The sequence below is a fragment of the Cervus canadensis genome, chromosome 30 (assembly GCF_019320065.1).
Source record: "Cervus canadensis isolate Bull #8, Minnesota chromosome 30, ASM1932006v1, whole genome shotgun sequence".
In the NCBI taxonomy this organism is placed as follows: Eukaryota; Metazoa; Chordata; class Mammalia; order Artiodactyla; family Cervidae; genus Cervus; species Cervus canadensis.
The window spans coordinates 35,751,472-35,821,122 of NC_057415.1; the positions used below are offsets into that span (position 1 = coordinate 35,751,472).

Sequence of the window (69,651 nt, forward strand, 5' to 3'; positions counted from 1 at the left end):
GGAGAAGCCTCTTGAGAGTCCCTTGGACTGACAGGAAATCCAACCAGTCAATCGTAAAGGGGATCAGTCCTGAATATTCTTTGGAAGGACTGATGCTGAAGCTGAAACTCCAGTACTTTGGCCACCTGATGCGAAGAGGTGACTCATTAGAAAAGATCCTGATGCTGGGAAAGACTGAAGGCAGGAGAAGAAGGGGATGACAGAGGATGAGATGGTTTGATGGCATCATCAAGTCAATGGACATGAGTTTGAGTAAACTCTGGGAGTTGTTGATGGACAGGGAAACCTGGAGTGCTGCAGTCCCTGCGGTCTCAAAGAGTCGGACACGATTGAGTGACTGAACTGAAACTTACCACATGAAACTGTTATGAGGTAGGAATTCAGCTCCTTCTGAAGTAGAGAGATACTTTTACTTACAAGTTCAGACATGTCTTCTGTTCTTGGTACATCACCTGGTCTTTCCTACAGCCCATAAGATTCTCATAGACGAGCACAATGGGTCAGATGTTCCACTCAGTAGACCTGGCTAGATTCAAACACCCTTGCCCCAGTCATGTCTGACTCTTTGAGACCCCATAGACTGTAGCCCGCCAGGCTGCTTTTCCCATTGGATATTATAGGCAAGAATACTGGAGTGGGTTACCATTCCCTTCTCCAAGGTTTCTTCTCCACCTAAGAATCAAACCCTCATCTCTTACATCTTCTGCATTGGCAGGCAGATTGTTTACCATTAGTGGCAACTGGGATAACCCTCAAACACCCCACCTGATAGTTAACAGGGGTTTGCCTTTGGGCGAGTTACTTAACCTCTCTGAGCTGCAAGTTGATCAATAACAAAATGGGGTTAATAACACTACTTCTAACTTACCATAAGGAGTTGTCAAGCATTTAGGACACTGTCATATCATAAACTCAACCCCTGGCTTCCTATCTCCGTATTTGTGGTGGGAGATGTCTTTGTTGCTCCCTGCAAATCCACATATGTGGGTCTTTTTCTTTAGTCACCCTCCACCGTCCCCACTATTCTTTCCTGGCTAGCTTCTCATTCTTCTGATCTCATTTTAAATGTCACTTCTTTGAAAGCATCTTCAGACACCTCGTCAACTCGCTCTCCTTACTCCTTCCAAGAACAACCTGTGTTTTCCCTTCATTACTTTACCACAGTTTGTAACTTTCTACTTAGTTGACCTACTCTGTTTTTGTCCATCATCTGGCCGCTCCACCAGGGACCTTGTGTCTCGCTCTCTTCAGCAGCCTCAGTACAAACGCGGTCTCGGTTCGCAGCACGCCTTCATCAAGTATTTACAGATAACACTCTAATCCTTTCCTGAACTCAGGTTCAGAGAGGGAACTCATCCCCCCTCAAACCACACAGATTAGTGGCACACGTGACTCCCAAGTCTCCCTATCCCGATTCAGATTCCAACCCAAGGGCCCTGATAAGAAGTTTAACCTGCCTCCTAATATATTCTGAGTACCAAGGAAAGTTTCATAACGTGGAAGGAGTAAAGCAGCGTGAAGAATAGGAGAAAGTGATTTGACCTGGCCCTTCTCTGGATCTCAATGTAAGTTTATTGTAAACGGGAGGGATTACTACAATAACGACGTGACAGAACAACCACAAAGATGGAACCAGAGAGACACCAGGCCGAAGCTTGCTCTTGAGACAGGAAGACAGCGGAGACAGACGCTGCGCAGGCGCAGTCAACCCACTCCACTCTCCCGCCTCCTCCCGGCTTCTTGCCCCGCCCCGAGTCGCAGGGCGCCCAGCGCAGTCAGCTGACGCGGCGTCATGGAGGTCACGTGACGGTGGGCGGGGCGACGGGCGCAAGCGCAGACCGTGCGCGTCTGGATCAGCTGACCTGAGGGGGCGATTCGGCCGAGCAAGCCGTCGTCTGCCGCCTCGGAGTCGCCCCTGCAGGCGCCATCGCCATAGCCATGGCCAGTCAGTCGCAGGGCATCCAGCAGCTGCTCCAGGCGGAGAAACGGGCCGCCGAGAAGGTGTCCGAGGCCCGCAAGCGTGAGTTTGGGGTTGAGGCAACCCGGCGTGGCGCGAGTCCAGGGATTGCGGCCAGGCCGCGAGGGGTGGTAGGTGGATGAGGACCGAAAAACTGCGGAGTGGGCGGGGGAGGGGGATGGATACAGTCGGGGACGCTTGTGTGACTCGCTCTGGAAGTCTTGTAGGTCGCCCGAGAGCTGCGATGAAGGCTGGTAGATAGGGTGTGGAATCAGTGGACGACCTTCTTAGGGTTTGGAAGGCGAGTAAAATGGACTATCCAAACGGAAGTCGTTGTCTCCACCGTTTACCGTGTTACCCAGTCTGGAAGCAGTCCTCTTCGCCACGTCTCAGACCTCCCTCATTCGCCATGTTTAGTCACTCGGCAAGGCTTTGTTTGTTCCCTTTTCTCCATCCCTGCATCCAGCATCTTAGTCCAGGACGCCAAGTTTTCTGAGACGGCGGTAACAGCCTAATTCGTTAATTCCTTAATACGTGCCAAATGGAGTACACGGTTCATTTGTGATCTCTTATTGCAGTTTTCGAAGCCCCAGTGAAGGAAGCAGCTATTGGGTAGATTAATTGCAGGTGAGAGGAGGGCTAGAGTTGAGAAATGAGAGGTTACTAAAGAACTTAATAGAAGGATCGAATCTAATTGTTGAGTGGGAGAGTTCCTCCTCTCCAATTCATTCTTCTCACTGTAGTCAGAGTCTTTCATCTCAGTTGCCACTCTGATTTCCTCCTACAGTCACCAACCTTCAGTGTCTGTAGAATAAAACCTAAATTCCTTAAGAGGGTGTAGGACGTGCTTTTGAATCAGGCTCTGGCTTTCTTCTTTAATCTCTTTTGGTGTTGCTCAAAGACAGGTTGGCACCTTCAAGCCTTTGCACTGTTGGTTTCTGATCGGAAAAGCCTTTTCCTAGTTGCCTCTCCTTATTCTCAAACACATAGTTTTCCTTCAGATCTTAAAATTTAGGCAGTAGTTCTTCCAGGAAACTTGCCCTAACTTGGTCTTTACCCCTCAGACTAGGTTAGACGACCTCCCCAAGTGCCTATTTCTGTCACCACAGTGCAATAACCTGTTTCTTTATATGGCTCACTTACTAGAATAAGCTCCTGGAGAACAGGAACTGTGTCTAATTAAACTTTATTTACTCAGTTTCCCATCTGGCGAGAGAGATGTTTCGATTCCTATTTTATCCATGGGAACGTTGGGACCCAGAGAAAAATGATATGGCCATACCCTGGGGAACAACATAGCTGGGGTAAAAATACCAAAAACTGGTAATCTCAGTATTCTCTTGATTTTTTTTTTTTTTTAACCATAAGATTTACACTCTTCACCCATACTCAAGCCTGGTTCTGGTACTTTCTCAATTAGGGGTAATGTGATACTTTGTATTTCATTAAAAGAGCTTTTTTTTGAGGGGACTGGAGATAGGAAGAAATCTTCTATTCTGGCTCTGGTGACTGGAAAGTTCTGTGTTCCTCATGGACTATTCTCATCATGCCCTTGATGAGTTATTTCCAGAATGACTTTTCAGAGTGTGTCTTCTGATGGATCATAAGCAATAGAAGTTGTATCTGTTGGGAAGTGTGTGAGAATATTTGGGGAAAGTGCAGGAACAATTACTTGCCATATGGTTAAGAATGATTGAGGGAGAGGGGATTGGGATGGGGAATACATGTAAATCCATGGCTGATTCATGTCAATGTATGACAAAAACCACTACAATATTGTAAAGTAATTAGCCTCCAACTAATAAAAATAAGTGGAAAAAAAAAAAGAATGATTGAGTGCCTTGGAAGGAGGGGTCATGATTTACACCTTCCTTTTTCCTGTCAGGCCTGGTGCAGGGACTTGCCTGTCTCTGGTAGCTATTACATAGTGATGGAAAGAATTTGTTTTAAAGGAGTGAATTTATGTCTAATACATCTCAGGATTTGCAGTAGCTAGGAATAGAATTATTAAGACCTACAATTTAAAAAAGTTGTTGCTTTTCTTGATCTGTAATCGTGGTTGACGTACCCAGTTAGGAATTGGAAAGAGACAATACATGATGCAGTAAAATGGTCCAGCCCAATTTTTCATGAAATCATTGTGTCATTGGAGTGAAAATGCTGGCCTCTAAATGTAAGGCCCTCAAAAAAAAAAAAAAAAAACAGACTTAAAAGAAATTATTTCCTGCGCAAATATTTTTTTGTTTTCTGAGAAGCCAATCAAAATTGAACTATGAAGATGTTTGCTGACAGGCAGAGAATGGTTTTCTTTGATTGTGGTTTTCATTCTGTTTGCCCTCTAATGGATGAGGATAAGAGGCTTGTGCAAGCTTCCTGATGGGAGGGACTGGCTGTGGGGAAAACTGGATCTTCAACAGTTAGAACCTGACATGGAACAACAGACTGGTTCAAAATTGAGGAAGGGATACATTGAGTCTGTATACTGTCACTCTGCTTATTTAACTTACATGTGAGTACATCATGCGAATGCTGGGCTGGATGAATCACAAGCTGGAATCAAGATTGCTGGGAGAAATATCAATAACCTCAGATAGGCAGATGACACCACCTTTATGGCAGAAAGCGAAGAGGAATTAAAGAGCCTCTTGATGAAGGTGAAAGAGGAGAGTGAAAAAGCTCACTTAAAACTCAGCACTCAAAAAACTAAGATCATGGCTTCCAGACCCACCACTTCATGGCCAATAGATGGGAAAACAATGGAAACAGTGACAGACTTTTATTTTCTTGGGCTCCAAAATCACTGTGGACAGGGACTGCTTTCATGAAATTAAAAGACACTTGCTCCTTGGAAGAAAAGCAATGACAAACCTAGATAGCGTATTAAAGAGCAGAGATTACTTTGTCTAGTCAAAGCTGTGGTTTTTCCAGTAGTCATGTATGGATGTGAGAGTTGGACCATAAAGAAGGCTGAACGCTGAAAAATTGATGCCTTTGAACTGTGCTGGAGAAGACTCTTGAGAGTTCGTTGGACAGCACGGAGATCAAACCAGTCAATCCTAAAGGAAATTAACCCTGTTACTCATTGGAAAGACTGATGCTAAAGCTCCAATACTTGGGTCACCTGATATGAAGAACTGACTCATTGGAAAAGACACTGATGCCAGGAAAGATTGAAGGCAGGAGGAGGAGGAGAGTACAGAGGATGAGATGGTGGATGACATCACTGACCCAGTGAACACAAGTTTGTGCAAAACCCAGGAGATGGTGAAGGACAGGGAAGTCTGGTGTGCTGCAGTCCATGGACTTGCAAAGAGTCAGACATGACTGAGTGCCTGAACAACAGTAGCAAGAGAATGGCTACCTTAAGTAATTAATTCGGGGAGCTGTGGGAGTTGGGGGTGATTGCAAGGGGTATTGTGAAAATGTGGAGCTACTGCGTAATACTTAGGCCAAGTTAGAATCTGTTGCTTTAGGAAATAATCTTGGCTTTGTTGGCCTTGAATGTATAGCTGATGAGGGGAATGGCATGTGGAGTAATGGGGTAGAGGTGGGCTGGTTCAGTTCAGGTCAGTCGCTCAGTCGTGTCTGACTCTTTGCGACCCCATGAATCACAGCACGCCAGGCCTCCCTGTCCATCACAAACTCCCGGAGTTTACTCAAACTCATGCCCGTCGAGTCGGTGATGCCATCTAGCCATCTCATCCTCTGTTGTCGTCTTCTCCTGCCCCCAATCCTTCCCAGCATCAGGGTCTTTTCCAGCGAGTCAACTCTTTGCATCAGGTGGCCAAAGTATTGGAGTTTTCAGCTTCAGCATCAGTCCTTCCAATGAACACCCAGGACTGATCTCCTTCAGGATGACTGGTTGGATCTCCTTGCAGTCCAAGGGACTCTCAAGAGTCTTCTCCAACACCACAGTTCAAAAGCATCAATTTTTCAGCACTCAGCTTTCTTCACAGTCCAACTCTCACATCCATACATGACCACTGGAGAAACCATAGCCTTGACCAGACGGACCTTTGTTGGCAAAGTAATGTCTCTGCTTTTAGGTTGGTCACAACTTTCCTTCCAAGGAGTAAGCGTCTTTTAATTTCATGGCTGCAGTCACCATCTGCAGTGATTTTGGAGCCCAGAAAAATAGTCTGACACTGTTTCCACTGTCTCCCCATCTTTTTCCCATGAGATGATGGGACCAGATGCCATGATCTTAGTTTTCTGAATGTTAAGCTTTAAGCCAAGTTTTTCACTCTCTTTCACTTTCATCAAGAGGCTTTTTAGTTCCTCTTCACTTGGTGCCATAAGGGTGGTGTCATCTGCATATCTGCGGTTATTGATATTTCTCCCGGCAATCTTGACTCCAGCTTGTGCTTCTTCCAGCCCAGTGTTTCTCAGGATGTACTCTGCATATAAGTTAAATAAGCAGGGTGACAACATACAGCCTTGACGTACTCCTTTTCCTATGTGGAACCAGTCTGTTGTTCCATGTGCAGTTCTAACTGTTGCTTCCTGACCTGCATACAGGTTTCTCAAGAGGCAGGTCAGGTGGTCTGGTATTCCCATCTGCTTCAGAGTTTTCACAGTTTATTGTGATCCACACAGTCGAAGGCTTTGGCGTAGTCAACAAAGCAGAAATAGATGTTTTTCTGGAACTCTCTTTTTTGATGATCCAGCGGATATTGGCAATTTGATCTCTGGTTACGCTGCGTTTTCTAAAACCAGCTTGAACATCTGGAAGTTCTCGGAGGAGGTGGGCTGGAGGGGGCCCTAAATGGTGGGCCCTAAAGAGTACTGGAGAAAATACATACCTGGAGAAACACTCCTTGAGGGGCTTAGACCTACCTTTTGGTTATTTTAGACTAGCCTCATTTAGTATTAATGTCATGGGGTTATCACCAGTCTAAAATTCTTTTGTTAATTGTTCTTGTTTAGTCGCTAAGTGGTGGTTGACTCTTTGCAACCCCATGGACTGTAGCCTGCTAGGCCCCTCTGTCCCTGGGATTTCTCAGGCAAGATCAGGAGGTGGAAGGTTAAATTCAGTTTCAGTCATCTACATGGACTGTGCGGGATTTAGGCAGTTGATATGCAATGGATTATCACAGCTTTCGTTTAAAAATTTTAATTGGAGGATAATTGTTTTACAATGTTGTGTTGGTTTCTGCTGTACAACAGCATGAATCAGCTCTAAGTGTACATACATTCCCTCTCTCTCAAGCTGCCCTCCCAACAGCTTGCTTTTAAGATGCAGAATGTCTTTCACTCTGAAATAAATAAGTGTTCAGATTGATTGCCTAGGACCACCCACCCCCCCAACAATTTGTGTATCTGAGAAGTTTGGACAGAGAAACTTACTGATCTTGTGGTCCATTTTCTTAAAAGACTCTGACAGAAGCTAGAGAATTTTTCCAGCTGTCTGTTAAAACTATGCTCTTCTAGAAACCAGAGCCTCTGTGTTTCTTCACTTAGATGTTTGTGCAGTTTTATGTCCAGTACTCCACATTTGAGAAGAATTCCTTCTCAGGACCAGTTTCCTTGCTTATTTCCTTGTGCACAGGCATGGATATTAGTTTCCAATATTACATCATCTGTTTCATTAGTTACAGTTTAGGTTGATGTCCTTTGGGAGCATATTAGCCTCCTCGGTAAGCTTCTAAGCTGAGCTCTGATTGTAATCAGCAGCATACTTAGATGTTTACTTCTCATGGAGAGAATTCCCCAGATGGCTCATGTCGCCCATTTTATGTTGATTCTTGGTAGTTGAGGTTGAGAAAATAGTCTGACACATTCCAAAGTTTCTTGCATCATTTTTACAGTCTGTTCGTATAGAAGGTGGTCCTTTTTATCGATTCACTTCGCAGTGAAGTATAGTCTAGTCAAGTACAGGAGGCAGGAACCTGTACTATTGGTTAGCTCTCAATTCCCTTTCTCCCTCTTCCCTACACGTGTCTCTTGAGACTGTATTTTTAAACTTTTGTCACTGTTTATGGTTAGAATTACCATCTCAGTCTCTGCTTCCTCTTCTGCTCCTCTCTCAACCACTTCCTTTGAAAACAGGAAAGAACCGGAGGTTGAAGCAGGCCAAAGAAGAAGCCCAGGCTGAAATTGAACAGTACCGCCTGCAGAGGGAGAAGGAGTTCAAGGCCAAGGAAGCTGCGGTGGGTCCAGTTAATTTTCATTATTATTGCCTTAGTTTCCTGAGGCTTCCTTCCCCTCCTTTTCCTCTTAGGCTCCCAAAATATTCAGCATAGCTCAGCGATTCTGATTCTGGTAAAAATTTGAAAACTGGGTTATTGGATGCTTAGGCTGAATCCCTCAGGATGATTAGTTTTTAACATTTGAATTCTAGTCTTCATTCAAATAAATAATGAAATTATTAATATAATTAGATATTAAATATAGATGAATTTATGGTGATATATGTTATTTAATATATATTAAATGTAGATAATATTAAATATCTTTGGACAGTGAATGTGTGCCAGATGCAGAGGATCTGCTGTAAACAGAAATAGACATGGTCCTTAGCTTACAGTCTGGTGGTCAGGGACACTCAGTAATAAAATAGAAGTCACGCAAATGGACAACTGAAGAGGACTTCGATGGTCATAAACATGAATTTCATGGAGTTCTACTTTAGTTTAGTATGCATAGTAACTGACCAATAGAGGCTAGACCACAATGCACGTGATGCGTATGATAATAGTACAAAAACAGATCACAGAAGGTACGGAGGAAGCAGGGGAAATTCTGGAAAAGGTAAAGGATGGAAGAGGCTTTGTAGAGAAAAGAACCTCCATCTGAACTTTTGGATACAGATAATAGGAAACAGTTCAAGCTGGTTTAAGCAAAGTGGAATTTGTTGACCTACATGATTGGAAACCCAGGTAATGACTGAGTTCATTTTGATCCATGAGCTTAAATAATGCTCTCAGGGCTACCTCCATCTCTCCTCTCTGCCTTTATGGGCTTCCTTCTCAAGTTCTACATTATGGACTACTAGATCCAGGTACACAACCTCCCAGGTCCAAGTCCAGCGATTAAAGGGTCATGTCTCTCTCTTAGTAGGTAGACAAAGTTTTGTTCATCTTTGCACTGGGCAGTGACTGCTATTTAAACTTAACATGAGTCTGGGTCTCTGACTCATGAATTTTGTGCTGTAAATTGTCAGACTGCCCACAAGACAGTGTAGAAATAGGGGCAGCCATCTTGTCCTATTTTTGCATTGATGCTGCCATTGCTTACAGAGATGGTCTCTGTGTTACATTTGTAAGCATGAGCGCTGCGTTTTTCTAGCAGTATTCCTGTGTAACTGCTTCACTTTTGAGACGTCTGGGGCTTGCCGTATAGTTTACATATTCATAGAATAGAGTAGTGGACTTCCACCCCCCATTGAGTAAGGATTATAGACTTGTAAAATATGGGTAAGCACCTGAGCCAACCATCATGAAATGCTCTAAGGTATTCCTATAATATGAACAGTGATAGTATGAAGAGCCCTAGGTTTGAATCTCTGCCTGTTCACTTGAACCTCTTTGAGTGAAGGAATATAATTACTAACATATGTAATGAGGCAACAGCAGCTTAGGCATTGGAAAGGGTTGGGCACACAAAAAAGGGATGCCTTAAGAACCTGATGGGTCACGGTCTGTTAAAGTAGGTGCAACAGTTAACAATGAGAAGACAGTAAATGAAAGTTTATCCATCAGTTTGTGTGAAATTGTAAATGGAAACTGAAGAGGGAAGACATCTGTTCACCAAAATTTCAAGCAATAAAACAGCAACAGTGAGAGGGTAGTTCCCCTCTCACCCAGACCTGTAGCCCTCTTCATAGATAACCACTGGTAACAGTTTCTTGTGTATTCTTCTAGAATGTTTATATTTGAATGAACAGATGTCATGTGTTCGTAATACTTGTGAGTCCACTGCTGAAGTGCTAAAACATTAACTAGTCATAGTAAAACTGTATATTCCTCCTAAATTGCATCTCCCTAGTGTTAAAAAGCAGAGACATTACTTTGTCAACAAAGGTCCGTCTAGTCAAGGCTATGGTTTTTCCAGTAGTCATGTATGGATGTGAGAGTTGGACTATAAAGAAAGCTGAGCGCCGAAGAATTGATGCTTTTGAACTGTGGTGTTGGAGAAGACTCTTGAAAGTCCCTTGGACTGCAAGATCCAACCAGTCAATCCTGAAGGAGATCAGTCCTGGGTGTTCATTGGAAGGACTGATTTTGAAGCTGAAACTCCAGTACTTAGGCCACCTGATGTGAAGAGCTGACTCATATGAAAACACCCTGATGTTGGGAAAGGTTGAGGGCAGGAGGAGAAGGGGACAACAGAGGATGAGATGGTTGGATGGCATCACCGAGTCAATGGACATGAGTTTGGGTAAACTCTGGGAATTAGTGAAGGACAGGGAGGCCTGGTGTGCTGCGGTTCACGGGGTGGCAAAGAGTTGTCCATGACTGAGTGACTGAATTGAACTGAGTGTTACTTTTTAAGAATTGTGTTTTTTTTTTTTTTTTAATACCACAAAAATCTCCCTTTTAAAACTGCACTAGGAGATAATACTAACCACCAGGCCTCAGTTGTTGGGTCTTCAGGTTCATTCCAGTCTCTGGTTAAGGCTGCACATTAGACTGGAGAGATGTGATTGTGTCCCTCTCTGGGATAATTTCCCAGCAGTGGAAATGCTGTGCAGTTTGTTTACCTTTTGTTCAGTGTTGAAAAGTCAGCCACCCAAGTGACTGTATCAGCCTATGCTCCCACAAACCACGGGAACGCTGACTTCTCACATGTTCTTTGGTCACAGTGTTACATTTCCTGCTGCTGCTTATTTATATTCATGATGTAACTGGGTTTCTTCAAAAGTCAGAAGTCAGTCAGTTCAGTCGCTCAGTTGTGTCTGACTCTTGTGACCCCGTGAGCAGCACGCCAGGCTTCCCTGTCCATCACCAACTCCCGGAGCTTGCTCAAACTCGTCCATCCAAGTTGGTGATGCCCATCCAACCATCTCACCCTCCGTTGTCCCCTTCTCCTGCCTTCAATCTTTCCCAGCATCAGGGTCTTTTCCAATGAGTCATTTCTTCGCATCTGGTGGCCAAAGTATTGGAGTTTCAGCATCAGTCCTTCCAGTGAATATTCAGGACTCATTTCCATTAGGATGGACTGGTTGGATCTCCTTGCAGTCCAAGGGACTCTCAAGAGGCTTCTCCAACACCACAGTTCAAAAGCATCAATTCTTTGGTGCTCAGCTTTCTTTATAGTCCAACTCTCACATCTATACATGACTATTGGAGAAACCATAGGTTTCACTAGATGGACCTTTGTTGGCAAAGTAATATCTCTGCTTTTTAGTATGCTGTTTGGGTTGGTCAGAAAGCTGCTTATTAAAAAATCAGAAAGCTGCTTATTAAATGTTCATCCTGATGTTCCCTCTGTTGTCATTCCCCGAATCCAGGCTCTGGGATCCCATGGCAGTTGCAGCACTGAAGTAGAGAAGGACACCCAGGAGAAGATGACCATCCTTCAGACCTACTTCCGGCAGAATAGGGATGAAGTCTTGGATAACCTCTTGGCCTTTGTCTGCGACATCCGGCCAGAAATCCATGAGAACTACCGCATAAATGGATAGAGGGAGAAGAAAAGGGCCTGTTCCGTGGATTGGCGTTTTGAATGCCTTCATGGAACGTGAGGTTTCATTTAGCAAGGCTTGAGTTATATCTTATGAAAAGGCATTAAATTATTTCTGTACATTATATAGTAGGTCCCTTCACTTTTTGCAGAATCGCAAACGTAGATTCTTTGTACAGGCTTAGAGCTTATCCAAAGATTGTATCTTTTTACCTCATATTTCTTAGAAATTTAATGGATATATGTTGTGTGTTTTCTATGCCTTTTCACTCAAGCAGCATATTATCAACACTGACTTTTTCTTTCTTAGATAGTTTTTAAAAACCCAATTTTCTTAAGAAAGAAAGGGATTAAAATGTTTTTTTCCCTAAATCTTTCTTGAAGGTCAGGGGCTTTATCTATGAAAAAGTAGTAAATAGTTATTTGTAACCCACATGAAACAGCAGCCAGCCTTAAAATAGTCCTTTCCAGCCAAGGATTAGAATAATGGGTCCTAGTGTTGGGCTGCTCTTACTTTCTCTTACTCAAACTTACTAGATGGTAGAGTTCACTAACTTGTTACATGTTACTACTTGGTGTACTGATATTGTACTGATAATCACTTAAAAGTAAAGACTGTCGGCGTTCCCTCCTCTCAGCTGCATCCTCTTTGATAATGCAAAACGTGCTTTGACCCAGGTGTTCTGCAGAATTTCACGAAGGAAGTTAGGTTAGTACATGTATCACACACACATTTGCGTGCATACTGAGAAAATACTCATGGCATGCACCTTAGCAGGAAGGAAATCACTGGTGATTTCATCCAGCAGCCCTGTTTGAAAAACAGCAGTCAACTAGTAAATCTGAAGTTGGCCTTTTCTCTAGAGTCCCCCGTCCTGGGGCAGCCTTGGTCAGGGTGTCAGTCACATTTCCCTACTGGTGGGCTAGATGCTTAGTGTGGAACCTAAGGTCACTTCACACTAGCTCTTAAGAATTAAATGCCCCCAACCCACTGTAATGGAGATGGTAATGGCAACCCACTTTAGTATTCTGGCCTGGTGGGCTATAGTCCATGGGGTCGCACGAGTTGGACACAGCTTAGCAACTAAACCGCCACCACCACCCCCAACCCACAATAAGCCGATAGTCTTTGGCGGGCAAGGTAATTTTTGGTAGGTGGAGACAACTGAAAGAACATCATTCCAAAACTACAGGAGAATTAGATGACCTTTTAAAAATGTATTATTTTTGTTTGCTCCGGATGGTTTGTTCTCTGGGCACTTCCGTCTCCAGTTGTTGGCCCCTTTATAGAGTTCCTCATAAGAACTTTCTATATGAGCTTTCCTATTTTTTAGTGTTCAAGCATTCCAGTAACTCCTTGTCAGGTGAGCGGTGCTGACCAGGTGGGGGTCCCATCCTCTGCCTGCCTCACCTTCATTATCATGGGACAGGGTTGACTATTCTTCTCGAGCCGTTTTCTCAGCCTCCATTTTGCAGGAGTGTGCTGCCTTGCTTTCCAGTTTCTTGCTGGTTCCTCCCTTTTTCCTGAAGTCTTGTTCTTGGATGTCTCTACATCCACTTCCTTGTTGAGACCATCTACATTTCGTGGCTTTAATATCATCTATATTGAAGACCCAAATTTATATCTCCAACTTACCTCCCCTGAACTCAGAATTCTCAGATTGCTTATTTGATGCTTTGCTTTGACATCTGATAAGCACCTCCATCCTAACTAATGTGTCCCAAACGGTACCTGGATTTGTTAGGGCTTTACTCCTGGTATTGTTAAGGAGAGCAACTCCAAGCCTCTACCTAACTGCAGATACAGATTTCCCAAACAGATACAGATTTCCCAAACTGGAGGACTACTAAGGAGGAACATCTGTGTTCACTAGTTAAGACCCAGTGTCTTCAACTTGGTGTCCACCAGTATTTTCACCCTGAATCTGTAGGGTTGTACTTACCTGACTGCTTGACACTTAACCTTACAGTTAACTAGCTGAATGTCACTAACATAACAAGCAAAAGGGGTGTAATCTAGGCTGTTGGAGAGGATGAGATCAGACATGAACAGAGCTTGGTGACCTGAGGGACAGGAGCCTAAAGAGATTGAAGAATGAATTGAATGTAAAGAGAGCCGAGAAATACTTGGCTGTAAGGAGAGAGAGGAAAGGGGTGCCCAGTGGCTGATGGGGGAGGTGGTTTGAGGAAGGTGATGGCAGGTTTAAATGCTTGTGGGTGACGGGACAGAAGGAGGGAGACTGGAGAAGATGTTCTGGGTGGAGTGAGGTCCCTGAGGGGTCTGGAGGCCAAGAGATTGGCAATCTTGGCTGTCAACCTTGATTGTACCCAGCAAAAATGGTGCCTGCTCCAACCCCTCCCAGGCAGTGGAGCTGGTCTCTCGGAGTTGGGCCAGGAGTAACATTTTAAAAAATTTCCCTTTGGGGACTTACTTGGTGGTCCAGTGGTTAAGACTCCACACTTCTAATGCAGGTGGTGTGGCTTTGATCCCTGGTCAGGGGACTAAGGTCCCGCGTGCCAGCTGGGAGGTGTGACCAAAAATAAATTTCCCTTTGGAGGCGAGACTTGAGAAATTAGCATCTGGTAGGTTCTTCAACCTCAAAGACAGGCAGATATGTTGGTTCTGATGTAGAACGAACCTCAAGACGCACATGCAGAACAGTGTGGTTTGTTCTCGTTGAGCATGAAAAGCGAAACACGTGCCTGTATTTCCAGATGCAGAGCGGATGACTGGTGGTTAATAGCGACTATCTCAGAAGGTCTCGGCTGGGGGAGAGTTACTTTTAGTACACTTACCTACCGGGATGTTCAGCAGTGTCCTTGACCTGCACCCACTGGCTACCAGTAGTACTCCTTCAGTATAATGACCAAAAATACCTCCAGACATTGTCACATGTCCCCTGAGGGCCAAAACCACCCAGCCAACAACCCCTTAACAGCAACAACAGAATTACTGAACGTAGCACACAATTCCTGGGATGTTGTAGGCACTCAACAAGTATTCGCTAATTTTCTAGAATTTGCTTCTTTTCTTATCCTGATCATGCTTGATTATAAGTAATAATAGCTCTTAATGGTACAGATTGGATGGTCTCTGAAGTCTCAATGGCTTAATACAACAAAAGATTTATTTTTATTTTTTATAATGTTTGACACAGGTTCGGGGACCAGGCAGCTGTCCTCCATATGATGACATACTGATTCAGATTACGTCCACTTCGTGGCTCTATCATTTTAGTACATGGTTTCCATGATCCCTGAGACAAGGGAAGAAAAAGTTAGCAAACAGACACCAGCTCTTCTGTGCTTTGGTCCTGAAATAATAGGTAACAATTGTTTTCAGCTCCTATATGCGCGTCAGTCACAGGAGCCAACGTGACTGCTAGGGAGGCTAAGAAATAAGCCACCTGTGGTTATTTGGTGAGTAAAACTCTCTCTGCTACAACTACTAACAGTAGCTTCCTCCATGCCGGCCAGTGACCATGTGAACTATCAACGAGCAGTAATACTTTGAAGGACCTCTGTTTTCTCTTGAGCAGTAGGCCTGAACAGTGGGTTTAAAATATTGAGTAAACCATGTTGTAAACAAACCTGTCGCCCAGACTTTGTTGTTCCATTTATAGAGCACAGGCTGAGTAGATGCAGCACAATTGTCAAGGGTCCTAGGATTTCTAGAATGGTCAGTGAACAACTGGCTTCAACTTTTAAGTCACCAGCTGCATTAGCCCCTAATAAGAGAGAACCCGTCCTTTGAAGATTTGAAGCCAGGCACTGGCCTCTCTAGCTATGAAAGTCCTAGGTGGCATCTTCTTCCAACAAAAGGCTGTTTTGTCTACACTCAGTATCTGTTGTTTAGTGTAGCCACCTTCACTCATTATCTCACCCATATCTTCTACATAATCGGCTACAGCTTCTACATCAACAATTCATACATCATGGAGATGGCTTCCTTCCTTAAACCACATGAACTGGTCTCCACTAGCTTCAAGGTTTTCTTCTGCAGCTTCCTCCTCTGTCATCCTTCACAGAATGACAGAGTTAAGGCCTTGCTCTGGATTAGGTTTTGGTTTAAGGCTGATCTTCTATCCAGAGCACTCCAACTCTCTCCAGGGAATTCCCTGGTGGTTTAGTGGTTTGGACTCTGCACTTCCATTGCAGAGGGGACCCGGGTTCCATCCCTGGTCAGGGAACTGAGATCCCGAAAGCAGCATGGTCAAAAAAAAAAAAAAGGCAGCAGCATTCTCCAATTAGCAGTAAGGCTGCTTTGTTTTCTTATCAATTCGTGTGTTCATTGGAGTAGCACTTTTCATTTTCTTTAAGAACTTTTTCTTTGCATTCACAATTTGATAACTGGTAAAAGAGGCCTACCTTTTGGCCTATCTTGGCTTTCAAACATGTCTTCCTCACTAATCTTAATCTTTCCTAGGTTTTGACTTAAAACAACAGACATGCAACTCCCCCTTTCACGTGAATACTTAAGAGGCCACTGTAGGGTTATTTACCTGCCTAATTTCAATATTGTGTCTTGGGGAAATAGAGAAGTCCAAGGAGAGGGATAGATAGGGAACACCCGTCCAGTGGAACCATCAAGACACATATTTATCAATTTTGCCATCTTATATGGGCCTGGTTCTTAACACCCCAAAACAACAGTAACATCAGAGATGATCACCGTAACAAATAGAATAACACAAAAGTTTGGAATAGTATGAGAATTACCAAAGTGTGACACAGACATGAAGTGAGCAAATGCTATTGGAACAATGGTGCCAATGGACTTGGCTTGACACAGAGTTGCCATAAACCTTCAATTGTGGGGGAAGTAAAGGTACTATCTCTGAAGCTCAGAGGTGAAGCCCAGTAAAATGAGGTATCTTGTGGGCAGATCTTTAGGAGCAGGAGAAGCACATTGTTTATTGAAAGATCTGGTCAGTAATTCAGGGAGAGAATGCTGCCGAATCATGTCAACATCTATCTTCTTTGGCTTTTAAGAAATTTCAAATGACACTGGCTCCTGAGTCAAGTGTGAATTCAAGGCCATGTCTGTGGAGATGGGAATGAATGGGCTTGGAGAGTCGGGACAGACAATTCCTTTTTTTTCTTTTTTGAAAATAACTTACAAAGGGTTGAGTGGCAGCATTTTAGATGACAGCTGTTGAAGATAAGAACAGAAGAGAAACTAGGCTGGTGGTTCTGAGATCACGATTGGGTTGTCTACTATGTCTTACAGGGTTTTTAAAATGATGAAGACGGGACAGTTGAAATTTCTAGTTAAAACCCTGGTCCCCTTCAATTGCCTTTCCCTCCCCTCCCCTTCCCACCCAGATACCAGTTCTCCCTTTTCAGGCCCTGCCCCGCCTCATTCCCTTTGTACCTGTCCGTGCACTTGCCTCTTACCCACAGAGTACAGACAGGTGCCTGACACCTCGGGTGACTGGCAGCCTTCTGACGGAAATTCAAAGTATCTCTTCTGGTTTTGACCCAGTTTCCTGACAGATAGCATATGACTTGTCTAACTCTGCACACTGCCAACAAGGATGGTGGTGTGTCTAGTCCCAAGCTCTCCCATGTGTATCTTGTAGCAGACAACTCACTGAGAGATGTGACTCAGGATCTGAAATCAATGTAGTGGAGCCAGGAGCAATAGAACTTTCTGTGGGACATGCTTGTGGAAATACTTTTTCAGAGAGCTCTAATAAGTGGCCAAGCCCAAGACTTGAACCCAAGTCTGTCTGACGTCAAGCATGAATTGCTATATGATTTAGGTCAGTGTGTTCAGCCCATGGCCGTGTTTCAAAAGTGATGCGTTTCTAAAAGAGAAAGTCAGTGACTCTACAACTGGCAGACCAGTTCCAAAAACAAGATCTAATTTTTGATGTGTGCCTTTTTACTTACTCATCCCATGGCTCTGAGGTGCGCTCCCGTCCTGTCTGCTGCCACATGTGAAAATTCTGCCAGGCTGAGAAGAAGTTCTTTCCTTCTTGCTTCACCAACGTTGCCAGATAGTTGGCAGCTGGCCTTAAGACACGGGCCTGTAACTCTCGCCCACATGACGGAACAGAATGGGGCAAATGCTGAGTAAGGGTGGCTTTGGCCGGGGTTTGTGGTTATCTGGATTTATCTGTAGTTGAAGCCCTGATGATTTCATTCATAGCCATTCATTCACCAACCAGTTCAGATACGTGTAACCCTACTGGGGGCCAGCTTTTGAGCACGGGCAGAAACAGCCCTGTGCCCCGAAGGTTGATTCTCTTTTTGGGAAAGGGGATCTTGAACAATGACCATAGTGTGTGCTAGGTGTGGCCACAGATTAAGCAAGAGTGACTATGAGAACGGGGGAGCTGGAAAGGGCTCCAAGAAGGGCCCTTTCAGCTGCGGTCTGAGAATGCGTCCGTTAACCAGGCCAGGAGGTGGGGACGAGGTCGGAGGCATCTCTCCCAGAAGGAGAAGGATGGAACCACCGAGAACTGAAAGTGAGACAGCGTGGGTGTAGGAGGAACTGAGAGATGGGTCTGTGTTCTTGGAGCTTAGGGTTTTCAGAGGTTATTAGTTACCTTTCACTGGATTTCATTGGATTTTGGACTTCCCAGGTGGCGCAGTGGTAAAGGATCTGCCTGCCAATGCAGGAGACGCAAGAGTCATGGGTTCGATCCCTGGGTTGGGAAGATCCCCTGGAGGAGGAAGTAGCAACCCACTCCAGTATTCTTGCCTGGAAAATCCTGTGGACAAAGGAGCCTGTCGGGCTACAGTCCATGGGGTTGCAGAGACTTGGACATGACTAAGCACGTACACACTAGATTTCATTCATCTTTCTCCATTCTCCATGGAGCCCCGTTCCCTCACACCGGAGTGCCAGGCCTTGCCACGTGCTGTGGTTTTGGAGATGCAAAAGAATTGCCCAGAAATTCAGTTCACTTTTACTGAGCACTTCCTGCTAAACACCTCATCATTTCACTTAATTCTTAAAACCTCTCTATTTAGCAGATATTCTTTTATAAATGAGGGAACTGGAGCTCAGAGAGGGGAACTGGCCCGTGCAAGTTCACACGCCAGTGAGTGGTGGAGCCTAGTCAGGCAGTTCCAAAGGGCCACGTCTTCTGTGCTTCCCTAGCAAGGGAGATGATGTGTCAACATATAAGTTCAAGCTGGAACAAGGAGCAGTGAGAATGCAGAGTGAAGGGAGCCCGGCAGAAAGGGCAGGAGGACGGTATCTGGCTTCGTGAAGGCAGGCCTTGCTAAGAGGCAGGAGTGAGTTAGATGGTGACCAGGCCACACACAGGTCCAAGGTTCCCTTTCAATATCCTACCAGCAGGTAGGAAAGCTCCAGCATTCCATGACGCTTGCTCTCATGCCCCTACAACTGTGCTTAAAGAATTTAGGCAAAGTCAACATCTTGGATCTTGTATGTCTGGCTCTGTGGTGCCCAGAACCACGCGTGCCACTCCGCACACACCTGATGTCTATCTGTTGATGAATAAACGAACGAACTTCATTTTCAGTAGCCTACTTCCTGGATCCTCACCTGCCTGGTGAACGAGGGCAGCATCCGCTGCTTTATTCCTCAGTCACTGCTCGTGTCCTTAAGGCACTCCTTTGCCTCTGGCAGAGCCCAAAGCCAAGTAGGTCCTGTGATCTGAGAGGCCCCTAGCAATTTGGCAGTTTCTGTTTTCTGACTCAGCAAGTCCACCTGTAGATATGCAGGCTGTGGCATGTACATAGCATGGTGGCTATGACCACGTGAGGAAGGCTGTGAGGAAGGGCGGGAACCCCCGACATGCCCACCGCTGGGAGGGGCAAGGGGAAAATAGCTCTGTTCCTACAAAACAGAGCTTCCCCGGTCACACACATCTACAAAATATGGAAGTGTCTTATGTACCCCCTTAAAAAGAAACCGGACAGAGTCCATCCTAAAGGAGACCAGTCCTGGGTGTTCATTGGAAGGACTGATTTTGAAGCTGAAACTCCAATATTTTGGCCACCTGATGCGAAGAGCTGACTCATCTGAAAAGACCCTGATGCTGGGAAAGATTGAGGGCAGGAGGAGAAGGGGGCGACAGAGGATGAGATGGTTGGATGGCATCACCGACTCAATGGAAATGGGTTTGGGTGGACTCCCGGAGTTGGTGATGGACAGGGAGGCCTGGCGTGCTGCAGTTCATGGGGTTGAGAGAGTCGGACACGACTGAGTGGCTGAGCTGACCTGGTGGCTCAGCTGGTAGAGAATCTGCCTGCAACGCAGGAGACCACTTGCAGCACAGGAGACGCTGGTTCAATCCCTGGGTCTGGAAGATTCTCTGGAGAAAGAAATGGCAACCGACTCCAGTATTCTTGTCTGGAGAATTTCAGGGACAGAGGATCTGGTGGGCTACAACATATGGGGTCACAAAGAGCCCGACTGAGTGACTCACACAACCTACAAAATATGGAAGTGTCTTATGTACCCTCTGTGTGTGTGCGGAGCGGCACGCATTGTTCTGGGCACCACTGAGCAAGACATACAAGATCCAAGATGTTTACTTTGCCTAAAAAGAAACCAGACAGAGTGGAGTGTTCTGGAATGAGGTGAATGCCAAGGAACGTGGCTGAAAGAAAAAGCAAGAATAAAACAGGTTCCCGTTTGTATAAATGCACAGTGTACCTCATCCGTCCATAAGCTGTCCACAGAAACCTCAGGGAAGGAGGCACTTTTCACTGCAGACCCCCTGAAAGCCCGGGTGATGGAGGTGGGGGTGGTGGCCACTATCCTGTGTCCCGTACATTTCACACAGATTATCTCCTTAAAGCTTCACACAATCCCATGAAACGGTATAATCTGCTTTTGTTTTTAACAGAAAACTAAGTCACAGAGAGGGAAAACTATCCTCAAGATGATCTAAAAATCGGAGACACTTGGCTGAGAGCCCAGGGAGTCTGATCCCCAAGCCGATGCTCTTAACACAATGCACGTGTAATTTTTCACTAAAAAACAAGTCCCTGAGGAATTTCTGGTCCCCAGTATTGCTTCATCCACCGGGTCCCATGATTGTTGTCAGACGCGGGCTGGACCTCAGAGGCAAGCCGCTGCCCTCAGGATCCGGGGACCGAGGCTCAGAGCTGGGCGGGAACTCATCGCGCGGCCCGGGATCTGGTCCCCCCACCGCCCCTCCCCGAGAGCCCCAGAAGAAACGCACGTGGTCGGCGAGCGCGGAGGCGCTTCCCCGCGTCCCGGGAGGGAGCCGGGCTGATGAAAGGTAGCTCCCAGCTCGGCTCCGACGCGAACCGGCTTCCCTCTGGGCCCGGAGGCGAGCACGGCGGGCGGCTCCTCCCGGTGGGGTGACCGCGCGGGGCCGGCCCGGCCCGGGGGCGGGACTCGGGAGGGCGGCGCGGGCGGCAGGCGGGGCGCGGGCGGCGGTGCCCGGAGGCTGCGGCGCGGTGGGGCGGCGGCGCCCCCGACCTTCCGCGTCCCCGGGGGGCGGTGGTGCGGCCGGGTGAGTGTGCGCGGACCGGTGAGTGTGCGCGGGCCCGGGGTGCGCGCCCCTGTGTCTGCGCGGGCGCGGGCGGCTGCGAGTCCTGATTTCAGCCGCGCGGCTCCCGCGCTGCCGCCTGGGTTCCCCGGTCCTGGCCTGGTGTGGGCGCCGAGGGCCGAGTTTGGGCCCCATTTCTCCCCGTTGTGCGTGGGAGCCGCTCTCCGGCGGCCCTTGTGAGGGGGCGGGGGAGGGGAAGCGGGGCGGGGGGCTGATTTCGGGCGTGGAGGGAGGCCCAGGGGCAGCAGACCCTGGATCAAGACTCAGCTGCCTCAGGCCAAGGCCAGAGGTGGCCGAACATCCCCTGCCCGAATGAGCTCCGTTCCCTTGTGGCACCATCCCCCAACCTGGCTCCTTGACCTTGGATGGTTCACTTTCGTTTCTGGGTCTTAATTTTCTCATGTGTAAAATGGAGAGCTTGGAGCCATTGTCTCTGAAGGCTTTTCCACTCCAAAACTTCTGTGACAGACCCTCCATCATGGCCCCTTGTTGGGACTTTCCGGTTTAACAAAACCAAACTTGACTTGTGAAAACTGTAGGATTCCCCCTTCCCCCAACACACACACACACATCTCACACACACACACACACACACCTCACACACACACACACACCTCAAACACACATACAGACACACACCTCTCACACACACACACACACACACACCTCTCACACACACACACACACACCTCAAACACACACACAGACACACACATCTCACATACACACACACACACACACACATACATCTCAGGGAGGCGCAGGGGGTCTTCTGGGGATACTGGGCACTCTGCAGAAATGGAGATTTTTGCAGAGGCTTGCTACCCAACTCAGAAAGATGGGTAATTGGAAGGTTTGATTAAATGGAATCAGCAAGGGGAATTAGGAAGCTGGGGAGTGGATGGCCAGTTAGTTGGAGGAACTTCAGGACTGGGCTCACTCCCTGCCTGTCTCCATCCTGGGGCCTGACCTTCTCTCCCTTGTCCCATTAGGGCTAGTGCAGGGCTGGAGGAGGGTGGCAGCCCAGAACACACTAGTCGGTGATGGGTCAGCACCTGCCCTTGGCTAGTCTTGCCAACACCCCTCCTGCCCTCTGCAGCCTCCAGTTTGGATGAGAGGCTACAGGGTGAGAGCGGAGGCCGCCTCGATTGGCCCCATCCTGCCCTCTGGCTTGTACCTCTCCCCACTGGGCAGTTCCTTCTCTCCCTCCACCTTTTCCAAGCCAGGAGCCTCCTTCCCTGCTCTGAGAAGCCTCCAGAAGAAGTCTTCCCTCAATCCAAGGTGCTGCCGGTTCCCCCTGACTGCCTTCTCTGATCTTTGTCTGTTTCTTGTTTCTCTTTCTCTGAGTTTGTCTTTTCTACCAGATGGTGGTACCTATCAAAGCGGGCCAAACAGGGACTTAAGATTTTATTTCTGGCTTTATAGTCTAGAAAGCACAGGGCCTGGCACTAGAAGATTCTTGGGGAATATCTATGAGTAAAAATAACGATTGATATGTTCCGTTTTGCCCTCTGCTGCTCTCAAGCGATTTAAGTTTGAATTCTTTAAGCCTCACAACAACCTTGTTGCCTCGTTCCCATTTACACGTGAAGAAACTGAGGTGATGCAAGTCCCTTGCTCCAGGTCATACACGTGGGAGGTGGCAGGACTGTGCAGGTTGCTTTTCTCCATTACACTAAATAGCCTGCAGGTGCGTGACTTCTCCTGGTTGGGACTTTGTGGGAGGCTAATTGGGCCAACTGGGGTGATGGGGATTGCCTCCTAAAGATACGGTCTAGTTGTGGGATTCTGCAGCTAATGAACCTTCCACGCTGTGTGCAAGGCTGTCTGGGCAGCTTAAGCTTGTGGATGGTCCCTTCTGCCTGGAGGAGGGACAGGGGGCTCCTGGGCCACACAAACATTTCTGAGACTCCAGTATAGCCTCTCTGGGAAACAGGTTCCTAGCTAGGATGTCCCTGGGTTCCTGGTCTGGAGCATAGATCCAAGGATTCTCTTTGTCCCATAGGCCTAGGACCCCATCGGATGGAGCAGAACCTTGTTTATTGTCAAGTGCAGGGGAGACATCCTTGGGCTGTTGTTTTCATGCCTCTTGGGGGTACCAGGGAAGAGGAAGGAAGTAAGGGGTGATATGATTGACTGATATTCAGCAGTGTTTGGGAGTGCCTACTGTGCGCCAGGCTTGGGGGCGATGGTCCCTGCCCTCCCACAGCTTGGCAGCTCAGATGCCAACTCGAATGTGTTGCTAGATCACACCTGGGAAACGCAGTCTCCTTCCACCCACTGTTTTTTAAGGTGGTTTAAGAAAGAGGCTCAGCCATAGCTAGACCTGGGTTCCGAGGTTCAGAGATGTGGGAGTGATGGGCTTGGATTCTGGAGCTGGATGGCCTGGTTCATCTGTCCCCTAGCTCCCAGCCACCCCACTTTGGTGGGTCACGTCACATCTTTAACTCGCAGCTCTGTCTCCGAGGAAATGGAAAAAAACCTGTGAGGAATTGGGCCTGATGGTGAGCAGGATACTGGATGCCACACTTGTATTTCTTTGTGTAGCCCCACAGCAGCTATGCCGGGCTGGCCTCTCTGCACCCATTTTGCAGGTGAGGTCAGCAAGGCTTGGGGAGCTAAGCACCTTGACAGTGGATGTCCCAGAGCACGTGAGGGTCAAGTGAAGGTTCACATCTAGGTCCTTTGGTGCTGAAGTCCTTGCTCTTTTCTTTTTATAACATTTTGTTGCCTTGTATAAACAAGGCTCCCTGTGATGAGTAGACCTATCCTGTGCTCAGTCAGGAGGGGAAATCCCAGATGCCTGAGAGTGGGGTCTGGTCAGCTCGTGAGTTCCCTGTGGTTCCTGGATGTGTCTGAGCTGGAGAAGATCCAAGACCAGAGGGAAGTGCTCAGCCCAGGCCTTGGAGGGTTCTGGCTCCTCCTCTTCATTCCCTCTGAGAACGTTCCTTAGCCTGATCAACGAGACCACAGTCCGAGGAAAGACTCTGGGTGCTCGCCTCAGCCTGGTGATGGCTTTGGCCTTGAGAGTCTGAGGAAGCTGGCCAGCCCAGGACCAGGCCTGAAGTTTTTTCTCGTGATGTTGTTTTCTGAAGGCAGGCGAAGCTGAGCTGGCTGCTCCAGGATGAACCGCAGCTCCGAGAAGGGGAAGTAGGAGTCCTGCTGGTGCTGCGATGGCGTGTGAACCGCACATGGACCCCGGCGGGGCGGCTGGCCCCTTGCCCGCCTCCTCCCCTGGCTGGAGCGCCCTGCCTGGCGGAAGCCCTCCTGGCTGGGGGCAAGGTAGGGTCATGACCCTTAATTCCTTCCTCCTCTACCCCCCTGCCCCCGCCCCTAGGATGCTGAGCTGGACTCAGATAGTATGCTTGGGGAGAGGTGAGTGGAAGGGCACAGAAGTGCCTCAGATAAGGGTGGGCATTTTGGGGATGTGTTTCCAGGCATTTCTGTCATTGCTACTTATTCTTCCACTGGATTCCTTAGCTTGCCCTCTGCTAGGATGCTATAGCTTCCTAGCACCTCTCCTCCTTGCCCCTTCCATTGTCTCTTCGTGGCATCTCCGAGGGGTTTTTAAAAATGCACAACCTTCTGTTTCCATTTCTGTGTCAGTGTTTCCCACTGGGCTAAGCATGATCGGTCATTCACCAGCTTGCAAGGCCTGCCTCAATGGCTCCTGCTGCCCCTGCCCCAGGGCCTTTGCACCTGCTGTCCGTTTTGTGTGTTCTGCCCCTCCCCCATCTCCTTTCCTCTGCTTTATTTCCTTTCATCCTTCAGAGGTCAGTTCAGATATCCCTTCTGTGGGGAATCCTCCCCTGATGGCCCAGCCTAAGCCAGACCCTCTGATATACCCCTGCTTCTCCCTGTGGCACTTAGCAGTTTGTAATTAAATTAATTCCCTGTGTAATAATATGTGGAATGTCCAGCTTCCTAAGTAAAATGTAAGCTGCATGAGGGCAGGGGCTCTGCGTTGCTTTGTTCATCCCTGTGTCTGTAGTACCTAGCACACAGCTTGGCCCATAGTCAGTTCAGTTCAGTTGCTCACTCGTGTCCAACTTTTCGCGACCCCATGAACCGCAGCACGCCAGGCCTCCCTGTCCATCACCAACTCCCAGAGTCCACCCAAACCCATGTCCATTGAGTCGGTGATGCCATCCAATCATCTCATCCTCTGTTGTCCCCTTCTCCTCCTGCCCCCAATCCCTCCCAGCATCTTTTCCAGTGAGTCAGCTCTCCGCATCAGGTGGCCAAAGTATTGGAGTTTCAGCTTCAACATCAGTCCCTCCAATGAACACCCAGGACTGATCTCCTTTAGGATGGACTGGTTGGATCTCCTTGCAGTCCAAGGGACTCTCAAGAGTCTTCTCCAACACCACAGTTCAAAAGCATCAATTCCTCTGCGCTCAGCTTTCTTAATAGTCCAACTCTCACATCCATACATGGCTACTGGAAAAACTGTAGCCTTGACTAGGTGGACCTTTGTTGGCAAAGTAATGTCTCTGCTTTTTAATATGCTGTCTAGGTTGGTCAAAACTCAGTAAGTATTTTGAATGAATGAATTAATGAATGAATGAGTGGCTGGGCATAGGCAAGTGGAGTTGGCATTTTACATTGTGGCTGGTTTCTTAGATGATTTCAAACTTAAAAACAAGGGTTCCTTTTATGTCTTCTGTTATTAGGAAAGCAATTCACACATACACACAGACCAGTAGAATGAAAGAGAATGGAATAATTTGCCTTCAGCTCTTTGAAGACATTGCTCCACTGGTTTTTGGCAAGCCAGTTCTTGCCCCTTTAAGGAAATAGCTTTCTGTATGTGCACACACATACATACACATCCACACAGACACACTTGTACACACACACGTTTTTTGGTAGCTTTTCAGATCCTTTTTCTTAGCCTGAGTGTGAAAACAAGGATTTTTAAGTGGAGGAGTTACAGTTCTCACTTTAAGAAACAGATGAGCGAGATTATGGCCAAGAATCCAGGAATTCATGGTTTGAAAGGGAAACAGAGACACCATCACCGTGAAAAGTCTTTGCGTTGCTCGGGCAAACGCTGTCCACACAGTGCAGAGAGCCAGGCTGGGGGAGCAGCTCACAGGCTCCAAGCCTGAGGTCCAGATCAGTGTGGGTTTCCCACTGTGCAGTGAAAGGGTGGTCTGAGGCTCCTCTAGCACACCTGCCTGCCTTTTCTGTGCTCCTCTTTCTTTTCACTTCTCCTCTCTCTTACTTTCATTTCCCCTGCTACCACCAGGCAAGCTGGTTCTCCTTTCAGAGGCCCTGTTTCCTTTCCCATAGTAATCGTTTTCCACTTTCTAGGGCTCTTGCGGGAGACCCTGGTTTGATTCCTGGATTGGGAAGAGCCCCTGGAGAAGGGATAGGCTACCCACTCCAGTATTCTTGGGCTTCCCTGGTGGCTCAGACGGTAAAGAATCTGCCTGCAATGCGGGAGACCTGGGTTTGATCCCTGGGTTGGGAAGATCCCCTGGAGGAGGGCATGGCAAGTATTCTTGCCTGAAGAACCCCCCTGGACAGAGGAGCCTGGTGGGCTACAGTCTATGGAGTTGCAAAGTCAGACGCAACTTAGTGACTAAGCGCAGGGCTCTTGGAGGATTAAATGGAATCAGGACTCTGACCCTGAGACTGTGCCTGCTGCATAGGAAGGGCTTAGTCCCCGGAAACTATTCATATTTTATTTTGTTGTTCTATTTTTATTCCAGCCTTTATCTTCTTTTTATCTATTTTCCTTCATTTGCTTATTTTAAAATCTTAATTGTATAATTTTGCCTTTTCATATTTTATTTTTATGAAATCCTTTCTGGAACAAGGTGTGGGAGGATAAAAACCAATACAACTAAACCAGTGTGGCTTTATGGTAACTTAGGCGCTCTGACAAGCTTTAAATGATGACAACCATAGCAGCCAGTTATTCAGCACCCATTTTACACTAAACGCTGTATTTTCACCGTCTTAATTATTTGCAAAATCCTCTGCAGTGGATATCATCATCCTCTAAGGGGATGGCCAGGAATTAAATTGCTTCTTCAGGGTTTTTCTGTTAGTGAGAGGCTCAGTTACAATTTGAACCCCAAACCATCTTGAGTGTGCTTCCCCCACTTCTTTCAGACATGAAACATTTATCTAGTACCGGCTGTATACTTGGCACCGAATCCAGCTCAGGGGATTCAGTGATGTGTAAAACCCATGTGGGAGTCTATTGTTTGGATGGAGACAGTGGACTAATTGAGTAACTCATCTTTAGTGAGCATAAAGGAGAAGGGCAGTGATGGGCAGGTTTATCAGACAGATTTGACCTGACAAGAGTTTAGAGCATCAAGGCAGACTCCCTGGGAAAGGGATTAATGAACTGGAACGCAAATGATGGCTGGAATCTAAGGGAGTGATGCCAGGGGTAGGTGTTCTAGGGAGAGAGAGGGAAGAGCACATGCAAAGGCCCTGGGGTGGGAGAGAACACTGCATGTCCAAGGAACAAAGGAGGCTGGAGCAGCAAGACACAGAATGAGGCTGAGCCTTCAAGCTGGTTTGGCAGGAGGCTAGTTCTTCTAAGGACTGGGGGAGTATGGTAAGGAGGTTGGTTTTCTTCAGAGCACTGGGAAGCTATTGGAAGTTACTTTTTTTTAAAAAAAAAAAAATTTATTTGTTTATTTAATTTTGGTTGAGCTTGGGTCTTCATTGCAGTGTGCGGGCTTTCGCTGGTTGAGGGAATGGGGGCTACTCTCTAGTTGAGGTGCACGGGCTTCTCATTGCGGTGTCTTTTCTTGTTGCAGAGCATGGGCCCTAGGGCATACATGGGCTTCAGTAGTTGCAGCCCACGGGCTTAGTTGCTCCACGTCATGTAGGATCTTCCCAGACCAGGGATTGAACCTGAGACCCCTGCATTGGCGGGCAGATTCTTACCCACTGGACCACCAGGGAAGGCCTCTATTGAATAGTTTTACTCAGAGGATTCATATCATTTGATTTGTGCCCTGGCTGCTCTGTGAATGCACTGTAAGAGGAAGAGCAGTTGGAGAAGCCAGTTAGGAGACGGGGGACAGGGAGAGGGGAAGGGAGCCTGGGAGAGGGTTGTGGCCAAGATGCCGAGGGGTGCATGGAGCTGGGAGAGATTTTGCTGGCCCCAGTTGGCAGGGCCCAGGGATGGACTGGGTGAGGGGGTGGAGGAGTGATTGAGGGAGTGATTGAGGAGGAATCCCCAGGAAGGTAGAGCTTTAAGACTCCAGTATTGCCCAGAGCTGGGGTCTGTGCCAGTAGATAACATGTTTATGGCTTACCCCCTTCAGTCCTGCTCCTCTTCTGAGCAACAGCTACAGAAAATGTGCTGAAATATTCAGCTCCCAGCCTTGAGTGGCTAAACTCTAGGATCCTAGCATCTCGGGGCTCGGCCAGCCCCAGCTTTGCGCTGCTCACCAGTGGCTCCCGGGGCCTCATAGCTGAGGGAAGAGCTCAGTCCTTTCGGACAGAGTGCACTCAGAAGGGGAGTAGGTGTGGCCTCTTTCTGCTGCCTTTCTCCCGGGCCTGAGGGGATTGCCTCACTCTGGCTCCTGGTCTGGCTTGGATTGCCTCACTCTGGCTCCTGGTCTGGCTTCAGTACAGCGCTGCAGGGCAGGCATGAGAGGTTGTGATAAGCCTGAGCTGGTGAGCTTTTTGAGGTACGACTTTCATGCAATTTATGCTTTTAAAATGATGAGTGCTGATATCCTGGGGAGGGCTTGCCAATAAGTTGGTGGGTTAGTTTTCTGTGGTTATTGTAACAATGACCACTAACAGGGGCTTAGAAAATGCAGTGATCCTCTTACAGCTCGGTAGGTTAGGAGTCTGATACTGGCCTCACTGAGCTCAGATCATGAGGTCAGCAGGGCTGTGTTAGGAAGCTCCAGGAGAGACTCTATTTCCTTTTCTTTCCTAGCGTCTAAAGGCTGCCTCTATCCCTTGGCTCCTGAAGCCTTCTGCCACTTTAAAGCCAGAGGTGTTCCATCTCTTTGTACCTTTCTTCCATAGTCACAGCCCTCCTGGCTCTTCTGCTGCCTCCCTCTTCCACTTTTAAGGATCCTTGTGATTGCAGTGGACCCCTCCCCAGATTATCTGGGCTTCCCTAGTGGCTTAGAAGGTAAAGAATCTGCCTGTAATGCAGGAGCCTGGAGTTTGATCCCTGGGTCAGGATGATTCCCCTGGAGAAGGGAATGGCTATCCACTCTAGTATTCTTGCCTGGAGAATCCCATGGACAGAGGAGCTTGGTAGGCTACAGCCCATGGGGTCGCAAAAACTTGGACATCAATCAGCAACTAACATTTTCCACTTCACCCAGATAACCTAGGAATCTTCCTATTTCTGGCCAGCTGATTAGACCCTTACTTTTACCTTCAGCCTTCATTGGAAGGTTTGAGGATGGCAAGTCCTTCCTTGCCATGTGAATGTTCTCAAGGCCGGAGGAGGTGATGCCATCAAGGTCTGGGTTCACCCCAAGTCCTTATCGCTTAGCCAGATGAAGCGTCTGTCTGCTTTCAGAGCTCCGCAATGGCCAGATCCTCACGGTGCTCCGGATCGACAATACCTGTGCGCCCATCTCATTTGACCTGGGAGCTGCCGAAGAGCAACTGCAGACCTGGGGTATTCAGGTGAGTGCTGACTTTGTTGTATCCTTATTACTTTTTCTCCCATCTACCCATCAATCCACCCATCTGTCTGTCTTATCTATTCTATCATTTCATTATTGGCAACTTTTTTTTTTTTTACTGGTTCATTCATTGTTTTTTTAAAATTCTGTTTATTTTTATTTTTTTTGTCTTATTTTGGGGTATAGTCAATTAACAATGTTGTGATAGTTTCAGGTGAACAGTGAAGGGACTCAGCCATACACAAACATGTATCTATCCCACCCCGCCCCAGACTCCCTGCCCACCCAGGCTGTAGCATAATATTGAGCAGCGTTCCATGTGTGTTACAATAGGTCCTTGTTGGTCATCCGTTTTAAACATAGCAGTGATTCACAGCATTTTTTTTAAGCACCTACCCCATGCTTGAAATGCCAATTCGCTTAATAGATGTGTGTTTGGGGGTGTCCGCCCTGTGCTGGGCGCTTAGCTGCTCCGTGATTACTACAGAGGTGACTAGGTCCCCGTGCCTGGGGTCACACACCGGGGTTTCTGTGCAAATGAGAAGACATAGTGCTCAAGGAACACGTGCACTGGCTCTGGCACATAGTAAATGTTCAATAAATTGTGGCTCTTTAAGTTCCCACAGGTGTGGTTCTCACTCTTCTCATATCCTTTAGAGTGATGAGGTCTTGATCATCACTGCCCAGGATGGATTATTTATGGATAAGGAAGCTACAATGCTAATTTTACCCTGAAGACTTGAGAATTTACTCCGTTAGCACAGAATGGTATTATGGTTTAAAACATTTTAGCACCAGTAATGGGAAACGTTCCAAGTTGACAGTGCTCACCCCACCTCAGCAGACAGCTGGTTTTCCTTCCCACGCTTCCTTTCAGCCTTTGTACAAAAGGACATTTTCCTTAAACAGTTGTCTTCAGATGGGGTTTTCTTCACTGGTGAACAGTTTGCATATTGTTCTACCATGCTCCTAAATATCGTCTCTAATGATTAAATTCTGTGTTCTTAAGCAGTCCATTCTCGTAAGACCTTTATGCTCTAGGGCGTTTTGCTTGGGCAGGAAGATGTGAGTTTTCAGTATCTTGGACTGTATTAATAGTTGTTGGTGTAGTTTGATACTGACACTTGTGTATCAGGTGTTCACTTTGGAAGTGGCCCTGGGCTTGTCTAAGCAGATAGTTAGATACACATCCCGTCTGAGTAAGAGGACTACTCTGTGCTTAGTCGCTCAGTCACGTCTGATTCTTTGCAGCCCCATGGACTGTAACCCACTGGGCTACTCTACTCTGTCCATGGGGACTTTCCAGGCAAAATACTGGGGTGGGTTACCATGCCCTCCTCCAGGGGATCTTCCCAACCCAGACCTGAGATCAAACCCAGGTCTTTGGCGTTGCAGGTAGATTCTATACCATCTGAGCCACCAGGGAAGCCCCAAGTAAGAGAACAGAAACTCCCAAAGATGTCCAGATAATATGTATATATATTATACATATATTAACTGTGTAATATATGGGCTTCCCTTGTGGCTCAGCTGGTAAGAATCCGCCTGCAATGTGGGAGACCTGGGTTCGATCCCTGGGTTGGGAAGATCCCCTGGAGAAGGGAAAGGCTACCCACTCCAGTATTCTGGCCTGGAGTGTTCCATGAACTAAGTCCATGTGGTCGCAAAGAGTCGGACATGACTGAGAGACTTTCACTCACTGTGTAATGCATATGTAAGTGTTATATGTGTTATCTTGTTTAATATGCACATCACCTCTGTAAAGTGTACATTTATCACCCTCATTTCCCAGAGGAGGAAAGTGAGGCTCAGAGAAGTGGGTTTCCTTGTTCCAGGTCACATAGCACATGAGGGGCAGGGCCAAGGTTTGGACCCAGGGCTGGGCAACTCCAGGGCCTGCCCCTTAACCATTAGGCCCTCCTGGGTCTGTGTGAGGTGCTGAGCCTGGGGTGATGGGGGTCCCTCTCTTGGATGTCCCCCTGGCTCTCGAGCTGTCCCGTCCCCCCAGTAGGGCCCATCCTTCTCTGACCCTGTGATGCCACTCGGGGCTCCGTGCGCCAGATGCACTCACCCCCCTTCCACATGATAGCCACGTGAACTGCACACAGCATGCTTGCTGGTGGGAAGACGAGGGGCGTGGTTCTCTGTGGCCGACGAGTCTCTTTCCCTTGGGTGGCCGAACAGGTCCCAGCTGACCAGTACAGGAGCCTGGCTGAGAGCGCCCTCTTAGAGCCCCAAGTGAGGAGGTACATCATCTACAACTCGAGGCCCATGCGGCTGGCCTTCGCCGTGGTAAGGAGGGCGGGGTCCCTTCAGACTCTGCTGAATTCAGTGCCATGCCCTGCCGCTGGGGGTGCTGGTGACGGGTTTAGGGGCTGGTGGCCGGGCTGCCTGGGAGAGAGCAGTACCCGTGGCCCTGGGTTTGGTGTAGGAGGAGGTTTATGGGGGAGAGTTGTTCCCAGCTCCTCATGTAAGCGGTAGAAGGCAGGTTTACTAAGGGCAGAGGCCGGGGCACTGGGAATCTGCAGACCCACCCCCGAGGCCCCAGTCTTAGTATCTGGTCTTGATATCCAAGACCTTTCTGCTCTCTGGGAGTTGGTTCTTTTATTGACCTTTATAACAGCCACAGGAGGGAGGTATTATTATCCCCATTTTATGGATAAGGAACTGAGGCTCAGAGAGGTGCTATAACATGTTAAGTCCGCCTAGCATTTAAAGGATCAACATGGGCTTCTGACTCAGATTCATCTCACTCCCAAGCCCTGTCCTTTTCTGTTTTATTTAAAGTCAGAGTTAGCAGGAATTTGGAATACCTGTTCTAACCCCTTGCCTCTCCCTCTACTTATGAACAAGGAACAAGGGCTCATTCTCACAGGCCCCCACAGCCCCATTGGTCTCTGCCTGGCACTGTGAGCTCTCTAAATCCGAGGAGGGTGTCTGAAGTGGCCAGAGGGTGCCCCTGGGAGTGGAGCTGCGTCATCCAAGGACAGGCGTCCCTGACCATGCCCTTCCTCTGGCTTCCCACAGGTGTTCTACGTGGTGGTGTGGGCCAACATCTACTCCACCAGCCAGATGTTCGCCCTGGGGGACCACTGGGTGGGAGTGCTGCTCGTGACCCTGGCTGCCATGAGCCTCACCCTGACTCTCGTGCTCATCTTTGAGAGACACCAGAGGAAGGTGAGCCCTCCGCGGACCCCAGCCATGCCCCCTCCAGAGAGGCTGTACCGGCAGGAGAACCCCAAGTCAGACTTTTCTTCCACCTGCTTCAGAGAATTTCCCCACCTGTGAAACTTTGCCATGGTCCGTGTGCCCAGCGACTCAAGGCAGACCAGTCACACGTGTGATCAGGTCCTTCTGTGTTTCCCTCTGATCCCTGTGTGTTGTGTTGTGAAAGCGGGCTGTGTTTTGAGAGAGTCTGGGGGTGGCAAGGACGGCCCTCTGAGGCGACTGAGCCCTGTCATACACCTCCCCTGTGTGTGGGGGAACTCCAGCCTGGCGCAGACTCCAACTGGCTCAGTTGCCAGTTGCATCTCATTTAATCCCAGTAGCGACCTTTGAGGCTGAGAGTGGGTGATCAGGGAGTTTAGGTAACTTGTGCCAATCCCAGTCTGACTGGCAGAGTTGGGGGTTCCAAGCTTGAACCCTCTGATTCCCGACTTCATTCACAAAGGAGATTGATACCCACTGGCTTAATGTATGGTTTGCTAACTGTCTTCTGCTTCTTCAACATCAGTCTTTTGTTACTGTTGAGCACTTCATTTGTGGTAGATGTCTATTAAATGCTTTACATACATTAACTCGTTGAATCCCCCAGTAAATCTCTGGGTAGAGTCTTTTATGTTCATGTTACAGATGAGGTACTTGAGGTTCCAAAAGGCCCAAGGAGTAGTCCACAGTCATGCTGCTAATAAATGGCAGAGCTGGAATTCAAAGCCAGGAGCTCAGATTTCAAGCCACATTCTGGACCAATACCCAAGTGCACTGGTGTTCTGTGGCTGTAACAGATAACCAAAAATGTAGTGGCTTAGAACAATGTTTTGTTTTGCAGTTCTGTAGTTTAAAAGTTTTGACAGGGCAGGGCTGTCTCTTCTCTAGAACCTCTAGTGGGGAATCTGTTTCCTTGTCTTTTCTAGCTCTGGAGGCCTTCTGCATTTCTTGGCTCGTGGCCCCTTCCTCCATCTTCAGAGCCAGCAGTGGTGGATTGAGTCCTTTTCACATTCTTGACTATGAGTCTTCTCCCTCCCTCTTCCACTTTTAAGGCCCCTTGTGATGACTTTAGGGCTTCCTTGGTGGCTCAGATGGTAAAGAATTTGCCTGCAACGCAGGAGACTCAGGTTTGATTGCTGGGTCTTTGGGCTGTCTAGGTAATCTGGGCCAGTCTTCCTATTTTAAGGCTAACTCTTTAGCATCATTAATTCCATCTCCCACCTTAATTCCTCCATGTCACATAGCATAAATTCACAGACTCTGTGCGGTAGGGATTAAGCAGCCTTGGGAGGTCATTATTCTGCCTACCACACCTCCACTGTCTGTCTTTCTTCTTCTTTTTTTTAAAAAAAATATTTATTTGTTTATTTTTGGCTGTGCTGGGTCTTCGTTGCTCCACGTGGCTTTCTCCAGTTGCAGCAAGCAGGGGCTGCTCTCTAGTTGCGGTGCACAGATTCTCATTGTGTGGCTTCTCGATGCAGAGCATGGGCTCTAAGTCTGGGCTCAGTAGATGTGGTGCCTGGGTTTAGTTGCCTCGCAGCATGTGGGATCATCCCGGAGCAGAGCTCAAACCCATGTCCCCTGCATTGGCAGGTGGGTTCTGAACCCCTGGATCACCAACGAAGCCCCTCCACTGTTCTCCTGGCTACTTTAGGAAGCTCCCCAGCACTTTGAGACCTTTAGTAAACACTCTGCTCTTGCCTGACTCAGGAGGAGAGGGCGGGCTGTGAGGAAGGGTGGTCAGGGTCTGGGGTATGAATTCCATTTAGCTCCTGTGCTCACAGGGACGAATAGGAACTTTATGGCTCAATCATTCTGAAAGGATCTTTGTTGAGCTTCGAGATGAGGCTGACAAAATAATGCTGCCCTTGGGCTCCGTTAATGCTTTCATGGTCTTGTGTTTGGCCTATAAAAAATAAATTGAACTGGCTGCTTTTGCAACAAGAACCTTCTCTTGGGGAGGGGGAAAATGCTAAGTGTTCTGCTTTATCAGGAGCAAGAAAAATATCTGGCACCTGGCAGGTGCTTCAGGGAGGCGGTTCAGGGGAGGCCTGCTGTGGGTTTCTGCCTCCTTCCTCCGTTTCTTCCCTATTCAGCTGGTGTTTATGAAGGCTCAGCAAGTGCTAGGGGATGTGCTGGGCATAGGGCAGAGAGATGAACAAAACTGTTTTACTCGTAGGTGCAGCATGGAGGCCCCAGGTATAGAATGGCCCTTCTGTCATACTGTTTTTTGATCCTCCAGGATCCTGTACTTTCTAATATGGCCATCATTTAATGAGCACTAATTATGTGTTCTGTATTTGGGGCCCTGATATCTATGCCCAAAAACCTGATAAGAAGGCAGGATCCCCCTATCATTTGCTAACCCTACAACCTGGGGTGACTTATTGCTTAACCTCTAGGGGCTTTAGTTTTCTCATCTGTAAAATGGGATAATAATTGTAGCTCCTCATAGGATTGCGGGGAGAACTAAATGATGTAATACATGCAGCGTGCTTGTAATCCTGCTTGTGTGTGTGTGTGCATTAGTTGATCAGTTATGTCCAACTCTTTGTGAGACAATGGACTGTAGCCCGCCAGGCTCTTCTGCCCATGGAATTCTCCAGGCAAGAATACTGGAATGAGTTGCCATCCCCTTCTCCAGGGGATCTTCCCAACCCAGGGATTGAACCTGGGTCTCCCACGTTGCAGGCAGATTCTTTACCATCTGAGCCACAAGGAGAGCCCATAATCCTACTTGGTATTGCATAAAGAATTAACTCTTCACTAGTGGGGAAACCGAAGTTCAGAGAGGTTAAGTAACTGGTCTGTGGTCACACAGCCTTCCTTATGTCTTCCTTTGAGCCTCAGTTCAAGGACTTCTTTCGTCTCAAATCCCTTGTCCCTCAGGGCGGTGCAGATCCTCCTCCCTGACCGTTGTCACTCTTACTGTTTGTGTTCAACCTGCATCACACAATGTCCTTGAGAGCTTCAGCATTTGTACACACTGCCTTGGTTTCCGCCTGTTTGGGAGAGGCGGGAGCCTTTCCCATCCCCTCCTCCTGCAGATATCTGTGGCACATGACGGTGTCCTGGGCACTGGGTGAAGTACTTCACACACAGTCTCAATTCAATCTCACCACCTTCCTCAGGGCTGGGGACACTTTTTATCCTTATTCAGACCTGAAGAAAGTGAGACTCAGAGAAGGGACACAGTTGGCCAGGACCACACTGCCCAGAAGTATCGGAGTTGGGCTTCACCCCAGGCTTGCTGACATTGCTGAATTTATTGTCCCAACAACCCCACAGACTTGTATAGGGGAGACATTGGCTGTGTCTTAAAGGCCAAGATTGTCCTGTGCTGTCTCGGGCTGGGACAGTGTGTGGTTATTACCCGGGCCCAGGAGTGCCCCGACGACATGAAGTTTGGGCCGCGAGGCTGGCATTTGTCTTCTAGGCCAACACCAACACAGACCTCAGGCTGACAGCTGCCAATGGAGCCCTCCTGAGACACCGGGTGCTGCTGGGGGTGACGGACACGGTGGAAGGTTGCCAGAGTGTGATTCAGGTACCGCGTCACCGAGCGACCCCTCCTGTGGGAGCTTTGAGGCCGGGCTCCCCCGGCCTGTGCAGTGGCTGCCCGGGTCTGCAGCCCTTCCTTCCTCCCTGCTCCTGTGTTCCCTTCTGGAGACGCCTCTCGGGGCCGTCAGCAGCAGCCTGGAACCTCCACGAGGCAGGGCTGGAAGGACAGCTTGAAGGAAGCCAAGCCACATTCTGCATTCAACATTTATTCGCCCGAGAGATAGGTCCTCCCCTGCTTCAAGCCCTCAGTGCTCAGATGAGGTCCCTGGAGAGACAGGTCAGACCCTGAAGGCCATGTCCCCCTAGCTTGCTTGTTTCCCTGGCTCCAGGGAAATGCGAGATCTGAGGTGACCGGAAGGAGGTCATGCAGCGGGTCTGGGACACAGCTGGGCTGGATGAGGCTGAGGGCTCCTGATCCTGCCTGGGCTCTGCCAGTGGGATTGGTGCATCTCCTCAGTCAGCGTCACGCCTACATCTCACCCAGTGGGAGCCCGGGGTGGGGGTACAGGCGGTCTTTGGTAGGAGGCCCATTGGGCACGTGACCTATACATCCCCAAAATATTTACTGAGAGCCCACATTGTGCCAGGCACTATTCTAGGTACTGAGGCTGCGGCAGAGAACAGACACAGGCAGATCCTGAGTTTACGGAGCATGCCCGAGATGGTGTAGGATGCAAAGGGATCTTGCTTGACACCAAGGGTGAACTTGATCACTAGACTACTGGTAGGTCAAGCGTGATAGTGTAGATCAGGAGCTTCTTGAATCTGGGGGTCCTTTCAGCCTCATTTATCTCTAAATCCTCTTTTATCATTTGGTACAGAGGAGCGACTTGGCAAGTGTTAGTTGAATGTATGGCTGGCTGGCTGGATTGACTAAGGAGTGGATACATCTTTTAAAAAACTGGGTTCTTTCAGTTGCAAAGTAGCATGTTGAGATGGGGTGATATAATATCTTGGATTTTTTTGGGGGGATGTGGGGCATGGAGGGGTCCAGGATGAGGAATGGGTGGGGGTACAGATGAAACAAGAGTAGCATAAAGAGATAATCACTGAACCAAGATGACACGTAACTGGGAGTTAATGACTTCTTGTGCTCTCCTTCTGTGTATATGTGTTTGGAAAATTTCATGATAAAAAGTAAAAAATCTATTTAAAAAGTATTCCCTTGGGGATGAGGTAGTGGGAGAGGTGTGACCTTGGGTCTCACTGGGAAGAGGGAGGCCCGCGATCTAGAGGAGTGGGTCTGTGGACAGGGGTATGAGGCAGGCGCCACTGGTTTCTTGCAGAACTTGGGTAGTAATGTGTGAACACGGAGGATTCCCACCTGGCTGAGTTTAACCCGGCCTCTTGAGGACTCTGGAGGTGGAGGTGGAAGGGGAGGTGATGGCGAGGGGCAGGCAGACTTCTTAACCTCTCCTAGCCCCAGAGCCCCCAAGTCGATTACCTCTGACCTGGCCACGGACAGTAGAGGTGATAGCTCTAAAGGGTTTCACTCGTTTGATTTTTGGGTTCCAGACTGAAGGGCATGCCAACCACTGTGGATAGAGGGGGTACATACATGTGTTCATCCCAGGTGGATATGTGATGTCCAGGATGGTCCACAGTTTATCCGGGATGTTCAGTGACTTGAGAGAGATGGGACTTCAGCCGTTCAGGACAGTGTTTGACATTTTCCAAATTTTTCATACAAAACCATTTGTCTGCCAGTCATCCAAAGGGGATCGGCCATGTAGGGGAACTCTGAGAGACAGCAGAATGGCTCCCGTCTGAGACCAGGGTGAATCTGCTCATACCCAGAAGGGCGGGCCTGTGGGGAGGAGGCAGGCGGTGAGGTCTGGCTTGGGGATGGAGAGTTCGAGGTCGGGCGGGCTTTGTCCTCTGTGATCACGACTGCTTCTGTCCCCAGCTCTGGTTTGTCTATTTCGACCTGGAGACCTGTGTGCAGTTTTTGTCCGATCACATTCAAGAGATGAAGATGAGCCAAGAGGTAAGATACCTTGAGTGAAAAACAAAAGAAGAAAATAAACCAGGAGGCTAAATTGTACAGATTGCATTATCTTGGTGTTGGAAAAATGTCTAAGGAGCAAGTTACTTGGAAGGAAGAATACCTCTGTGGAATCATGGCTGTTTTTTTTTTTTTTCATGGCTGTTTTTGCCTAGGGAATGATGGCCGTTTTTCTCTTCCTTTCTAACTAGTTGCATTTGCCACATTTCTTATAGTGAACATTTAATTATAATTATAGTAATAAATAACAATAGATTTCATTTATCACAACAACAACGATAAATATTCTGGCAGAGGAAAATACCGTATAGTTAGGTGACTATCCCTTGTTCAGAATCTTCAGTGTTTTGAGGAAGAATGGGGAGATTTTGCTTCACCTACACAGAAGCAGAAACGGAGGCTCTGACAAGGCCCCCCCAGCTGGAAATGCCGGATTCGGAGCCCAGTCCTCCCATCTTTGAGCCCTGTGCTTCTGATGGTATTTTTGCAGGAATTATCTGATCTCTCCAATATGGCTCAGCTCCAGGGTCTCCTGAGGTCGGCATCTGAATCTGTAGATGGTCCATCTATCCTCTGTGGGTCTGATGCTTGGCTAGCCACCCGGCCTCCTACGTCCACCCAACTGAGGATACCACCCAGCCCTTCTCTGCTTCCTTTGCAGTCCTTGCTGAGAAGCAGACTGAGCCAGCTGTGTGTTGTCATGGAGACTGGGGTGAGCCCCACAGCCGATGAGGAGCCAGAGAACCTGCTAGAGGAAGCTCCGCTCCTGCCCGACCGTCCGGGTTCCGCGGAGAAGCCGCTCATGCAGACTGAACTTCGCCAGCTTGTTCCTGAGGCCGAGCCGGAGGTAATAGGCACCTGGGCCAGTCAGGGCCTCCCTCCTTCACCGGGTGTTTGCATAGAGTTCGTGCATGGCTCTCAAGTTCTGCTGTAGATTCCTGGGGACGTGCCTTTACCGAGTTGGTGGGGACCATACACCTCTTCTAGCCTACTAGTTTTTTAATATTTTTTTTCCTCACCACAGCAGTTTAAAAGATAGTTTAGAGGAATATAAATATAAATTTTTAAATATAAAATACTTACCGGGTACCCCCCTCCCCCATTTAAAAAGCATCTTGGTATTTTTTTGTATAGTTCCATGGGATGTGTAGTTGTGTGTCAATGGATGGTAAGCATACCTCAACATGAGGATGTTGATAAATATTTGGGTCATTTTAAAATCTGTTTATCAACCAATCTATCATCAATTTATCTATCTCCTTAAATTGCAGTTGGATATTGAAATCTTATATGCTTCTCTGTTGAATTCCATTTCCTCCTGCTCCAGAGTTCTATTGGGTCCTGCTAGCTAGGCTGTTTGTTTGGCATGGCTAAGAACTGGTAGACCAGAAGTCTGGTAATGTGGTTTGCAGCTTGTGGAACCCCCTTCTCACCAGGAGGACAGACGGTTTGGATGACTTGCAGCGAGGGTTATCTCCAGCAGGGTGTGATACAGGCAAACACTTGCCTTTGTTTTTTTGCCAATAGATTTGGAGATGAAAAGTCCAGCCCAGTCCAGACTTTCCCTTTTGCATGGATGGGGAGTGGGGAGCCTGCAAATAGGACCAATATGAGAGAAAATGATAAATATATTAACCTCTTCAAAGAGCTGAAAATATAAGGTCACATTCTTTCTTGTGCATGCATGTCTGGGTTTATGTGAAATAGCCTATTAACTATGATGGGTCTTTTAAATGATTTTTTTCAAATTCATTCAAACCAATACTAATACAATTTCCTGTCATGAATATCGAGCGTGTGCACATGTTTTTAAAGTAGCTGCCCTTACAACGTAGTGAGGGAAAATACAATCAATGCCCAAGTCTCAGCCTGGTCCAGACTGTCATATTTCAGGAGGAACCCAGTGTGTGTGAAAGGCAGATAAATAGTTATAATGACCTCTTACATTTTTATAGATTTTTTTCATGCATAAAATTCTTTAGCATTTCCTCTGAAATATGGGTTATTTTCCCTTTTTTCGTGTTGGGTGAAATAGACTTCCAGGGGGTCAGCTGACTTACCCAAGGTCACATAACAAGGGAGAATATGGCAGAATCCAAGGTGGAAACCAGCCTATGATTTCAGGAGGCAAATTTTCTTGTTGAGTTTCTTTGCTTATGTTAATCAGTTTTAAAGTAAATGGATGCAAAGCTCAATCTGAATTAGTAAGTGGTAGGCTATTTGATGTTTTCAGCATTTTTCTAGCACAAAGGATAACTCTAAGGAAACATTGCTCTAACAGCTAGATTCTGTTTTTTAAATAATGATAATGATAGTGATATTGATGGCATTTATTGAGTACTGCACACTGGGCTTTCTTTCCATAAGTTCCTTTAATAAATCCTCACTCTAGCACAAACAGAAAGATGTTTCGATTTTTTGTCTTTTGCTGCTGAGGAAATGGCTCAGCAAGGTGAAGTGACTTGTTCCCGGTCTGTCCCAGGGTAGCTGAGCGGATATTCCCACTTGGCCCTTTTAATTCAAAAGCCTATTCTTGATGCCTAACTGTACCAACATAAACAGCCTGGGTGTAACCCACACCTTACTGCATTACCTTCAGACACTGCAGGTGAAAGATCTCTGAAAGCGGAAAATAAATATAAAATTTTAGATATAAAATACTTATTAGGTCCCCCCCCCCCATTTAAAAAATATCTTGGTATTTTTTTTGGGTAGTTCCATGGGATGTGTAGTTGGGTGTTAGTAGATGGTAAGCCTGCCTAAACATGAACATGTTGATAAGTATTTGGGTCTTTTTAAAATCTGTTTATCAGGCAGTCTGTCATGAATCTATCTTCTTAAATTGCAGTTGGATATTGAAATCTTATGTGCATCTCTGCTGAATTCCATTTCCTCCTGCTCCAAAGTTTTATTGGGTCCTACCACCTAAGCTGTGTTGCATGTAAGGAGCTAGAGCATCTTCCCTGGAATCCCAGTTGCCAGACAGGTGGATGGAACTTTGGAGACCAAATGTGTTAATAAGAACATGCAGTAAACACAATTTTTCCAATTCTTTTTTCTTTTTACTTAAATTTTTTTCCACTGCAATAAAATATACCTAATATTAAATTTCCCACCATAACTCTTTTTTAGTGTGTGAGTCAAGGGCATTTAAGTACATTCACATTGTTGTGTAACTATCACTACATCCTCCTGCAAAACCTTTTTATCTTCATTGTTCATCATTGAAACCACATACCTGTTAAATACAAACTCTCTTACCTTCCCCAGCCCCTGGGAACCACCACTCTACTTTCTGTCTCTATGAATTTATTGCTCTGTGTGCATGCTCAGTGGTAAAAAATCTGCCTGTAATGCAGGAGACCTGGGTTCAATCCCTGGGTCGGGAAGATCCCCTGGAGAAGGACATGGCGACCTACCCTAGTATTCTCGCCTGGAGAATTCCACGGGCAGTGAAGCCTGGTGGGCTATAGTCCGTAGGGTCGGACATGACTGAGCGACTAACACACACACGCACACGCACACACATGTGCTCAGTCACTCAATCTTGTCCGACTCTTTGCAACCCCATGGACTGTAGCCCACCAGGCTCCTCTGTCTATGGCATTTTCTAGGCAAGAATACTGGAGTGCATTGTCATTTCTTTCTCCAAGGGCTCTTCCTGACTCAGGGACTGAACCTGGGTCTCCTGCATCAGCAGATGGACTCTTTACCACTGAGCCGCCTGGGCTTCCTGAACTTATTGCCGTATGTGCCTCTTTTAAATGGAATGGTACCGTGTTTGTCTTGTGTCAGATCCTGTGTACACACACCTCTGCTTGAAGAGGTCTTTGGCCTCAGCCAGCAAACCGGCAAACAAAAGCAAATATGTGAACAGGGTGAACTGATGCATTGTAGTTTGTTGGAGAGAAACCTGTTCCTCTCACATGCATGGGGGCAGGAAGTGAAGGCAGGTTCTCAGTGGGACGGCGACGGTGTCCTTGTACTTTTAGGCTCAGCTTTTTTAGCCCCTAAATATCCAACTGAGTCAGGCCCTAAACCCCACCGTCCCTGGAACAGAGCATCCTTTATTTTCCCAAGGGGGCTCACAGAGCATAGAAGAGAGAGGCGTGATCTAGCAGCCTTGATAAGCACTTTTAACATAGGAGTACTAGTCTGAAGTGATACAGCAGGTACGACTGTGTGTAAATTGAAGAATCTGCCGTCACAGGGGTATTCTCCCAGCCCTGCTTCCGTTTACTGGTGAGTCTCTTCAGGTGCATTACCTTGACCTCGTGTACTTTACAAAATCACTTGAAACTGGAAGAAGAGAAAAAGAGACTGTCTCTGTGTGTGTGTGTGCGGTTGGCTGGTAGAAGCTAATGGTAATTTCTCTAGTGCTCCCTAGCTTTTTTGTGCATGAAAGTGAAAGTGAAGCTGCTCAGTCGTGTCCGACTCTTTGCAACCCCATGGACTGTAACCTGCCAGGTTCCTCCATCCATGGGATTTTCTAGGCAAGAGGACTGGAGTGGGTTGCCATTTCCTCCTCCAGGGGATCTTCCCCATCCGGGGATTGAACCCAGGTCTCCTACGTTGCAGGCAGATGCTTTACCATCTGAGCCGCTAGGGAAGCTTTTTTGTGCATATTATCACCTATTAGCAGTTAGGTTACCCACCTTGAAGATGAGGAAATGGAGACTGCAGTAGCCCCACAGAGCTTGAGAGTGGGAGTTGCGGACCCGTTCAGGCATCTGCAAGAGCCCCGGCTGAGGGCCTGGCCGGGTCCTTCTTAGTGAGTATCACGGCTGGACCAGCGTCAAAGCCAAGCACCACGTGGCTTTCTCCTCACTCTCTAGAGACCTCTCTGTGGCCCTCACTCTGCTTCCCCGCCTCTTCCAGGAGATGGCCCAGCAGCTTCTGGCAGTGTTTGGCGGCTACTACATCCGGCTCCTCGTGACCTCTCAGCTTCCCCAGGACCTGGGGACACGGCACACGGACTCTCCGAGGATTCCATGCCCCTGCCAGCTCATAGAAGCCTACATCCTGGGCACGGGGTGCTGCCCATTCCTGACCAGGTGACCTCGGAACGGAGGTACTCCTCTTCCCCCAGGACTGAAGGTGAGAGTTCAGGGAGGCCTCGGAGCTCCAGAGTGGCTGATGGCGAGGCCTCGGTGAGGGGAGCAGCGTCTGGGGTGCCCTGAGGCTGTCAGTCACGTCAGCACTGGGGATCCGGTGTTCCCTTCAGGACCCTGCACCAAAATGGCTTGTCGACAGCCCACGCTGACCTCTGGCCTTTGCAGAAGCTGATGGTCCCACTCTGAGCTACTTTCTGTGCTGCTTAGAACCATTGGCGTGAGTGGAAGAGGCCCCTCGCCCATCCCTTTCATTGTCTGGTGATCCCCGAAAATGTGAAGATGACCAGATGGGGCTGAAAGTGGGCCCAAAGCTTGGTCTCAGGCGATGCTCCGGTCCTCACCCGCTTTGTGTCAGATGGACACTCAGGGAGGACTCTGTTCTGAGTGGCATTGCCTTGAGCCCCTTAAATTATAAGATGCCCCCTTCCAATCTGAAGCAAAGAAGTAAATTCCCAGAGTGTTCTCCACTTTTAAGTTGCTCTTGCCCTACATTTTCTGAAAAGTGACGTCACTTGGGCTTGCTGCTAGCATGCAGGCCTTCAGGAGACAGAAGGAAGGAAGGAACAGCATGTAACTACTACTAAGAAGATTTGGAAGAGACTGATCCTGTCTATCAGAGGACTTACTCTGTTCCAAGGCGCACATGCCTGTGGGTATGTCTCATACCGCAGACGGAGAGCGGCGGTCCTGTTCCCTAACACTAACGCTGTCCTGCAGTGAAGCAGAAGCTGCCCCTTGTGGAATTCCATGAAGAGCTCAGAGGCTGCCAGGCGCTCTGCTGCTGAAAAAATGTGAAGACCCATTGTTCCCTGGGCCCAAATCTAAAGACCCTCGCCTGGCGTTTAAAGGCTCCCCAGTGCCGAAGACCTGGCCATCATCTGCAATTTTAGCTTCATCGCCCATAGAAATCCTTAATAGGTTGAAACTGTTTCCTGAACTGACATAGCTATTCTTTTGCATCTGTTGGATTCCTATGCATGCTTTTTTAAAAAAAAGATGTTTTAAAATTGAGGTATAGTTGATGTAAGATATACTAGGTAAGTTTCAGGTGTACAATGTAGTGATTCCTCATTTTTAAAGGTTATGCTCCATTTATAGTTATTATAAAATATTGGCTGTATTCCCTGTGTTGTATATCTTTGTAGCTTATTTATTTTATACATGGGAGTCTGTACCTTCGTCCCCTCCTCCGTATTGCCCCTCCTTCTTGCATGCTTTAAAGCCTAGCTATCGTTACCCCTCCTTCAGGAAGTCTTCCAACATCTCTGCCACTTCTATTTTTTTATTTTTTAAAATTACCTCTTTAATCTATTAATCCAAATCATCTCACCTAGGTTTTTTTGGCCACACCACAGGGCTTGCATATCTTAGTTCCCTGACCAGGGCTTGAAACCAGGCCCTTGGCTGTGAAAGCACTGGGTTCTAACCACTGGGCCTCCGGGGAATTCCTGACTCTGCCTCCCTTAAATTCTCTCTCTCTTTTTAAAAAATTACTATTATTATTTTGCGTTTTGGCTGTGTCACATGGCATGCTGGATGGTTCCCTGCCCAGGGACTAAACCCAGGCCTCTGCAGTGAAAGTTCCAGATTCAACCACTCTGGGCCACCCGGGAATTCCCTCCTTTGAGCTCTTGATGTAGCTGCTGCCTTTACTGCCATTTTATGTTATTGATTCTGTTTTCCTGTGCACAGACCATAAACCCCTCAAGGACAAAGACTTATACTTTTTGTGTATGACCTAGACCTGCTAAGGAAAAAAAAATTCTTGTGGATCGAGTGCTTGTCATCTCGATAGTAACTTTTGCAAAACACTCTCTGTACTCAGTTTAGTGATGGGTAGAGTTGGCACAGACTGGGGTTCTGGTCTTGAGCTGCCACTTTTAGCTATGTAATTTTTGGCTGGTCCTCAGTTTATGCATCTGTATAATGGGTAGCTTGGATTTTTCTTTTTTTTAACTGGCCCTTTCAAAGTCAAATGTCTGGAAAGTTCCCGCATTTTCTGTTCCATTCTTGCCCTTGGCCTTTCTGTCTGTTATGCCTTTATCTACATGTAGAAAGGTTCTATAGCCCCACACAGATAAGGTGCCCCAGACTTGATAATCATTTGGATGGGGTTGCAGGAGACCTGGATTCTCATCCTAGATCTGCTTCTTCTTAGCAGTGTGACCTTGGCTAGGTTAACCTCTCTGAATGTCAGTTCACCCTATAAATGACTCTAGTGAACATGAAATGTAATTATGTGGCTGACTTACCATGTAAGAGATGAATCTGACTGTTCATTTTCTCTGGGCCAGAGAAGAGAAAGCATGAGCATAGACCAGCTCTCAGAAATGGCTGTTTTAAGCATTTCTCTTTGGCTGATGCTGTGGCCTGCTTTGCTTAATGAGATTTATTCATAAAAGTGATCACTGCCTTCTTCCACCTGCCACAGAGGAAGTGTGGGCTGTGAATGTGATCAGTAGAAGCCCATGTTTATCATCCAACCACAAAGCCCTGGTAAGTATAATAATAGAGAATAAAAATGTGTGTGTGTTGAGAAAACAGCAGTTTCTCCTTAAAGGGCCCTTGATGAGTTCTTTCCTGCCTTTCCCTCTCTGTAGAGTTTCTGGTGGTCTCACTGGGCAGATGGACCATTCAGGTATGCCCACAAGATACGTTTCTTTGCATTCAAGCCTCGGTTTCTTCTTTTAGAAAGTTCTGTGATCTCTGTCTTGCCTAGACCTTACAGGGTTGCTGTGAAGATGAGATTCCATAAAAGAACGCGTGGGCTGGGTTAATGATAAAGGCTCTGGGTTAATGATAAGTATGGTGCTGTGTTGTGAAGCGGGAGTGGAGGGCTTGGATTCCAGAGCCACAAATCCAAGGACTGCCACTTTAGGGGAGGTGCCTCCCATCCTTGGGTCTCAGTCGTCAAGGGTGGAGTGGGGATAAGTGTGCCTACCTGGCAACTGATTGTGAAGATTAAATGATAGGAAAAATACTGTAAAGTGCTTACAACTGTGAGTTGCAAACTTGAGTAAAATCTCAATAAATTGTGGCTGTCATCTTTATTTTTTATCTCTCAGTATGTCTTGTGTGCTGTAGGCGCCCCAGGTATGTTTTTGTGGATGATGAAGTTGATTAACAGTTCCTGTTTATTCATTCTGCATCGGAGCTCAGCTGCCCCAGCACCGTGAGGTGTACTTATGTGAATAAAGAGTCCAGTCTGATCTCTCTGAAATTCAGTACTGGAAGAAGCCTAGCGGGGTTTTAAGAACAAGCTGGTTGGAGATTTTGGATCAGATGCTCACCCTCTGTTCCTCCTCGTCTGTTAAGGGAGCGTGTGATGTCAGGGAGATGAATTGAGGTGATGCATGTAAAGCACAAGGTCTGGTTCATAGTGTGGTCCATAGTAAGGCTCCATCATCCAATGCTGTCTTTTCTTTAGCTGCTACATACTATTTTCTACCTGTGTCTATTTGGTAAGATTTTACTTATGTTATTCAAATCTGTATCCTGACTGATTTTGGTTGGTTGGTTCTATCAAGAGAGGAAAATTTGCAACTAGGATTGTAGATTTTCTGTTTTCTCCTTTTACTTTTGACAAGTTTTCTTGTTTTAGTTGCAGAGTTTAAAGTATTGAGATATCATTACTATGCCATAAAATTCACCATTTTAAAGATGAAAATTCAGTTGTTTTTCGTATATGCATAGGATTACACAAATATTACCACTGATTAATTCTAGAAGATTTTCATCACCTCTTCTCTCCCCACCAGAAAAAGCACCCTACCCATTCAGTCACCCACTATGCCTTCTCCCCAGCACTTGACAATCACCAATCTACTTTTTCTCGCTATGGATTGTCTAGTTCTGGACATTTTATATAAAGGGGATCATACAGTTTGTGGCTTTTTAGGTCTGACTGTTTTTTTCACGAAACATAATATTTTCAAGATTCATCCACACTGTAGCATGTGTCAGTACTTTACTCCTTTTTAATGACTGAGTAATTTATATACCACATTTTGTCTATCCATCACTTGGGGTAATGAACCTACTTTTTGGCTATTACGAATAATGCGGCCCTGAGCGATTGTGTACAGGTTTTTGTGTGAACATGTATTTTAATTCACTTCTGACAAATTTTGTTGTTGTTCCACGCATACAAATTTAGAATCATTAAAACTGCCTGATTTGACCCTTTTATCTTTATGAAATGTCCCTCCTTATCTCTAGTAGATTTTTGCCTTGAAAATCTACTTTGTCTGATACATTAGCTTTCTTTTGATTAATGATTATATAGTGTATCTCTTTGTAATTTTACTCTCAACTTACCTATATCCCTATATTTAAGATACCCCTCTTATAAACATATGGCATTAAAAAAATTTAGTCTTTTTTAAACTAGAATATTTACTATGTCTGGTGTGTTTCCTGATGTGTTAAATAGATTTGAGCTTAAATATTCCATCTTACTACTTACTTTCCGTTGGTTCTCCCTTTCTGTGTTCTTCTTTCTGTACTCTTTTGCCTTCATTTGTATTAAGGTTTTGTGATTTGTGTGATTTCTCTGCTATTAGCTTGTGAGGTATGTAATCTTTTCCCTTAGCGGTCACCCTAGAGTACAACATACATCCCTGACTCACTCAAGTCGGTGACAAGAGAATCCTTCTACCACTTTCTGGACTATCCAGAGAGTTTAGAACCCTCACCTTTTCTGCCTGTGGTCCTCTTGTTACAATGAGTTTCAATTCTTGCTGTATTGTAAACCACAACAGACATCATTATTGTTTTATATAGTCTGTGTTCACTAGGTTTATCCACATGTTTACTTTTTGTTGTTCTTCCTTTGTTACTTTGTTGTTACTCTTTGTCCCTTCCTGCATTTCCACACATGAATCTAGGTTCATCCACCTTCTCCAGAAACTACCTTTGGAATTTTTCTGTAGAATAGTGTTAACTATATTTAAAAGTACCTTTATATTTCCTTCCAGTACAGATCTTCTGGTGACAGAATGAGTTTTGGTTTGCTGAGAGGTCTCCATTGTGTTTTTATTTTTGAAAGAAATTTTTGGTAAGTCAAGAATTCCAGAGTACCACAGCTTCCCCCTCCCTCTCTGCCCCCAACCTTTGGAAGATGCCATTGGCTTTCACTAGTTGTCAGTTCTGTGCTGTTCTTAAAGTTTTCTCTCCGCTTTGGGTTTCAGCAATTGTATTTTGATCTGCCTAGATATAGATTTCTTTATATTTATCCTGTTTGAGGTTCAGAGCACATCTTGAAATCTGGGACATAATATTTTTCATCATAGCTTCTACTTTCGTTTCCCCTTGTCTCCGTCTGGGACTCCTAAGGATATGTGTGTTAAAGTCTTATCACTGTACCTCTAAGACTGTGTTTTCTGTTCTTTTCATTCTTCAAGATTTAGTATGAATATTTCTTTTACTGACCATCTTCACTCCATTATTTTTGCTCTCATTTGTTTTTTCTTTGTTTGATTTTGTGGTTGTTTTCTTGGCCACATCATGCAGCATGTGAGGATCTTGGTTCCCAGACCTGGGATCGAACCTGTAGCCCCCTGCATTGGAAATGAAGAGTCTTAACCACTGGACCACCAGGGAAGTCCTTTCAATTGAGTTCTTAATTTCAGCTATTGTAATATTCAGTCCTATAGTTTTTAATTGATTTTTAAAATAGTTTACAGTTCTCAGATAAAATTGTCCATCCTATCATCTGTTTTCATCAACTTTTTTTTTCAATATTTAAAAGTTTTTTTCTTCAGTAGTCCACATCTGCTAATTCCAATATCTGGTTCTTCTGTAAATATGTTCCTTTTGTTTTTGGTTAGTTGATCTTATCTTCTAGTATTCCTGTTAATTTTTGATTGAATGCTTGACTCTTAAAAAAAAAATGAAGTATTGAAGAAATGTACAAGACTCTGGATATTTCTTCAGAAAGGATTTATTTTTGCTTCTGGGAAAGGTAAAGTTGAAATAGCTTGACTCTGGGTTTTAGTCCTAGTGAGATTTAGTCTGTTTCTGGTTAGCATTGATTTTCAGGTCCTCGCTTTTCAGGAACTTTAACTAGATACCTATTTTATAAAAGCTTTTAACAGCCAATCCTTTTCCTCCAGGGTGAGCCCCCAGCCTCTAAGCTGTGAGTCTGCTGGAAGCTCCACCCACTTTTTCAGCCTTCTCAACTCTTTTTAGGAATTGGCAAGTGCCTGGAGTAGATGAGAAGACCTTGATGTCCATTTCATCTCTCTGGACTTCATTTCTCTCCAGGATCTTGGCCCCTCAAGTCCTCACTGCCTTGGTAGCTCTCTGATACATTCAGACAGATTTAAGGAAAAAGAAACCACAGGCTTTTAAGCTACTCTCAGCAGGAGGGCTAGTCTGATACCAGCTAGTCTGCCATATTCAGAGGTGAGGCCCAACTGTGGCTTCCTTATTATTTTTATTATTATTATTTGAAAATCCTCTAAAGAAAGATATCATTCTGAGGCCAAGAGCCATTTGACAGGTTCTGTGAAGTGGCTTCTAAATGCAGGAGATGACATTTACGGAGCATCTTTTGTGTGTGGATCACGTGCTCTGTCTGTTGTAGGAAACAGTTCCAAGACATGAGGAACCTAGGGTTTTCTGGAGGTTCCCTTCCAGCCCTTGTTCTTTTACCTTTTCCCGCTACACATTTCTAAACTTCTTCTGGATGTGGCCACCTAGATGTCCCATAGGCTTCTCTAGCTTGACATAGCCCAAGATGACATGGTCGCCTGTGCATGGTCAGCTTGGCCTCGCTGCCGCCCTTTTCTCAGTTCTGTGCTTTGCAAAAGAAGGCAAGAACCTCACTGTACAGAATCTTCTTCCCTATATGGTTCTGAGTTAGAGTGTGGCTTTACCTGAGGTTATATATATTATAACTTGGGACTCTTCTCCATCCTAGAGCTGCTGACCTAGCGCACACCTATGTCACTGTCCTGATTGCTTAAGTGAAGTGAAGTCGCTCAGTCGTGTCCGACTCTTTGCCACCCCATGGACTGTAGCCCATCAGGCTCCTCCATCCATGGAATTTTCTAGGCAAGAGTACTGGAGTGGGTTGCCATTTCCTTCTCCAGGGGATCTTCCCAACCCAGGGATCGAACCCGGGTCTCCCGCATTGCGGGCAGACGCTTTACCGTCCAAGCCACCAGGGAATCCCTGATTGCTTAGGCAGCCTCTTTTTGGATGTATCAGTCAGGGGCCAGTCCGAAGACAGAAGGCACACAGTCATTTGAATATAAGGCATTTAATACAGAGAATTACTAACTTTAATGGGGGGTCAAAATAATGGATTAGTTAATAAGTAATCTATAAAGAATATAGAAATAGCAGATCTAAGGCATAGCACCACCAAAGGGCTGAGATAGAGACCCCCTCCCACCCCTGCTCCATCCCCAGCTGAAGTATAGACCTTGGAAATAACATGGCTGTGGCCCCCTGGATGCAGAGACATCTCTGAGATGCCATGTTGACAGAATGTTCTAGAAATATGCCCTCTTGGGTGCTAGATAGCTAGCTAGATATCTCTAGCTGTCACAGAGAGATGGAGACACTGCTCAATTTGCTGGGGGAAGGCATGGGAGAAGCTGCTGGCTGCTAAGTGCTACTGACCACCACCATATGCTTCTGGATCCGGGTGCGGGAGAAGCCACGTGAACTGTCAGAGCCAGATACCCAAGAAGCTGCGGCAGGAGCCTTCTTAAGAGGAGCTCCCCAGAGCAGAAGGAGAGCCCTGTGTCTGCCACTATCTGTAGCACCCCGTACTGACAAAGCATGACATTGCGCTAGCTGCCAAGGGAAAAAGATTTCAAAGAGCCCAGCACCAGGTTTGAAGAGCAGGCAACAGATGGTTGGGAGCCAAAAGCAATCACTGAATGTCGTTCTACCGTCATTGTGAAGGGCAGCATAACAGGTTGGTTAAGAGTATTGAATCTGGAACCAGGAGTCCTGGGTTCAAATCTCAGCTCTGCTACTTACTATTAGTGTAATCTTCAGAGATTTACACACTATCTCAGTTTCCTGACTTGTGAAAATGGAGTAGTAACACTACTATCCTTGTTGGATTGTTATGCTAAGTGAGTTGATACTTATAAAGTACTTAGAAAAGTAAGCAATATACCAGATTTATATGTTACCAGGATTGCTCACACTCCTTTTCAAATAGCACATCCTTCAAATTGCAGCCAGGATGACCTTTCTGTTGTAGGTATGAATTGTAATCTATGATATCCTGGTGTAAGACATCTTCCTTTATTCTTCTGTACTGGGGGCAGACACAAGGAGTAAATGTTGCCTTCTTAATAACTCACCATGTTCACACTGCAAAAACTAGAAATATGGCTAGGTAGCTATTGCCTGCTGCTGCTGCTGCTAAGTCGCTTCAGTCGTGTCCGACTCTGTGTGACCCTACAGAGGGCAGCCCACCAGACTCCGCCGTCCCTGGGATTCTCCAGGCAAGAACACTGGAGTGGGTTGCCATTGCCTTCTCCGGTAACTATTGCCTAAACATTACCTTTCTTGACTCCCCATTACCTTCCAGACAGACTCTAACTTTTTTTCCTGGATTTAAGATTCTTAATGCTCTGTTCCCCTCACCTCCCCCCATGCCCTGGCTCAGGTCTTCACTTTCATCTTTCCAAACATTGAAGTTCACTACCTTATACTCTTACCAGCTTGTATCTCTATTTCCCAAATTTGCCTATTTTGTTCCCCTCTTCTGGAATACCATACCCCCCTCTTCTTTTGACTTTCAGGAAACCCAAGCACCAGGAAGCCTCCCACCATACCCCCAAGTTGGTTGCCAGATTTCCCTGTGTTACTGTTTCTGAATCATTGTCTGCTACGTGAAGCGATGTGCTTCTGTGCCTGGCTCCCCAACTAAAGTTGAAGCCACTTGGGGTCTCTTGCCTGTGACTCCTGTTGGCATGCCCTGTGTTTTAGCACAAACAGCTTCCTACATCTGCATGGGCTGTGCGTTGCATCACTATAGGGCTGCTGACTGCAGAGCTTTGCGCTTCCTGCCCCCCTGTTCACCAAGGCCCCGACCACCAAATCAAGTCCCCCGTAGGCGAGCAGTATTGTGCCCTGCAGCTCCAGACAGTTATTACCACATCTATTTAGAGCTGCCCGTTACGCTGACCAGCCTCTCCCAAGCCCTCTGTCAGGTGGGTGAGGAGTGACTGAAAGTGCTTTAGAATCAAGCCTCATTTCTTTGTTGTTTTCTTTTACTTAGTTTTTTTTTTTTTTTAATAATATACAGTAGGTCCTTGATGGTTATCCGTTTAAAATACAGCAATGTGTACATGTCCATCCCAAACTCCCTAACTATCCCTTCCCCTCATCCTTCCTCTAACCCCAGCAACCGTAAGTTTGTTCTCTGAGACTGTGAGTCTCTGTTTTGTAAGTAAGTTCATTTGTATACTTTCTCTTTAGATTCCACATTTAAGGGATGTCATACCACATTTCTCCTTCTCTGTCTGACTTACTTTACTCAGTATGACAATCTCTAGGCCCATCCATGGAGCTGCAGATGGCATTATTAATGGCTGAGTAATGTTCCCTTGTGTATATATGTACCACATCTTCTTTATCCATTCCTCTGTCAATGGACATTTATCAAACCTCATTTTGTAATCAGGGATGCCAGATTCTAATTGTCCCCTACTCAAGGGAATCTCAGAAGTAGGGCTGGGAGAGGGGAAAAAAAGAGGAAGAACACAGGCCTACGATGCAACTGAGGACTTTAATTGGAGGCAGCTCCTAGTGGTTTTTCCAGGAGCTGAGGTGACTCTTGCTGGTGGCACAGGGATGGCTCAGACATCTCCTCCTCCTCTGGGAGAGTTTCTGAATCAGTCTTCATGGTCCCTGTTCACCACCCTCTTCCTCCTGGAGACACTCTAGTAGCCATGCAGCCTCACACACGTGCAAGGAGCTGCCATCTATACAAATCAGGGTCTCCCAGGAACACACTTCTTCAACACAGAACTGTGGAAGTGATGGTGATGACGACGTTGGTATCTCACTGACATGTTATTTCTTTGAGGATCTGCATTCAGATCTGAAAGAGTGAAGGAAAATATTTATCCCAGGTAAAGGCTTTGAATTACATGTGAATGTCATGTCTTGGTCATATCCTCCTTGGGATATTTGTATATTATTAGTGACTTTAAAAAAATACTCTGCTTGCTCAAGCTTCAGATAACCTCAAGCTGGGTTAAGGAATTGAGATCTTAGAATTTCTTTGTCACTTCAGCACAGCCCGTCTGGTCCTGACTCTGACGTATACACAATTACTATTTATTGAGTGCCTGGGTGGGGCCATAGTCTAGACATTTATATACGTTGCTTCATTTCATCTTCCTAACACCCTGAAAAGCAGGTGGTGTATTATCATGATCCTCATTTTGCAAAGAAGATGCTGAAGGTCAGAGAGAGATTCAAAGACATGCACAGTAAGTAGCTGAGACTGAGCTCAGACTGGTGTGTGGGACTTAAGTTGGTCATCAGTTCAGTTCAGTTCAGTTCAGTCTCTCAGTCGTGTCCGACCCTTTGTGACCCCATGAACCGCAGCACGCCAGGCCTCCCTGTCCATCACCAACTCCCGGAGTCCACCCAAACTCATGTCCATTGAGTCGGTGATGCCATCTAACCATCTCATCCTCTGTCGTCCCCTTCTCCTCCTGCCTTCAATCTTTCCCAACATCAGGGTCTTTTCAGATGAGTCACCTCTTTGCATCAGGTGGCCAAAATATTGGAGTTTCAGCTTCAACATCAGTCCTACCAATGAACACCCAGAACTGATCTCCTTTAGGATGGACTGGTTGGATCTTGCAGTCCAAGGGACTTTCAAGAGTCTTCTCCAACACCACAGTTCAAAAGCATCAATTCTTTGGCGCTCAGCTTTCTTTATAGTCCAACTCTCATATCCATACATGACTACTGGAAAAACCATAGCCTTGACTAGACAGACCTTTGTTGACAAAGTAATGTCTCTTTTTAATATGCTGTCTAGTTTGGTCATAACTTTCTTTCCAAGGAGTAAGCGTCTATTTAATAACTGACGTAGTTTTTAGCTGTGCTAAAAAATGAGTAAGAAAAATCCCCTACCACACCCCCAAACGGCTTGAAAGAAATCTGAAATGACCCAGAGCAGAGGCTGGGTGGAGAGTCCAGAGAAATGATTCGGTGTTTTTTACCAAAGCACCATGCACCCATGCGTGGAACCTACCGAAAGTCCGTGGGTGACGCTGTTGGCAGGCATTTTGACTGTGGGAGCTACCCATGGTGGAAGCCCCCTCGTCGGGGCAGCAGCAACAGAAGATCCTTGACACCATGCTTTGGTGGGCAGTGGGAAGAGGACAGGGCACTGCGGTGTCTGGCTCTGTAACCTCAATCCCAGAAGCCCATTGTTACTTAAGCAGTGGGTCATACTGGACTAGCCTCCCCCAAGGTATCACGCCACTCTTCTCTCCCAAACCTCCTGTGGCTCCAGCAGATCCAGGCCCTCTTCTGCCCAAAATTCTCCTAACCATGGGAAGTACCGCTTCTGCTCTGCCAGTCTTTACCACGTGTGTGCGAGCTCAGTGGCTTCAGTCAGGTCCAACTCTTTGCGACCCCATGGACTGTAGCCCACCAGGCTCCTCTGTCCACGGGGATTCTCCAGGCAAGAACACTGGAGTGGGTTGCCACGCCCTCCTCCAGGGGGTCTTCCCGGCCCAGGGAGGAACCCTCGTGCTCCTGCATCCCTTGCATTGGCAGGCGAGTACTTTACCACTACTGCCACCTGGGAAGCCCAGTCTTTACCACAGGGTCGCCTTATTGAGATCAGCAGATCTTAGAGTCTGGCCCAGTTCTCTGGACAAGGCTGTTTCCTAAATGAACAGAAGAGTACAGCCAGAGGAAGCCAGTCCCTTCTCTGCCAGGACTTGTGGCAGCGCCCCCAGGCCAGCCCGTGCTTAGGGGTCAGATCTGTCTTCTGCTTTCCAGGTCTGTGCTCTTGGGTGGATTCTGTAACCTCTTTGAGCCTCACTTTCCTGCCTGTAAAATACCAGTGTGGAGTGGTACCTGTCAGGAAGCATTGAACAGGAGGCTTCCTGTGTGCTGTTTTGGATCTGTCAGGAATCCTTTGGTCCTTATTAATTCCTGAATATTCAGGAATTAAAATGAGAGGCACGCCTTTCCCGGGGTTGAGAAATCTAGGCATTTCCTTTGTTAGTTTCTCATTATGGTGATAAGTACCCTCTTCTCTCTTTAATAGGTATCATAGCCTTGTTTTGTAAGTCTGGAATTTTAATCTTTATCTTTGCTGAGAATAACTGCCTTGTAAGACAGTATATATGCCCACACCATGTTGATTAAACACCTTTGCTCCATCAGAGCTTTGGTCCCCATGTCTGTCTGTCTTTCTCTCTCTATCTCTCTATTTCTGGCTGATTCCCTGGAGCCCGAAAGCCGGCTGCGTAACCCAGGGAATATTAGCCTCTTTCCTTCTTTCACTCTCTCATCGTCGACTCCGGACCACTAGGTTCCGGTCCATTAAAGGACCAACAGTACCCACCTTAAAGGAGTAAGTGATTAACTGTGCACAGTGACCCCTGGGGTGGCAGGTGCGTATAGATGCTGGCTCAGGGCACATTCTTTCTCCAGTCCCACTGGAATAGGTAACGCAGCTCAGCCTTGCTCCTTCGACTCTTGCTTCCATCACTCACCTGCTCAGTAGCTCTGAGCCCAGGCTCCCATCTGTAACAGGAGGCACTTGGGCTGCACCTTCTCTCCAAGGATCCTTCCGGCTCTGATGACACAGGCTGCAAATCCTTGTCTCAGCCCCAGTTTCTCCTTTCTTTCTCCCAGATGCCTGGTCATCTCCTGCTCTTGCTCCTTCTTCCCTCTGGCCAAAGCCCCACTCTGGGAATTTCCGTCTCGGTGGCTGTCTTTACTAACGTCACACTGGCTTCATTTCCTGGCCTCACCCGTGGGCACCGGCTCCCCACCCCTCCCAGCCGGCACCATCTCTCACCTGGATTATTGCAACGGCCTCCTGGCCCCTCCCAGCCCAGTCTCCATTAGTGTCAACACAGCTGAGAGTGTAAGTCCGATCGTCTCACCCTCTGCTCCTTGGCTTCTCGTGTCAGGCAGAGGAAAAGCTGAAGTCCTTCTCTGGGACCTTCCTCAAAAATTCAGTCTCACTGCTACCTTCGCCCCCTCCTCCCCTTCGGTCTCCTCCCATCCTTCCTTCATCCAGCGGCACTCAGCACCCCACCACGACTGCGTTTGCACATGCTCCATGCTCCACCTTTGGCCTGAGACGCCCTTCCTTAGAGATCCGCAAGCTCACCCCTCCCCTCCTTCAAGCCCGTGCTTAAAGGTCATCTTTCTAGTGTGGTCTTCTGGCCAAGTCACCTGAATTATTTACCCTATTTAAATAGCCCTCCCCCTCCCCTGGCATTCCCAGTTCATTCTTCTGCAGAGCCCTTGGCGCATTCCAACACACCCTAGAGTTTATCTGCATGGGCTTTGTCTTCCCAGGAGAAACGCTGGCTGGGGTAGGGTGGGTGTGGTGTTCCTTGCACTACCAATGACATCCTCTAGATGGAAGCAGGAGCTAAAGAAAAGGGCCCTTGGTTTGCCCCTAGTGGGCTGTGAACTTGAGGTCTCCCATGACCTCACAGCACTTCAACCAGAACGAGACAGATCAGTGAGGTCAGAGAGGAAGACTCCTAGAGCTGGAGGAGCCCTTAGAGGTCATTCAACACAGGCGGGGAGATTGGGACCCAGAGAGAGAAACAGTGGGGTCATGGGAAGAGTGATGGCGTCTGCTTCCGGAGCAAAGTGGATAGGTGCCCAGGAGTGATGGAGATGTTGTCCCTCTAAATACAGAAAAGTACTCTTCCTGCTCTCAGGTCCAGCCTTTGAGCCCTCGCCCCTGCAGCTGGCAGAGCAGAGATGGGACTGTCTGTGATGTCACAGAGCCTGAGAACCAGGGGATGTTGGGGACAGAAGGGTTTGACTGGACCATAAAGTTAGAGAAGGGGGAGGAGGTTTACTGACTCTCTCTGCCATTGTCCTTCCCTCGGTTCATGATGCCATGTTCATCAGGCTGACTGGGGCGGTTCTGCCTCATGTAGCTCCTTCCTTGGAATAGGTAGCTGGGGCATGTTCTTCTCAGGGGGATTCTAGAGGCATGAGACAGCAAGCCCCACTGTGAAAACACATTTCTAAGCCTCTATTGGTATCCCATCTACTAGGTTTCCATTGGTTAAAGCAGGTCATATGATGAAGTTCAAAGTCAAGGGGGAGGAAAGGACACTTCACCCAAGAAGACTTGGCTAAGAAAGGTGAAGAACTGGCTAATAGTTTGCTGTGCCACAGGTAGATGCCATTCCTGTACCCATTTTACAGGTGAAGAAACCGAGGCACAACATTTATTAGGCATCTTGGCTAAAGTGACACCGCTAGTAATTGGCAAATGAAGTGATCAGAGGTGGAGTTTTTAAAGGTTCAAATTGCTTTACAAATGGGTTGTATCATTTTAGTTCCTTCTCTACTGGGGTGGCAATGCTGCTGCTACTTCCCCTCCTTCTGTCTTGGCCTCTGTGCTATCATGGCAGTAACCAATTTAACAAGAAATTTGCAAAATTTATATGAAGAACATTGAAAAATAGCCCTGAGAGACATAAAAAGTAGGTTTGAACAAATGAAAAGCCATTTGTATGTGGGTGGGAGGAGTCAACATTATAGAGGTGTCAGTTCTTCCTATGTTAATTTATATTTTTTTCCTAGGTTAATTTTAAAATTTAGTACAGTCACAATAAAAAAACAATTTCTTTCTTTTTTTTTGGCTGCACTGCACAGCATGTGGGGGTCTTAGTTCCCCAACCAGGGATCAAACTTGTGTCCCCTGCTTGGGAAGCACAGTCCTAACCACCGGACTGCCAGACAATTCCCCCAAAATATCAATATATTTTTAAATGGATCTATACAAATAGATACTAATGTTTATATTTTTTAAAAATGGAGGAATGTGGGGAGGGAGATGAGAGGGAGGTTCAAAAAGGAGGGGATGTATGTATACTTAAGGCTGATTGATGTTGAGGTTTGACAGAAAACAAAATTCTGTAAAGCAATTATCTTTCAAATAAAAAATAAGGAATAAGACAAGGTGGTACCAGACCAACTTACAGTGGAATAAAATAGAAATTTCAGAAAGAAACCGAAATACATATGAAATTTTGGTGCATGAGGATAAAGGAGTCATCGCAAATAATTGGGCCAAAGATGGTCTTCCAATAAATGTCCAAAAAGATACGGATCCATACCTAATATATATAGTGATAAATGTGAAACGGAACAAGATCTAGATGTAAGAAATAAAGGCACAGAACACGTAAGAAACATGGATGAACTCCTCTATAAACTGAATGTACCGGTAAGGCGGAGGGAAAAGAGGTACACAGTCCTGTGACGTCACCAAAGACTTTACTTGGAGGCAGCTCCGCCCCAGTGGCTTTTTGGGGTCTGAAGTGACTCTTGCTGGCAGCACAGCCTCAGCTCAGACATCATCTCCTCCTGGAAGGGAGTTTCCGAATCAGTCTTCATGGTCCCGCTGCACCGCCCTCTTCCTGCTGGGAACTCTCCGCAGCTGCGCAGGCTCCAAGACCTGCGAGGGGGCTGCCGTCTAGAATGATCAGGGCCTCCCGATGAGGCATGGTTGGTACGGCCAGTGATCCTGGGAGTAGCGGCTGAGCCTTCTCTTGTGAAACCCTCTCTTGGAAACTTGTGAATTTACATCTGAAAGGAGGAAGGAAAGAAGAACCCTGAGCGAAGCCTCTGCTTTGGGCCTGGATAGACTGTTCCGGTCACCTCCATCCCTGGTCAGTATCAAATCTGGAGTAGTCTGTGAGTCGTGTGCGCCCCGCCCCACCCCCGCCCCCGCCTCCGCCTCGGTCTGGGACGTGTTGGTACCCTTATCGGAGCATTCAGTGACAGCAGTTTGTCTTGTGAAATGCAGTGGCCTAGAAAATAGAATTGGGCCCATCCTGGTTCTGACATTACCACCACGCTCTGCTGAGCTTACCAACTCCACTGTTCTTGCCTGGAGAATCCCAGGGACGGCGGAGCCTGGGGGGCTGCCGTCTATGGGGTCGCACAGAGTCGGACACAATTGAAGTGACTTAGCAGCAGCAGTAGCTGCTGAACTTTGGGAAAGCCCCTTCCCCCTAGAGACTGAAGCCTCCTCTATACAATCAGAGATGGGTTTTTAAACTATGCACCATGGAGCCCGGTGAGGGGAGGGGAGCTAGTGGGGCACCCAGACACTCATGCCCGATTCAAGTACAGCAGGACCTCTTTGATTTTTTATAGAAATTAGACTTTGAGATTTTGGTTGCAAGGAGGGTTTAGCTGTTATGAGAATTTTGTTTGTTTGTTTCAAATGTGGAATTTATTTATCTTACATTATATATATAATATGTAATTGATTTCCTTTATAGTTCTATGTATTTTATTAAATGCATATAAATACATTACTCTGAGAAGGGGTTGGTAGCCTTTTCCTTGTTGTTTTGACTGTGCCCTGTGGCACGTGCATGGCATGTGGGATCTTAGTTTCCTGACCAGGGATCAAACCTGTGTCCCCTGCATTGGAAGTGCAGAATCTTAGCCACTAGACCGCCAGGGAAGTCCCTGTTGCGAATCCCTCTGAAGTGACTGGGCTGGAGGACCTTTACCTCTCAGCAGCCAGCCTGATGGGGTGGTTGTGAGCTATGTGAGGTCACCCGGGCACAGCGTCGGTGCCCATCAATGGAGCCACATTTCTTCTTCCTGGATATGGCTACAGTCCAGGACTCAGAGGCATCCTCCTCTCCCTGGAGACTCTGAATGCACAACCATTTTTTGGTGTGTTGATCTGCCATGTGTGTGGTTGAGTTTGGAGGAATAACACTCATGTAGGCCCTGCCCTCCTGGAACTTACCGTTTGGAGGCTGAAGCAGACATTAAGTGAACACTCACACACTGTACACATATAAGACAGTGCCACCGGGACTTAGAAGGAAAGCATGGACATGGATTCTTTCCTCTCAGGGCTTCTGCTCCTCATGTAATTCCCAGCTTGGAGGATCATACAGGCAGGTCTGACCCCTGTGCTCTGGCTGGTGTGTTCTGGAATGTGACTGCAGCATCCTAACGGGAGGAGTCCCGCCACTCCTGTCATCCCACTGAGCTCAGTATCAAACTGGGGTTTGGACATGAGGACAAGGCTCCCTACCCCAGAGGTTCCCGGTCAGCGTTAGGGCCCCAGGTTCAAACTCACCATACTCACTGCTGCTGAAACAGGAAGTTGTCTTTTCTGAGGGGAGCGTGGCTTTCCCCAGACTCATGCAGGGTGCTGCATCACTGTGCTCAAGACTTTGTCTGTTGAGCTCATCCTTCTGCACACCTGGCAATGGTAATTCCACGTGTCATGTGGGGTGCTCAGAGGAGGTCACGGAGGCCAAAGTGTTTTGCTAGCTCTGGAGCGTGCACATGGACCAGCGGCCGTGGTTATGGGCTGAGGTGTACCTGAGTCAGCATCCTCTAGTCTTCTGAGTTCTCCACCCCCATATAAGCAGGTATTGGATTCAAAATGTGTATTTCTTTAAAAGCATAAAGTTTACTTTTTCCCTTTTATAAGTCATATACATTATACAAAAGCTTAGGAAATATTGAAGAATATAAGTAGGAAAAAAATGCCTCAAACACCACTCCCCTCAGATATGATCACAGTTCCAGGGTTTGCCTATGGATGTTTTTACAGAGGCTGAGCACTGAAGAATTGATGCTTTCAAACTGTGGTGCTGGAGGAGACTCTTTGAGAGTCCCTTGGACTGCAAGGAGATCAAACCAGTCAATTCTAAAGGAAATCAGCCCTGAATAGTCATTGGAAGGACTGATGCTGAAGCTGAAGCTCCAATGCAAAGAGCTGACTCATTGGAAAAGACCCTGACAGTGGGAAAGCTTGAGGGCAGGAGGAGAAGGGGACAACAGAGGATGAGATGGCTGGATGGCATCACCAACTCAATGGACATGAGTTTGAGCAAACTCTGGGAGATGGTGAAGGACAGGGAAGCCTGGTGTGCTGCAGTTCATGGGGTGGCAGAGTCAGACACAACTTAATAACTGAACAACAACAGTTTTTACATAGTCCATCACATCCTATATGTTATGCAGGCTTTTACTTTCTATGTATCATAAGCTGTTTTCTTATGTCACTAAGCTTAAAAAAATGGTTGCATAATATTCTGTGGATAACTCAGGATTTATTTAACCAATATTCTATTTTTGGGTGTTTAGACTATTTTCAAATTTCTCTACCGTAAACACCACTGTGATGAACGTTGTATATAAAACTTTGTTTTGATATACTCCTAGATTCTTAGAAGTATAACACAGTCTTGTCAACAGACTAAGCAGTGTTCTGTAATAAACAGCTCTGTTCTTTTCTAGCTGCCTACCTTGAACAAACTGCTTCACCTCTCTCTGCCTCCGTTTTCAGAAGTGCAAAATAATACATTCATTCTGGATAATCAGATCCACTTCTTAGAGTTATTATGGGAGTTAAATAAGACCACTTTTCTAGTGGTTTAAGTTCTGAAACAGTAAGGGACTTACCTGATCACAGCTGGGGCCCTGTGCCTAGACAGTGCCTTACATCTAATAGGGCTCAGTACTTATTATCATCTTGGAAAAAGGAGCTGACACTTTTAAGATTCTTGTTTTTTTTACCATGAAATTATTTGGTTGGCCAAAATCCAATGGAATAAAATCCATGGAAAGCCCTGAATGTACTTTTTGGCCAATCCAATATTCCCAGGGGAAGTGTTTTAAAGGCTCCTAGCTGAACTGAGGTATGGATTTCTGGCAAAATATGCCCTGAGAATTTTTCTCCTGGCATTGAACTGCCATGTCTCCCAGTGGGATCATGCCACCACTCACCACTCAACTGTGTGTTAGTCCTAGCTTTGCCTGATCTTGACAATAATGCATATTTTTTTTTGTCTGAAATTGCTGATTTTGACCCCCAGTCTTCTCCACTATGATCTTTTGCCCTGGATCATTAAGAAGGATATAATTACAAACTGAAGGCTAGGATGCCTTCTCTCTCTCTTCCCTCTTATATCTGGTAGTCTTGGAAACCATGTGTTCCAGATGCCTTGGCTAAAGGTGAAAAATAATATGTAACAGACTTTGCACAAGCAAGAAATACACTTTTGTTTTGTAAACCATTGAGATTTAAAAGCATGTTTGTTTTAGCAGCAGAGCCTATCTTCTCCTGACCAATAGCTTATACTATAGTTTCCATTTGTTTGACTTTTGTTGAATTCCTACTCTGTGCAAGCCCTGTGCTTTTTGCTTCTATACATTCCCTCTTAACCCTTCCAGTGATTCTGAAAAGCAATAATACAGTATAAGTATCCCTGTTTTACAGGTAAGGACACAAGCTTGGAGTGGGAGGGTAATTGACTTGTCCAGTTCTGTAGCAGAGCTGATTGAATTTAGCCTCAGCCCCAAAGGTAGGGCTCTTTTTGTTTATTTGTTTATAAAAAACAAACAAACTGTTATAAAAATTATATAAAACTTTATTAAAAAATTAAATGTATTTATTTTTGATGGAAGGATAATTGCTTTACAATATTCTGTTGGTTTCTGCCAAACATCAACATGAATCTACCTATGGCTGAGGTAGGGTTCTTCAGCACTATCTTTATAGTCTTTAGACAAGTGATTCTCAAACTATGATACACATTCAGGTTTCCCTGTGGGTCATATTAAAATAATAGTTCTGACTTGGTAGGTCTGGAGTAGGGTCTGAAAGTTCAGTTCTAACAAACTCCCAGGTATGCTGATGTTGCTAGTCCAAGCATCCACCGTAAGCATCAAGATTTTAAGCGCTACTGTTTATCAGTTTGGTTACTTAGCCACTCAGTCTTCACCTCATTTTAGGTTGGCATTATTCACTCAAAAGCTGAAGGAAATCTGAGGGCATCTCAGCAGGACGGGGATGAGCAATATGAGGTCTCCCCAGGCTGGGCAGGGCATTCTTGCCTGGTACCTACCATGCTTCGACAGCTGAAGCTCTTGGGTTTGATTGGGGATCTTGGAGTCATCTGCAGCATCGGGTTTCTCACAGCATTTGCAGCATAAAGAGAAGATCTTCGAGGCCAGATTTTGGTGGGCTGCTAATACAAAGAAAAAGGAATGGGGGCCCTTGGGTTCCAGGGCCTGAATTCCAGATGCCCCATTGGAAATTCACTGTGATGGGGGTCATATAGGCTCAGCCTCCCGCAAAGTATAATAGCCTTCTCCTTTCCCAGATCTTTTGTAGCTCCCCCATAGGCAGCAGGCCCAAGCCCTTCAACCTAGTGTTTCTCTTAAAGTCATTTTCCCTGTTTTATACAAAATTTTCTTACCCATGGAAAGGAGTTGGAGCCTCTTCTTCCAGCTTTGCTTGCAGGGTGCCTTATTGAATCAGCTGATGTTGAATTTGAGCCCAGTTCCTTGGGCAGGGCTGTTTTCCTAAATAAACATAAGACTGTGGGTGACAAGTGCCAGTCCTATACCTGTTCTCATGCTCCAGGTAGGACCTCACTATAGCAAAATGCTGGACCATGCAGAAATGCACATAAACATGTTTGGAGACCTGTATTCTATTCTGTTTCTAGGCATAGGTTCCTTAACTTTCTCGAGCCTCACTTTTATCCTGTGGAAAATGGGAATAGCAGTGCCTGCTTTGCAAGTGTAAAGGTTTAAACATATATAAAGTGACCTCTGTGGTTCTGGGTACTCAAAGTGCCCAGTCAATGGTCATCCCCTTCATGTAGCTCGTGGGCTCCAAAACTATCCTGCCGGTCCAGGTCGCAGGAGAACGTGGTGATGAAGGACACTCTTACCAACTTGTTGTGTGGCTTTGAGTAAGTCCCTGCTTCTCTCTTTGTCTCAGGCTCCTCACCAGTAATAAGAGGAAGTTAGGTTTTGCATGATCATTTCAAGCATCTTCCTAGTTTGGACAGTCCAGAAAAAGGCCTTGTTTTCATCCCAAAGTTCTTTCATTGTGTACCAACTTTTCCAGGTTTCTGAATGCTTCCTGTTCTCCTTTTCCTCTCAGTGGTAAAACCCCCTTGTAGAAAATTCTTCTCATGGTATTGATTAGATGTCCCTCACAATACTCCATTCAGTAGATGAGTTGTCTCACCCGTAGGCATTTCTGTCTCACTTTCTCCCTTGTGATACCAAACAAGCCACCCTGAATTACGGCAATAGCTTTCTATTAGTAAAGTGAAAGTGAAAGTTGCTCAGTTGTGTCCGACTCTTTGTGACCCCATGGACTATACAGTCCAAGGAATTCTTCAGGCCAAAATACTGGAGTGGGTAGCCTTCTCATTCTCTAGGGGATCTTCCCAACCCAGGGATCGAACCCAGGTCTCCTGAATTGCAGGTAGATTCTCTACCAGCTGAGCCACAACTGATTCTTAATAATTAATACAAAAATCTTTAACTTCCTGCACATAAGCTATTCAATATGTTGATAGCATCCTTTATATACTGTGGCTAGATACCCTCAACAGACTAAACACATTCAGATGTTTCTACTATGTGGGATCCTTGGATCAAGAAGGGTACTTTCTGGGCCCATTTAGCCTCAATCTCTGATAGACTTTTGGATCTGCCGCCAAGCGAGTTTTCTATCCTAATTTGAGCTGTGACACATTTCACTGGCTCTTTTATGAATTTGTTTTATTTTCTTAGGATTTATAAACAAATGGAAGTTAATATGAGGCAATCAGATCTTTTGTTTTGGAGATGCATCATTTAGCAAATATGCTTGCCATTAATACACAGATTCTTCTGCTGCTTGCTGTAGTTTCAATTCTCTTCATCTACTTATATAAACTCTTGCTTCATGGGGTTTTTCTCTGTTCTAGATTGCCTCATGTATGTGAGTGTAGAAGGCAGTGCTTCATAGGAGGGAATGAAGGCTTTAAGTCTAGCCAGCCTCCACCACCAGGCAGCCCTGGGATCTAATGGTTGGAGGTCTATTAGACTGGTGGTCAGTTTGTAGGAAGGGAATTGCTACAGTTTTGCCTTGGGTGTCTCCAAACCTTCATAAGCATATGTCTATCTTGTTAAAGCAATGAATGGTCACTTTTCTCACCCTATATTCTGGAGTTAGTGATTTCCAGGGCATAGATCATATGAATTCTCTTAGGTTCTCCTTGGCCAAGAAATTCAAGACACCATGCAAAGTATAAACTTTTGACTGACTGTAGTGTATTCTTTGGGCTTCCCTGGTAGCTCAGCTGGTGAAGAATCTGCCTGAAATGCAGGAGACCCTGATTTGATTCCTGGGTTGGGAAGATCCCCTGGAGAAGGGATAGGCTACCCACTTCAGTATTCTTGGACTTCCCTGGTGGCTTAGATGGTAAAGAATTCGTGTGCAATTGGAGAGACCTGGGTTCGATCCCTGGGTTGGGAAGATCCCCTGGAGGAGGGCATGGCAACAGACTCTAGTATTCTTACCTTGAAAATCCCCATGGACAGAGGAGCCTGGCGGGCCACAGTCTGTGGGGCTGCAGAGAGTCAGACGTGACCGAGCGACTAAGCAGAGCACAGTGTATTCTTTCCTGTGTCTCATGGTCTCATCTAAATTAAATTGCTGCCTCTTTCCAGAAAAATCCTTGCTTTGTATATGTACTGTCATTCAGTGTGCTCCGATGTGTTTATCTTAGTGACAAAAATTTTGCTAGATGACTTAAAATGACAATGTCCATTATGGCAAACTTTCAGTGTCAAAAATATAGATTCAAGAGGCACAGTAGAAGAGAGAGAAGACCAAAACTCAACACTCAATAGAAGCCTTCTTTGATTGATATACTCTGACCCCAGAAAGAAGAAAAAAAAAAGATCTTACTCCTTCTCAAACCTGAAACTTACTTCATTTCATCTCTCACTCTTCCTCCACAAAGCATTAGCTTTGTGCATGTATTAATCATTCAGTCGTGTCCGACCCTTTGCAATCCCATGGACTGTTGCCTGCCAGGCTCCTCTTTCCATGGAATTCTCCAGGCAAGAAGACGAGTGGGTTGCCATGCCTTCCTCCAGGGGATCTTCCTGACCCAGGGATCGAACCCAGGTCTTCTGCAGTTTGGGCAGATTCTTTACTGTCTGAGACACCAGGGGAGCCCAGGTTTATCTTTATTACCGACTTAAACTTCTCTTGTTCCTTTCCCTAACTGCCTACGTAAACTTTCTTTATAGGGCATTTCTATAGAAACGAACAATCAACATTGCACAATATTCCTCTAAAACTCCTGTACAAGACAGTGGGTCCATAGAGGTTGAGTTTAAAATCTGGTGAGAGCTGAGTTGAGGAGAAATATTTAGAATCATGCCAAATTTCAGAACAGAAAGTTACAGTCCAATTCAGGGTTCTGTTATTCAGTTACTTATTGCCCTGAATTATCACACTTCTATCGATTAGTTCACTTAATTTTTAACCTTCAACATGGGGGAAAATATTAAAAAGCAGCAGGATGGAAAAGATCAGATTTAAACAACCTCTCTATGCATAATTCCTGGGGCTTCCCAAGTGGTACTAGTGGTAGAAAACTCGCCTGCCAAAGCAGGAGACATAAATGCAGGTTCAATCACTGGGTCAGGAAGATCCCCTGGAGAAGGAAAATGGCTATCCACTCCAGTATTCTTGCGTGGAGACTCCCAAGGACAGAGGAACCTGGTGGGCTACAGTTCATGAGGTCACAAAGAGTTGGACACAACTGAAGCAACTTAGCACACATGCATAATTCCAAAAAGAATCAAGGGCTTGAGAAGTTTAGAAACAGAAAATATACCACATAAAATTATTTCAGAAGCTATTAAAAAAAAACCTTTCTCTTAAGGGAAAGGTAGATTGGACAAAGATTCAGAACTGCAAACAAAACCAAGATGAATCAATAGGAGACTGAATAAACTTCAGGACATTCTGGGGTAAACCAACAACTTAAGGGGAACTTCTCTTCTTGCAAAGGACTTAGACCTGAAATGTAACTTAGACACAATAAATTGGAATGAGAAATGTCAACTTTGATCTCCAAGTTATTTTCAAATAGTCCTAAAATATTAACTAGAAATCAAAATGACTTAAGACCTCCTAGATAAAACAGTTGGTTTCTGAAATAAAAACAGGACAAAAATTCCCTCTGTTCTTAGAGACTATGGATCTTATGGATGAAGATACTTGCATATACTTTGAGCAGAAAGACCATTAGAAGAACTCATGTTCCATTATGGCCAAAGGTCAAATGTCCAGACTTGTCTATTTATGCCATTCTAAGCAGCCTTAGCACTCAACACCTGCCTGTTCTTCCTCTAAACTTGCAAAGAAAATTGATGAAGGTAGACAATGATACTGCTTGACTGTTGACATGGTTTATTTCTTGTAGGAAAGTCAGAGTCTTCAATGCTGTGACTGGGTTTTTTTTTTTTTTTGATGACTATATGGACCTTTCCAAGTGTCCAGTTCCCCGGTACCCTCCGTGGACTTACACAGTGTTGGAAAGGAAAAAAAGTCTTTATGGGGTTATCAATACCCTAGACTTTTGAGGACAGTGAGCCCTCCAAAGGAGGTGGACAACACAAAGCGCTCATTTTCCTTCACGTTTACTGACATAGTACAAAAACAGCTCACACCCTAGGGCACAAACAACAAATTGAAAATCCATAGCTCACAGGTTTGGATTGTCTTACAGTCATCCATTGGCTCTTGTCCAGAGAGTTGAATACTTCTATGCCCCAACTGGCCCAACATATGGTTCTGCAGATAATTTAAGGACAGAAACAAGAAGATATCAGGCTGGTTGATGCTCAAATTGAACACCAGATCCCTGTAAGTGGAAAACTTGAACTGTGTCTTCAAGGAAAGTCAACAACAGTGGTGAAGATCTGTACAATCCCCAAGAGTATCTCCTGCAATTTTGGTTTAGGGAGGGCCAAAGGGGGGAGTTCCTACACTTATAAGTGAAGACCAATTGCTCTGTAACCTTGGTAACAGATAATCACCAGGACCTGTTTAAACCCTTCAATCTGTTAATGAACTTTTATCTCAATGACCGCTCTCCTGAAAGTAACAGATGGTAGTTACACCTTCACGGCTGATGGTCTGCCATCCCTAGGCACTCCTGCCTCTGAAATACCACCTGAACATGAACTCAGCGCCTTCACAAACCCTTAAAACACCAGCCATTAGCTTTGCTCAGAGATTTTGTCATCAAAGCATAGGTCTCCCTTGTGTAACTAAATTCAGATTTTGTTCCACACATTGAATGGAACAAAATGGAAATCTCTTCTGCTGAAGCAGCTTATACATACTCAGTGTCTTGAGGATCTTTCTGTAGTAGCAGCTCAGCAGAAATTTTCAAGTATAAGTTTATCTGAATCTAGCACTGATGATTTTCATATTTTTACTCCCCAGCAGTTCACTGAGGAGACAAGTAGAACCACTTTCTCCTCTAAGTGTTTGTTTCCAAGAGTCTTGAACTTATGAACCCTCTTCAGAAATGGAGAGGATCTTAGGGAGTGCAGTGTAGCAATTCCAAGCACATATTTGGGGGTATAATTCCTAAAGACTCACTACTTATTAGCTATGAAATGTAGAATAATTTAACTCTCCTATTTTCATATCTGTAAAGTGGGAATGATAATAGTATCTACCTTTAAATGTGGTCTTGAGGATTAGTGATGGAGGTGCTTAGCACAGCTGTCTGGCACATTGGAAAGGCTCAGTAAGTGTAAAAGCTGATGCTGATGAAGATGTGGGCTTGATTTGGCTAGGGTGGGCTGGGTGTGGTGTTTCTTGCACTTCCACTGCCCTCCTCTAGATGGAAGCAGGAGCTAAAGAAAAGGGCCCACAGGGATTCCCCCCGCCTCCCCTGCTGTGACTGTGAACTTCAGGTCTCCAGTGACCCTGGACACTTTGACCACAATAGGAAAGATTGATAAG

At 46.4% G+C, this 69,651-nt stretch overlaps 4 protein-coding genes across 7 annotated transcripts in view; 2 read left to right on the forward strand and 2 right to left on the reverse strand.

Annotated features, from left to right (window-relative positions):
* The first annotated feature begins 1,826 nt into the window (after positions 1-1,826).
* On the forward strand, positions 1,827-12,215 carry ATP6V1G1 (ATPase H+ transporting V1 subunit G1). The gene is made up of 3 exons (XM_043453070.1): positions 1,827-2,020; positions 8,006-8,106; positions 11,409-12,215. The coding sequence occupies exons 1-3, from the start codon at positions 1,939-1,941 to the stop codon at positions 11,580-11,582; spliced, it is 357 nt and encodes a 118-aa protein (XP_043309005.1). The 5' UTR covers positions 1,827-1,938; the 3' UTR covers positions 11,583-12,215.
* Positions 12,216-14,701: 2,486 nt separating this feature from the next.
* Positions 14,702-21,564, reverse strand: LOC122431803 (basic proline-rich protein-like). Its single transcript, XM_043453273.1, has 5 exons — positions 21,555-21,564; positions 20,752-21,295; positions 18,136-18,300; positions 17,477-17,626; positions 14,702-14,838 (listed from the first exon to the last, which is right to left on the reverse strand). The coding sequence occupies exons 1-5, from the start codon at positions 21,562-21,564 to the stop codon at positions 14,811-14,813; spliced, it is 897 nt and encodes a 298-aa protein (XP_043309208.1). The 3' UTR covers positions 14,702-14,810.
* On the forward strand, positions 19,971-46,654 carry TMEM268 (transmembrane protein 268). Of its 4 annotated transcripts, XM_043453062.1 has the most exons (10): positions 20,923-21,048; positions 24,180-24,366; positions 29,609-29,718; positions 31,902-32,009; positions 32,745-32,894; positions 36,361-36,471; positions 38,392-38,472; positions 39,152-39,337; positions 43,369-43,587; positions 43,715-46,654. In XM_043453062.1, the coding sequence occupies exons 2-9, from the start codon at positions 24,258-24,260 to the stop codon at positions 43,546-43,548; spliced, it is 1,035 nt and encodes a 344-aa protein (XP_043308997.1). In that variant the 5' UTR covers positions 20,923-21,048; positions 24,180-24,257; the 3' UTR covers positions 43,549-43,587; positions 43,715-46,654. The 4 variants fall into 4 exon arrangements, with proteins under 4 accessions (XP_043308995.1, XP_043308997.1, XP_043308999.1 ...); XM_043453060.1 differs by lacking the exon at positions 20,923-21,048 and adding an exon at positions 19,971-20,811 and having other exon boundaries at positions 43,369-46,654; XM_043453064.1 differs by lacking the exons at positions 43,369-43,587; positions 43,715-46,654 and adding an exon at positions 41,339-41,763.
* A 12,435-nt stretch (positions 46,655-59,089) lies between these two features.
* Positions 59,090-69,651, reverse strand: part of TEX48 (testis expressed 48) — an 11,414-nt gene continuing 852 nt past the window's right edge. Inside the window, exons 2-7 of the mRNA XM_043453275.1 lie at positions 68,400-68,466; positions 64,067-64,172; positions 63,713-63,835; positions 60,886-61,056; positions 60,592-60,632; positions 59,090-59,712 (exon numbers count right to left, since the gene is read on the reverse strand). Of these exons, the coding sequence (XP_043309210.1) occupies positions 59,305-59,712; positions 60,592-60,632; positions 60,886-61,056; positions 63,713-63,835; positions 64,067-64,070 (747 nt within the window). The 5' untranslated portion in view covers positions 64,071-64,172; positions 68,400-68,466 and the 3' untranslated portion in view covers positions 59,090-59,304. The remainder of the gene's footprint in view (positions 59,713-60,591; positions 60,633-60,885; positions 61,057-63,712; positions 63,836-64,066; positions 64,173-68,399; positions 68,467-69,651) is intronic.

Coding starts and splice junctions, on each gene's coding strand:
- ATP6V1G1 (XM_043453070.1), top strand. CDS start 1,939: ATGGCCAGTCAGTCGCAGGGCATCCAGCAGCTGCTCCAGGCGGAGAAA. Junction 2,021..8,005: donor GGTGTCCGAGGCCCGCAAGC/GTGAGTTTGGGG, acceptor CTTTGAAAACAG/GAAAGAACCGGAGGTTGAAG. Junction 8,107..11,408: donor TCAAGGCCAAGGAAGCTGCG/GTGGGTCCAGTT, acceptor CCCCGAATCCAG/GCTCTGGGATCCCATGGCAG.
- LOC122431803 (XM_043453273.1), bottom strand. Junction 18,301..20,751: donor CCTCCGCGCTCGCCGACCAC/GTGCGTTTCTTC, acceptor CTTTGTCCACAG/GATTTTCCAGGCAAGAATAC. Junction 14,839..17,476: donor ACCTCAGAGCCATGGGATGA/GTAAGTAAAAAG, acceptor CCCTTGTCTCAG/GGATCATGGAAACCATGTAC.
- TMEM268 (XM_043453060.1), top strand. CDS start 24,258: ATGGCGTGTGAACCGCACATGGACCCCGGCGGGGCGGCTGGCCCCTTG. Junction 29,719..31,901: donor TGCAGACCTGGGGTATTCAG/GTGAGTGCTGAC, acceptor GTGGCCGAACAG/GTCCCAGCTGACCAGTACAG. Junction 32,010..32,744: donor TGCGGCTGGCCTTCGCCGTG/GTAAGGAGGGCG, acceptor GGCTTCCCACAG/GTGTTCTACGTGGTGGTGTG.